The 66,324-nt window shown below is 49.0% G+C and overlaps 1 protein-coding gene across 3 annotated transcripts; it reads left to right on the top strand.

The window, feature by feature from the left end:
* Window positions 1-25,225: 25,225 nt before the first annotated feature.
* On the top strand, window positions 25,226-50,740 carry AXIN2 (axin 2). Of its 3 annotated transcripts, none has more exons than XM_064676109.1 (11): window positions 25,226-25,470; window positions 26,576-27,505; window positions 33,436-33,576; window positions 38,926-39,028; window positions 40,893-41,033; window positions 41,223-41,719; window positions 41,825-42,007; window positions 42,292-42,510; window positions 43,089-43,184; window positions 44,615-44,782; window positions 48,938-50,740. In XM_064676109.1, the coding sequence occupies exons 2-11, from the start codon at window positions 26,682-26,684 to the stop codon at window positions 49,062-49,064; spliced, it is 2,499 nt and encodes an 832-aa protein (XP_064532179.1). In that variant the 5' UTR covers window positions 25,226-25,470; window positions 26,576-26,681; the 3' UTR covers window positions 49,065-50,740. The 3 variants fall into 3 exon arrangements, with proteins under 3 accessions (XP_064532179.1, XP_064532181.1, XP_064532180.1); XM_064676111.1 differs by having other exon boundaries at window positions 25,227-25,470; window positions 41,828-42,007; XM_064676110.1 differs by lacking the exon at window positions 25,226-25,470 and adding an exon at window positions 25,540-25,766.
* Window positions 50,741-66,324: the final 15,584 nt, after the last annotated feature.

Raw genomic sequence — 66,324 nt, forward strand, 5'->3', positions numbered from 1 at the left:
AAGTCCTTCCTCAGTGATAACATGGGCATTGTTGGAAAAGGGTTGGCCTTGACTCTGTGTGGGCACATGCCAGCTCTCCATGATGATCCCAGGAAATCTGAGTAGATTCCAGAGAGTTTGCTGGGATGGGGTTTGATGAGATATGGAAAGCTGAAGGACCCTGACAGTCCTGGTAGCTGGCTCTGCCTCCCAGCCATGGAACAGCATCCTTATCTCCTGGCCATCCCTGAGCCAGAGTGTGCATTAGTCCATGTGGAATGTGTAAATTCAGATATGCCCAGCACAAGAACAGGTTTTTATTTCCTGGGCACCATCCTGCTGCCAGCATTTGGATCCAGGCACAGTGTTGGCCTGAGTGCTTGAGGTGGGGCCAGAAATTCCTGTCTCTGGCAGCAGTGGTGAGACCCTGTGTCTCCTCCCTCACCCCGGTGTCACCAGCACTCCCAGTCCATGGTCCAGGCAGGATTCAGAGGGTCCTGCTCCCTGCAGTGCCCGGGCTGGAGGTGGCTGTCCCACCAAGGCCCAGCTCACCAGCTGGGCTCTTATCTCCTCCTGGCTCTGAGATCAATGAGGACAGGCTTTGGCAGGCTGGCTCCATCCACCCCACCTCCTGGCAGTGCCAGGGCACTCTGTGCCAAACCCAGGCTCCAGCTTCTGGGTGCTTTGCTGGTTGTCAGCCCAGCCCAGGCCTGGGCAGGTTTTCCAGCTCCCTTGAATCAACAAGTGATTCTTCTAATTACAGATAAGGAGTTGTCAGGGCTCCTCTGATAAAGGAGGAGGTGCTGTGGCAGGTGCCACAAATCCTTGCCTGGGGAAATGGGGAGATCTAGGGGGAGAAATTTGTTGGGATGCATTTAGTTAATTGTGGGCAGTAAAAGGTTTTTACCCCAAAAGGTGCAGGGCAGTGGTTACCAGGGTCTGCAGGAGGAGCACCAAGTACTCCTGGGGCAGCAGGTTGAGGGCACTGGGATGTACCCACTGGGTACAGCCCTGTGTCCAAATGGGGACAGTGGGGACAGTGACAACTCCTCTAATGCATGAGGAAAACAAGGCATCTTTGATTCTGCTTCTCTGCTTGTGTTCTTCCATGATATTCAGGTGGTTCCAGTGCTTTCTAAGGCAGTAAGGAGTTTACATCCATAAAGAAACATGTGGACCTTCTTCTAGCTGGTTGAATTCAGGCCTGGATTTCCTTCTTTTTGATGGAATTGAGTTGCTGATGTCATTGGTGATCATAAAGCAGTTTGGGGAAAGTTGATGTTGGTCAATCAGGGAGTTTTAAAACTCTGAGAAACTCTGTCCAACATCAAATACAGCTTGAGGACCACTCTGAAGGTGCTTATGAACCTTGTAAGAACTTAAATGTGAGGTTGGTTGGAGTTATCCTGTAATGGTTGTTAATATTGCTCTGATCATTTTGGTAACAGGAGATAAAGGCCAAACTGAAGGATTAGAAAGGTTTCCATACCTATTCCTTGCTCTCTGCATCTCTTTTCCCCCACTCAGTAAGGAATTGCCACCTGCCAGGAGTTGGCTTCATTGTCCCTAAAACAGAGTCTGGCACAACCAGCTTGAGTGTGGTTGCAACTTCTTTTGTCCTTTTTATTTATTTATTTATTTATTTCACCAGTTTTGCTCTGTGAGGGAAGATTGTTTCGTTCTCTATAAAGGAAAAGGCATCATAAACATTTTCCACCAGCACCAAGGGAGGTGACCCTTATCAAGGTGACACTTTATTTCGGTGCCACTCACAGTTCTTGTGTTACACATAACAAAAATGCTCCTTTTTGGTACAGCTGGAAGGAAAGGGATACAACTCCCTCCTTCTCCCAGCCCTCTGCTTGCAGCTACAACAGAGCTTTAATTGTGCTGGGGACAGCAGATACTCCTGGTGCTTGCCCAAATCTCCCCTGACTGGGGTGGTTTCAAACTCAGAAATGATTTTGCTGCACAGAAAGCAATTTTGTTGTGACTAGAAGGAAATATTTGTAATCACTAGAACATATTCCAGCCCTTTATTGCATTTTCTGACAAACACGCACAGCTTTGATTCCGATGCCGAGGGGTTTTGAGAGAGGGTGTGTGTGGGATCTGGTTTCTTTTTTTTTTTTTTAAATTATCTTAGTGTACTGCAAGTCCTCCCCAAATCCCAAAATGGACTGGAGGCACCACACAACTGAATTATGCTTGGTCCCTTTTGGAGGGTACAAAGGAAAAGTAAGATGTCAGATATTGTATGAGAAAGTTTCAGAACACAAGGTCATTTTAATTCAGGCTTTTTTTTCCAAGGAACTATCTTTTCCAAGCTTTGATAGTTTGTTCAAAAAGGTCATTTCTTTTAAGCCTTTGTCATTAAAGAGGACTTGTTCTTTAAAGTGCACTATCAAAGTGTGCAGAAATTGCAAGTTACTGAAACTAAAATGCACGATTTTAAGGCTGCCTACTAAAGCCCTCTAAAAAATTAGATGTGCTCTGGTACTGGTGGCTTCTTTGATAAAGCCAGGGGGAGATATGCAGTTGGTCAATTCAAACTAAAAAAAAAAAAAAAATTATAATTAAATAAAACTTTTCCTCCTCAAATTAGAAAAAAAAAATTGTGAAAAAGCACTTAAAGAACTGAATGAGGATCTGATCCCACAAAAGTCTTGAGTGAGAGGAAGAGGGAGTGTGCTGGGTTTGGGAGCAGTTTGCAGCACTTCTACACAGCGATTGTGCAGCTCTGTTATGTTATCTGGCATTTGTCATAATGTAAATAAGGCAAACCCCTGGATAAAATACCATTTATTTACCATTTGCTGCCACGAGTTGGTCTCTCCTTCACTGACAGAGAAGCAGGGAACAGCAAAGAGTGAAGACTTTGTGTCGTGCCCTTGCTCTGCTGTCCCTCATCCCAATCTCTGCTCATCCCTTTATCCCCTGGACCTACCCATTGGCTACAGGCCATAAGGGCTCTGCCTCCTTCCAGGCATCCTTGGGAGAAGAGATATTTTCTTTTCTGATGGTTCTTCTAATGCTGTTGCTAGTAACAGGGAACTTTAATTTTCCTTTCAACCCAAATATGTTCAATATTCAGGGCAGTATTTTCAGCAGAGCCTTGGGAAGATGGATACAGAGCTTCACACGAGGAGGATTTAGAGCTGTGACCTCCTTTGAGCATCTCTCTGAAGCAATTTTGTCTGCAGACCCAGGTCCCAACAGCCTGTTTGTTTTAAATGCTCCATAAACTTATAGTCTAGTGGACACAGAGATGTGCTTTATATATGTCAGGACATGCTTCAGATTTAGTACTTGGGACTGGAAACAGGGAAATGTGTGTTTGTAGAATGAGCAAAGGAAAGGGATACCTTTATCTCAGTTGGACAATGAAGTTATAACACAATACTTCCAACTTCATAACATCTATTCACCAGATTTATACTTTAGGAATCTTGTTCTTCTCCCATTGAAACCTGATATTGAAGTCATCTCAGAAGAAGGTCGTGGATCCTAATTCTGCCATTCTCTTATTCAAGCCAGACTAAGATGTGGTGGCTCAGTCCTGGGATCACAGGTGAACACTCTTTCCCCAGAGCAAGTGTTTTTAGGAAGGGACTCCTCAGCACTGACACTGCCTCTTTAAAGTCAGAGCCCATCTAAATCTCTCTCATGAATTTTATACAGTCAGTTTTCATGCAGTCAGACTCTAATTCTGCATCTAAGGGTGGTGGAAAAACAGCCCTAAGAAAGCAAATGGCTCCATGTGGGTTTCATGAAGAGTCAGAGCCTGGCTGTTTGCAGGGCTGTGTTTAATTGTGCTCAGGAATGATGTTACATCTTCTGAGACTTATCGACACTTGCTTGTCATCTTCTTCTTTGTTCATCCTTGTTGGGTGAGGTCACTGGCTGACTAATTTCAGTACAGATTTGAATCTATAATGAAAACTCTGAATGAAGACTCTGCTGCTCCACTCAGGAGATCCTGGAAGCATCCCCACAATCCGAGGTTTGCTCCCAGCACAGGTGGTGGCCCTGTGATGCTTCAGTGCCTTTGTTCAGGCCTTTGATGTGGTTCTTCCTGCAGCTCTGTGGGTGTCATAAACGACAGGGCTGCTTTGCTGCAGTTGGAAATATAAATACTGGGCACAGTAAAAATGGAACCAGGCACCTGCAACAGGGTCCAGCTCCCACCCCACACTCTGCCCCAACACCAGCAGGCCAGGGAGCTTCCAGATCATGGACAAAAAGCTGCAGGACAAACCAGCCAGTTCCCACTGGGGCAATTCCCACTGAACCTTCTGCCCTAATTCAGTAAAGCCCATGTGCAAACACTTAACCTTAAGCCTGCATTTAAGTCCAGGCCCAGCCCCATCCTCAGGTGTGCTGATAAACAGGCACCTTCTGGGGGGTTGAGCCCCATAACCAGGATGGGTGGTTGGCTCCTGCCTTTAGTACAGACCATATCTGAGCTGGTTTGTGCTCCCAAATATCTCCCTCAGAGCTTCCTTCTTCCCTGAACAGCAGTATTGCACATAGAGAATCATTTAGGTTGGAAAAGACCTTTAAGGTCATTGAATCCAAATGTATCTCTACCTTTCCTGTCCAAAAACTCCTTCAGCACCCCTTGAGCTGCCTGTACAGCCTTCAGTGTCAGCAGCTCCAGCTTTGCTGTTGGGGCTTAGAAAGGCCTGTGCAAACATCTTGTCTGCAAAGGATGACCCGAGGTCTCACCCCACGGTAAGTCACCGGGGTAGAATCAGCTTTCTGTGTGGAGTGGGTTTGTTTTCTGGTATTATATCGTGGTATGTTGGTGGAGTCGAATTATTTCACCTTTCTCATGGGTCTAGGAAGGGCTATGGACTATTTTCTTTCACGTATTTCTAGCGGGGGGGTCGATCCTTCCTCTCCAGGCGACGCCAAACCACGTTTTAGGATCGATGCAAGAGCTCTGCTCTCAGGAGTGAGCCCAGGGCGTAGTGACAGGCTGCACTAGGTTGGCCTGTGATGCTGAGCCTGGTGCAGGATCCAGCCTGCTGGTGACTTGGCGTGGTGCCACCTCAACAGATGGGCATCAGCCTCCGGAGCCGCGCCGGGGGCTGGAGCGCCCCGGGAGCCCCTCGGGGAAGGGCCCTCCCTGGGTCACAGCACTTTCATCTTTGCAGAGCAAGAGCAGGGCTTTGCTTGGGTTGAGCCTCTGCAGTATGAACAGGTTTTCTGGGAAAGGATGGCTGCTGTTGTAGTGAAACTGCAGGAGGATGGGGTGGGAAGGGCTTGGTGGAGGAGGGACCGATGGTCCTTCGCCTCCAGGTGCTGTTGTGCCAGAAGATGCTGGGTTTGGGCCACGTGGTTGTTGTGAGGTGCATGAGAACAGCCAAGCTTAAGCTGAAATAACATTTTTAAATTCATGCAACTCCTACATGCTTTTTCACTGATGTGAGCAGATCTCTCTGGACCTTTATTTCTCTTTTTTTCACGTACCAGCCGTTTCCAGGTAAATGTACACATACCCATACGAGTGCTAAGCTGTGAAATAGCTGTGTGGATGCTTAGAAACTTGTATTTAGAGATCTAAAGACCAAAAGGGGCTTGGAAATGGCCTAGGGACACCATTCCTAGAACTTCCCTGAATTAATTTTCTGCTTCAAATCCAGTGGGTTTGGCTAAAAAAGAACATCTCTATTAGAAAAAGAAGTACTACCTAAATATTATCAAAATCTTCTACATTCTCACTGGCTGTGATCAGATCAGAAATTCCTGCCCTGAATTTGGTGCTGTTAATTACCCTCTCTTTTAAATTTGTGATTCTTGTTTTTTTTATTCTACCTTCTGCTGCTTTCCCTCCCTGTTTGCACACTTTACATACCTGCAATGCTGTTCCATCACTATAAAAACATAATTATACATTATACACAGGCTTGGCCCAGCTAAAAGCATTTCCGGGGGGTTGCAATTATCAGTCCCGATTTTTTTTTTTTTTTGAGAAAAGTTTCTTTTTAAGTTTATTTTTCTTCTGATCTGGTGGAAACCGATTCTGTGTGACTTGTGTCACGCAGGGGCAGCTCGGAGCTGCACAAAAGGTGGGGACTGGGGGAACAACAGGGAAAATACGGCAGAGGAAACGCCTCCCTCGCTGCCTGTGGCACGATGGGCTACTGCAGGGAGGGCTGTGGTTAAAGCCTGGCTGGAATCACCCTCCCTGCAGTCCTGGGAGTCCCCGGAGGCTCCTGCAGATGTTGTACCCCGAGGTCGCAGCCTTTGCCCTTGCGTGCCGCCGCCTTTGGAGCCGGGAGCCTTCCAGGGCGTGTTATTTACTGGGCAGGAGGGTGGAAGCCTTTCCTCCCCCCTCCCCGCCGTGCATTTGAAGCTGTGTTTTCAAAACAGCTCTGGGTTTTGATGCTTGCCTTGATTTGAATGCCCCAAGGGCTCTTCGATTGAGGCTCTTCACAACCTGGTGTTCTCCAAGAACCCCAAACACCCTCGGTAATTAACGATGTGCAATTATGGATGGGTTTATTTGTATCCTGAACTGTCATCTGGGCTGCGTTTATGGTGTTGGAAGATGAGAGAGCAGATTGGGCTCGGGGGTGGGTCTGGATCCTCCTCTGGGGATGGGACTTTAAGGGGGGCTCAGCCCACAGCTGAGCTTCAGGAGGGGATGGAGCAGGGGAAAAGGTGGGAACCCCGGCGAAATTCACACTCTGCATCTTCAATCACCTTTGTTTTTAGCCTTTTCTTGCCCGTGGAGAGGTGAAGACCTGGTTGGTCCCTCCTTAAGCGCTCGGGGCTGTTACTTTCCCTCCCAGGCAGGGCTTACAGTGAGCGGCTCCAGAGAAAGCTGCGACAAAGCAGAGCATTCCAGAGGGGGACAGGAGGGCTGATGTGTTTCCAGCGATGCTGCCTGCTCACTGCTGCTGAGAGCAGATGAAAGTGGAGCTGGCAGCCGCTCCACACGATGCAAATCGCAGCGGCCCGCGAGGTACGCCGTGTTCCACCGCGGTTACGCCAGACAACGCTGCCAAACCATGTTTTCCTCCGTATGTGGCTTGACAGAACATTGTGTTTAACCTCAGAGTAGATGGGATAAAACATGGTTCTCTGTCAGGACTACAAATTCATGCTTCTGTCTGCACAGAGGCTCTGTCTTCCTCTCCTAACTGTGGGTGTTTCCGTCGTGCGGACAGGTGGGATGTTTTCGAGGGGACGCAGGAGCCTAAAATCTTGGTGCTTTTAATCTGAATTAGGTTCTCAAGTCAAGTGATAGCTTTGAATTTATGCATCTAAACCACTTAACCCCTTGGTAAAATGCCTTCAGTCCCCAAAGGAAAGCCCTGGCAATGGTTTGCTCACCAGCTCGGCCCACATCTGCTCGTACCCAGATGTCGCCCCAGCTAAAAGCAGACTCGGTTCAGTACCAAGTGTTACATACGTGTTCAGAACATCTTGTAGGGCCCTGCATGGGGGTTAATGTGTAACAGGGCTCTCAGCTCAGCATCTCTGAAAGCTGTCCAAGGCAAGCCCATCCCCAGCACGTGGCTTTCCCATATGGAGAAGGAGAACAGGGACCTATCTCCATCCTGAGCGGTCCATGTATGGAAAAGCTTGAGTGCTGATGGTCTCTAGCACAGCTCCCCAATATAATGGGGTAATAATTAACAACAGCATCTGAGTCTCACAGCTCTTCAAGGCCTGTTTCCCCCAGACCTGATGCTGGGTCCTCGTGATGGATGATCTCCTTGGGGTGGATTCGTGCCATGGAAGATTTGTTGCCTGTGCTTTGACACATCTGTTTGAGAAGTCAGATTGGTGTTTCTGCTGGGTGCCAGGAGTCAAGAGCTGTGGAGGGGGCTGTTGCAGAGCCCACTGCATGGGCCAAGGCTTGGGTGATGCTTTGCTGGCATCTCTTTATTGTTGGTTCAAAGTCTGGCCCTGCTCCATGGTGTGGGAGAGCGCCTGTGATGGATATTGTGATCTCCCTGCTCGCAGCCTGATGGATGGGACCCGTCTGTACATGGAGCCAAGCGTGATGCTTTCTTCTGGGGGTGATTTGATTCCAGGGCTCTTCTAGGACAGCTCAGAGCAACCCCCAAGCGTCCTAACGAGCCCCCTAATGAGCTTTGTTCGGGGGCTGCAAGCACAGCTGCCGTGGGGACAGCTGGGAGACGCACGGAGCTCCCGGGCCCTCCATATGGATGCTCTTGACCTCTGAGGCCTCCAAAACTCCATGTGGCTGCTGAGGACACTGGAAAGGGTCAACCCTCTCTCCACACCCCCAACAAAAGGAGGGTTTGGCAGACACAGCCAGGGCTGAGCAGTGAAGGAGTCTTAGAGGGAGACGGGGGGAAGCGCAGGCTTTCCAGGGACGGGGATTTGCAGCGCAGCAAAACTCCTTGTGAACGCGGGTTGAGAAAGCAGCTCCCACATGTGCAGCCCTCGCTGGGTGCCCGGTAACTGGGTCAGATGGGGCTGGGATCCAGCCACTGCCATCCCAGCAAAAGGCTGCTGCAGCTCGGCCGGGCGGCGCGGGGTGACTTTGAACCCCCTCCCCGTCCCGGCAGCTTTGTTATCGGGGCCATTGTGGGGCCGGCGGAGCCAATCCCCGCCAGCCCCGATTCAAAGTCCAGGTGCCAACCAACTTGAACTCTCCAGCATCCCCGCCGTGAAGCAATTATTCCCTCAGACACATTCATTGTTCTCATTACACCATAAATTGTGAATGAATTAAACATGCACTTACCACTATGCACCACAGCTGTCAAGGAAAATAACACACCAATATCGCGCGGGGCTGGATCCCGCTCCTCTCCCAGGAAGGTTTGCTGCTCACAGGGAAGGAGGCAGCAGCCAACCTCACTGGAACTGGTATTTTCTTTATGGCGAGGCCAAATCTCTGTTCCCACTTACAGCAGCTCAGGGCAGGACTGTCTCTCTTGGATTTGATGTTTTAATTGGGTTTTTTTCCCCTTTTTGGCCACGTTGGTATCGCTGTTATGCAGAGGGAAGGCTGGCCCCTGAGCTTCCTGAGGTCCCAGTTGTCCGTGTCTCATGTGGAAACAAAATTCTACCATGGGTGTAAGAGGACAAATCCAGCCTTGCTTTGTGCTGGTGGGATAAAGCCACTGGAGCCCCTGTGCCAGCAGCAGGACGGTGCCTGGCCCAGAGCCCCCAGCCCAGGCACAGGAGCATCCCGGTCCATACTGATAGCTTGGGAAGCTGTAAAGGAAAGGTGATTCAGAGGGAAGCTGTAAAAAGGTAATTCAGCTGCCTGACTTCACTTTAGGGTGCTGTATACACCCATATAGACACTTTCCCAAGAAGCGGCGAGGGCGTTTATTTATTTTCTAATCTCTGCACCACGTCCACAGAGTTTATAGAGCCACAGCAATCTCCTGGCGTGTCCAGATAAATTCCCTGATTGTTCCTGCTCCAAAGAGAGGACCTGGAGCTGGCTGCTACCTCGGGGAACAACGTTGGGATTCACCAGACGGGATTACAGAGGGGGCTTTTCTTCTGAGTGCGGGAGCTGGAAGTTTGTCTGCATTTCTCTCCTTGCTCCGCATCTCCAAGGAGGTTTTCACTTTCTAAGAAGGATGTTACCCACTGAGCTATTCATAGCAGCTAAATGAGAAAAGGGGTTAATAAAATACATGCTAGAAAAAAGAAAATAAGATTAGGAGGACTGATGTTTTGGCTGTGAGGCCTTCTGTGGGCTGCAGAGAGAGGGGGGGAAAAAAGGAACAAGATTATTATTTCTTTTCTCTGGCTCAAAGAACTTCATGGCCAGAATGGCACCGCTAATCCAATTTTCTTTCTAACAAGTATTTTATCAACACCTCTTTCTTTTTTTCTCCCCTCTATTCTCCTTCCTTCAGTCTCTACACTGACATATGACTAGTTGTATGAAAATTAAGTTTCAGCTACGGGCTGTCCCTGCCCACGGGAGCATTAGTGGGGCTCACAGGAGCTGGGGACCCCCCGAGACCGTGCACATCTACTCCTGCTCACGTGTGCCAGTGCACACACAGTCACTGCACTTTTTGGGCACCTGGTTTTCTGTCTCCCAGCACAGAAAAGTCTCTTTTCCAGCCAGTTTGGCAGAGGATCAGATAGCAGCTCCACTGAAAGCAAACAGCCGCCGTTCCGAGGGAGTAAATATTTCGCAACGTGTTACTTCAGTCTTATTTATTATGAACATATTTTCCCTTTTATCCGGGGATTTGCCAACTCTTCGGAGTCACAAAACCTCACCACAGCCTGGGGAAGGGTGGCTGTGCCTCTGCTCCTCCTCTGCCATTGCAGGGGGGACCCAGGGAGGTTTCACCCAGCCCTGGCTCCCCCCTCAGGCTCATCCCTGCTCAGGGACACCTGAGATGGGAGATTTGGTCTAAGTGGTGGTGCTGGGTCATGTTTTGGAGTGAGGAGAAGTTGCAGTAGAACCATTTTGCCCCAGTTTGCCTGTGACACTGTGTCCTGGGGGGGGCTTTGGGGCAATACATTGGAGGAATGGGTAAAATATGAGGAGGGGAGTTGTTCTCTTGTTATCTTCCTTCTCTTCTAAACCCGGCAGAGACAGAAAAAGGGCAGCTCTGATGTAGGGGATGGTGCTGAGGAGAGGTAGGTGGGGAAACCATCAAGAGAAGCCCCCCAGAGAGGACCCTTTATCTTGGGCAGAGGAGAAAATTAATTAAAGCCTTCAAAGAAGTTGATTCATCTTCCATTAGCCCGTGACTCCTGTCTGGCTGTGGGAAACTGCTGCTGCACTGACCTCCCTCCATGGAGGTGTGATGGGGCTCTGGGGTGGTGAGGGGTCCTGTGGCTCCGGGCACTGCTCCTCTGAGTAGGTGGGCTTTTGGTGGTGCCATATTTTCCTTCTCTGAAGGATTAAGGAAGCAGGTCCCCTCCCTGCAGGGTTTTTTGGCTGGGTCTGGGGGAGGATCTGAGGTGGGGCTTGTCCACCTGCAAGCACAGCAGCAGCTCTCAGGGCTGCAGGGGCCATGATGTGCAGCCTGTGCCTGGGTCACTTCTCCTCTCTGGGAGGAGAGAATCCCCCTGTGTGTATGGAGGGCTGGGCACAGGGAGCAGATGGCACAGCAGTGTGTGCTTGGCCACTCCTGCTGCTTCCAAGGGGATCAGGGCACTTTACAGCCAAACAACCTACTCTACCATGTTTGACTCCTTTCCTCCATTTAAAAAGATGGGAAAAAAAATAATTAAGTAATAATCATAGTGCAAGAGGGGATGTCACTGCAGCCAGCCCTTCCCGTGGGATGATCCCATGTTCTCCATGGCTGGGGTTTCCAGCAGCTAAGGAGGCTCCCCAGGAGCTGTGCCCTGACTGTCTCTGGGCCGTCCAGCAGCAGCATTTTACAGAAACAATTAGAACTGGGAAGTGTTTATTCCTTTGTTGCCTCCTTGCATTACCTTCTTGCCTGAGAATCCAGGTGCTGATAACTGGCCAAAGATCAGAGCAGCTGGAGCAGGAGCGAGGGGCTCAGCCCTGGCCTCGCTGCCACAATTCAGGATTTCTGTTTAGCCAGGAATTAGCTGGGACAGGAGCCCCTCCTGATCCTCTGGGGTCGTGCATGGAGGGCTCTGGGGTGGAGGAGCGATGACCCGCCGTGGCTCGGGCTGCAAGGAAACCATCTCAGGCTGTTCCCATTTGTTCCTAATCCTTCTTGGCTCTTCTCTTCACTGGAAAATTAGACCGTGTTGGAACACGACTTTGCTTCAGCATATTAATTAGTGGGATGTTTAAGATAGGTCAGCAGTTAGGTGCAGGCAGGCACGGTCATGCTCAGTGTCAGGTGATGGGAGTTAATCCTGCAGTTCCAGGGAGATTCACTCAGGACCAGCTGGCATAATTACAACCAACTGAAACTTTGTAGTTTAGTTTGAATTTTGATGGGAAATCAAATTTTCTACAAACAGAAAATGCTTTTCCCCCCACCCCCCTCCATGGCAAAGCTGAAACTCAAGGGCCTGTTTCAGCCCAAACCCAGCCTGTGTGAGTTCTGTGGTGCAGCAGTGGTTGTAGTGGACGTGGTTGTGTGGGATGCCTGACACTGCCATGGCCCAGCCACTGTGTGCTCCTCCACTCCCTCACACCCTCCTTGTCCCAGCACAATGCCAGCCTTCCACGGGAGATGCTGTCTGGGTCTGTGACATGCAGAGAGCACAGAAACTACACCTCCCGTGTTGTACCATGTTTAAAAACAGAAGGTTTTTACTTGCAATGTGGGGTTTATCAAGATTTTTTTTTTTTTTTTAATCAGCTCAGTTTTCTTTGGAAAACCCTTCCTGTCAGTGCTTTTTTCAACTGGTTTGATGCACAAAACCAGGAGGACCCCACTGAACCAGCAAACAACCCCCAGCCTGGGCTGTGGCAGCACGAGCATCCCGTGCAGCCTGTCATTAGCATTTCTCAATCAGCGCTTTCTCGTTAGTGGCTGGGGCCAGTGGGAGCTTTGAATGAAGGTGGAGCCAAGCCAGAAAAAGATCCTCTCCTGAAAAATTATAATGAAAGCAATAATGGCTGGGTCCTTGAGCAATGCCTGCCTATGACAATCGTTGTCTGGAGGCTACCTTAATTACGAAACAGTGTTCTCAGCCTCAGGCTTCATGGCCTCAGTGCCTTTACTCTCTCTTGAGCAATATTTTATTGCTATTGTCCTCAACCTACTTTGTATTAAGTTCAGAGTATCTGAAAGTTATATGAAATATATGTTTGTGTTCTATTCTATTTCCACGAATTTCTTGTATTGTGGCGTTTGTTTGGTTTTTTATCGGTATCTGAAAGCCTAAAGCTGGGATTATCTGAAGGATTATAGGAGAATTAGGCACCCAAAGCCAATTGATTTTTCACTGTGAATTAGCCAAGTGCATTTGGAGGGCTGGAGACTTTGGTCTGTGCCCGTGGTTTCGGGTCCCCCTTGTATCATCTCGGTAGAGGCCTCAGCACAACTCTGGTGGCCTTCAAAAGGTGCTGAAGCAGGAGCAGCCAGTAAGAAACTGCAGGTACGAGGAGGGAGCCGTGGCCCTGAGACATTAAACCGCCTTTGAAAAACCTCCTTCTGGCTCCCTGAGGCTCTTTTGAAAACGCCACTCCGAGTTACCATCAATTTTGGTAATTAAGCACTGATTTAATTTTAGAGTAACAATAATTGTCAACATTTTCCAGCCCAAGCACCTTAAATTAGACACGCAGCTCCAGCCGCTGGCGCGGGATCAAAGCTCGGCGGCGCGATTTTTTGGGAGATGCTGAGCACAGGCAGGGGAAGGTCGTGCTCAGGACTTCACAAACCCGGGCCATGTGCACTTGGTCCCCTGCCAGGCTTGAGCTGCGCGCTCGACGTGCGTTTCAACACCTTCCTGTGGGCACCTCGGATTAAAAAAAAAAAAATTAAAAGGGGAAGAAAAGAAAAAAAAAAAAAAAAGAAATTGGCTGGGAGGCGTCGCACGGATTTTCCCCGACGGTGAAAGCGGAGGTTGGCTGTGGTTCCGTGGGCAGAGGGTTGGGTCACACACTGGAGTCGGTGTGGAGTGTGACGGGGATGTCACCGGCGTCCTCACTGGCGGCACGTGGGCAGGAGCAGGACACAGCCAGGTGGGTCCTCTGAGCCCCCATCCTCCAGGAAGGGGGTCCTGTGGCCTTGTGGCGGGTGTTGGAAGCTGGGAGGGCTGGCCAAGGACCTTCTGGGTGATACAGCGGGGTGCAGGTGGGCAGAGATGCTGCTTCTCCCAGGGAAGGGTAGGAAGGATTCCATCTGGGGGATCCTACAGTGATTCCTCTGTTCCAGGTATCCTGCTGGGCATCTCCCGGTGCCAACCCCTTGCTTTGGGGCAGGGGGTCATTGCTGGGGGCCGGGCAGGGTCCCTGGTGCAGGGCACCCGCCCCACATCCCGTCCCTGCTGGGGCAGGCAGGGTGAGGTGCCCTGGCAGACATCAAAGCCGTGATTAAGCCAATTCTTTAATCGTATCTCTGCGCCTTTGATGAGGCTTCACCTCGCCGTGCTCCCCACGCCCAGCCCCACCCCGACTTGGTGCTTTTGCTTCATTTTTAGCAGTGATTTGGAAATTGCCGGGGCTCCTTTTTCTTTCTTTCATTCACCCCTTTTTTCCCCTCCCCTCATTTTCCCCCCTTTTTTTTCCCCCTCCCTCTTTTTGTCCCAAGGCTCCTCTCAGAGCTCGGTGTCCCCCAGCCCCTCGAACCCCCAGCCAGCCGTTAAGGGCACATTCACACCTCTTTTCCTTGCCTTGTCTCCCCTTTATTCTTATGAAGCTCTCATTGATTATTGCCCTTAAATTCCTCAGTCCGGTCATAGATAAAAGGATAACCACTTCAAAGCAAAGTGTTAAGAGTTTAACCTCGAGCTAAAAGAGTGGACAACAAGGTAATTGAGGGTAATAACTGATCACAGACCTACTTTCAAAGGCACATGCAAGCCTCACTTTCAGATGGCTTTAATTTTATTAACATTTGTAGCAGCTCTAGATGCTTTTGAATCATTACAAACTTCAAAGCTTGAGGTAACACTCCAAATGGAGAACCTGACACCAGGTTTTTTGTTCAGACCCACATCATATTGATAGTCTCTGTTGCAAGCATGTAACATCTCTTCTCAAACTATAAAAACCTAGACGAAGAAAATATCGCCAATAGAGAAGATCAAAGCCTGAACCTCCCTTTGAATGATGCCAAAGAAGTCAAAACAGAAAACAACATGGAAAAAAAATTGCATCTATGTTACTCCAACTGCCTTTATCCATATTTAAACTTTTCTGCCAAGGCAGATGAGGATGGATAATTCTCCCTGAGTTTCATCAAACTATTTGGTTAATCCTCTGTTTCTCTTTGGGCATTTGGAGCTGGTCCTTTTGCTCTCCGTGGCATTTAAACCCAAGAATTTGGAAACAGCACATAGAAGGAACAGCCCTGACTCAGCTGGGAGGGGAGCCAGGCGAGGTAAACCTAAAAAATACATTTATAAAATGAAAACACGGAGACTAAAATGAAAACTACAAAAACACCCACACTCCTCCCATCTCCAACCCCTGATAGTTGTAGGAAAAAAGGTCATTTGTGGATATTGAGCTGTTTTACAGCCCAGTGGGGGTCAGTGTCCCCCGTGCCAGGGGATGTGCCCGTGGTCACCCCTGGGTTTGCTGCTGCAGCCGTGCAGCTCCTTGTGCTTTATCCCAGTGCAGCCATTCCAGGGGCCACACGGTGAATCAGCCCAGGAATTGATCCAGGGTATAAATAGCCATTTTCTTTGTCTATTTTTTGTGTGGGGAAGGGTTATTTTTAACTGGGTGAATTCCCTGAGCTAATGCACGAAGCATTCACAATGAAGGGGGTGGCCCAAGGAAACAGGCTGGCCCTGCTGCCAAAAATCACATCCCTGCTCCCCTCTGCAGAGGGGCTGCTGCCACTTCAGCTGGTGGCCAAGCTCACTGAAATTTCAGGTGGTCAGGGAGAACCTCCCCAGCTGCTTCAGCCTCTGTAAAGTCATCAAGGGAAGAAAAATTGCTTGGATGTTTTTTCTGACTGGTTTATAGTGGTGTACAGCAGGTTTTACAGTGGTGTAATCCTTTCCTCCTGATTTGCATCAGTGCAATAGCAGCATTAGGCAGGTTATTATTTTGATGCACCCCAGGACAAAGGGCTGGGTTTGACTCCAGGATATTTAACAGCATCTCAGCTGTGGCAGTTACTGGTCATGGAATCATGGAATGGTCTGGATTGGGAGGGACCTCAAAGACCATCTCATTCCAGGGATGCCTTCCACTAGACCAGGTTGCTCAGAGCTCCATCCAGCCTGGCCTTGGACACTCCCAGGGGTGTGGTGGTCCTCCTGTGACAGCCCATCCTTGCTCACAACTCCCACTGCTCCAGTTTGGGAATGCAGAGCCATCCCATTGGGGGCACTGTGGCTTTGTTCAGACTCTTGATGGCTGACCCTGGGTATCTGGCCCACCAGTTTTTGTCATTTCACTTGCAGCCACACGTGACAGATCAACATTCCCAGTGGTGGCTGGTGTCAGGTGTATCACAGGAGAGTCTCATTACCCATGTTCACTTCAATAGCAGATGTCAACGTGTATGAGCCTGTGGGAACCACATACTTTTAAATGTATTAAATAACTCTGTTTTGAGCCTGCACTGATATTACATTGTTTATGAACTGAAATCAATTTAATTGATTTAATTGATTTAATCAATAAGCTGCTCTCTCTGTTCTCAGGTTAGGCACAGGCCTGTGTAATGAAAGGACAATGGTGTATTGCCTAAATCTATGGAATTTCTCTGATTTTATTGTCTAAAGTTATGGCTTGGAGAAGAATCAGCTATTCCAGCGTTTCTGTTGTGCTTTCAATGAGTCCATTATCAGTTGCAGAGACAGGTCAGATAAATGGGATCCAGCACTAAAACACGTGTTACAGCTGCCCAAGGCAAGCCCTCACTTGCAGACCTGGAGCTGCACAAAATGTGCTCAGAAATTGCTGCCCCTGTGGCCAGTTTGTTTCTGCCTTTGCCCTCTGGAGCAGCATCCCACCTGCACATCCTGCACATGGAGCAGGAGGGGCCCTGCTTTCCTGGGAGCTGACCATCCCCTCAGTGGGCTTTAGTGGGAGAGACATCTCATGGCAGTGCTCTTGTTTGATTTAGTCAGCCAGGCATGGGATGGGGATCACCATCATCTCCCTGTGGCAAAACTCTGATTTCTGTGATGCCACTCCCAAACAAACCCCTTCACCTGTGATTAAGACAATGGGAGTTCTCTCCTTCCAGCTCACAAAGGGCTTGTATGGAAGTTTTTATTTACATTGATGGGACTTAGGTGCACAGAGGTAAATAGACCATAAATATATCACTAACAAAGCCCTCAGAACCAGTTTTCTGTAGATGGGAACTACTGCAGCAGTGTAGTTCTCCTGTAACTCTGTGCCACCCATGGGAGGATTTCAGCTTTTACTGCTTTCTAGGAGTTTTTAGAGCTTCCCCCAGGTGGAAATGTTCCCATTACAAACCAAACTCCTCTCAGGAAGCAGCAGCTGGGATTTAGGAGGTGACAGCAACCTCCTGCTCCCCTCAGTGCTTCCTGCCACGGTCACCATCTCTTGTCAGGGTCTTCCTAATCACTAATGAGCTGATCTGCATGTTTGATTAGAAGATCTTAGAGGGGAACATGGGACGTGCTCTCAGGATAACAAAAGACTCAAGTTAGGTTTGTTTTCAAATATTAAAAAAGAGTGTCCTAATTTCAGGCCTGTTGGGAAGAGAGGGAGAAAAGCCCAGAACATGATTTCAGTGACTGGGAATGCAGAAGTGGGGATGGGGTCTAACAGCACCTCAGTTTCTCCCCATTTTTGGTAATGTGAGGTTCTCAGTCCCCCCAGTTTCTTATGGGGAGAAAGGATACTGGGTAAGCAATTTCCAGGCTTCTATGAAAGGATTAGAAAGCATAGCCAGCAAAAGAATCAAATATTAAAGTAATATTTTGATGGTCTCTCCCACAGCATGCTGATTTCTACTGAAAAGAAAATATCATTAATGAAATGTATTTCCAAGCAGCCATTTTTGGGTCTGGGCTGGTCAGAGACTGACCAAGTTTGCCTTACTTTTAAGGAAAAGAGGAAACAAAGCTGCCAATATTTATTGTTTAACCTTTCTTGGAAGGATTACGGCGGAGGTTCCCACAACGGAAGAAAACACCTTTTCATACAATCAATAGGGCTTTGGCAGAGGAAGATATGACCTACTAAAAAAAAATGTAGGTAAATTAGGAGAAGGGGGAGCAGTGCAATCTGATACTAGGTGGAATGGCACCAAAAAGTTGGTGCTGGTTTGAATGCAGGTGCTCTGGAGGGGTGACCTGCAGGGCTTTTCCCTCAGTTCAAGGTGAGGAGGTAGAGCTCAGCTCTCAGCCTGTCCCCACCAGCCTGCCAGCAGTGCCCTTTGTGAAGGAGAAATCCAGCCAAAGGGCTTTTGTTGTCCTTTGGGGGACTTTGATGATTTCCCCCCATGATGGAAAATCCCATGCCAGTTGTATGTCCTTTTTTTTTTTTTCAGAACTAGCTGTCCTCTGTTTCCTCTTTTAACCAAAAAGTTCTGCCTTCTGGTTCCTCTCTGGGAATACTCTTCCCAGTGTCTGAAACACAGAGGACTTGGTTGTGCAACTCTTTGTGTACAGAAAACTCCAGGGACTTTGGGGCCAGGTCTGCACCAAAGTCTGGTGATGTGGGGATGAGGCTTTCTCCATGCAAAGTCTCCTCTCTCTCCAGTCTGCATTTCACACCTGGAAATACAGGCATCCTTAAAAAAATTAATGCTGCTTTTGTGGCCTCAGGACTGGTCCAGCTTGTGAGAGGCATCACCCAGCTCCTGACAGCACCAGGGGGGCTGGAGCCTCCCACCCTTCACTGTCCTTAATCCTGAGAATTGACTCGACAGGCAGAAACAAACCAAACCAGGTATAATTTTAGGGTACTCAGTTTTGACAGCACACCTAAAAATAACCGTGCTTAAAGGGTTTGGAGTTTTTTTATTTCCCTGGAAGTGAAAAGTTTTATTGGACTTTATGAACTTATGAAAGTTTTCCACTAGTCAGGAAAGCCTGTTCCTTCCTAACCGTTGTCTCTCCTCCTGCTTTTTCCATTACCATCCTGCTTAAAGGGCTGTGTGGATCAGGATATTTGGGTCCAGGAAGTATTTTTGGGATGCCCAGTAGCAGGAAGGGGTTGGAGTGTGCTGTGCCAGCCCAGCAAGCCCCACACAGCACGGGAAGGGTTAAATTTCATGCTGCAGCTGCAAAGCCCAATTTCTTTATTTCCTGTTAATGACATTATTGCCTGCATAAAACCATTGAAACATGTTTCTTTCATTTGTTTAATTTCAAATTCTGAGCACACTAGCTGGAAACTATGTTTAATAGTTAAACTCAAAACATTTGGATTTCCTTCCCTCGCTGAGTTTTGCAGGGAGTACACTTCATACTTAGTTGAGTTTTCAAGGAGCCATTTTTACACAGCCATAGAAGCCAGAAAACAAAACAGATTCTATTGCAGAATCAAATCACATCAGTCCAGGCTGGTAACACATCATATATTTCACTTCCTCTGCAGTCATGCCAAGATGCCACCAGCCCTGACTCCTTCCCAAACTGGCCATGTTCTCCTCCAGGAGCATCCAGCCTGTGCAGAACCAGAGCCAGTACACCCCGTGTGCTGTGGGCGTGCAGGAGAAGGACTTCCCTGAGCATGCATGGAAAAAATGTTCCTGTTTTCATGAAAAAAGAGAATGGAATCTACTTCAGGCCTCGCTAGCACTGATGCTCCCATCACCTCCCCGTGTTCCTCCTGCTGGATGTCACGTGCCAGGTTCTTGCTGCCAGCAAAGGGGGAGCACAGAGTAGGCAGGATGAGGATGGAAGTGAACCTCCCCAAATTTGAAAGGAAGTCCTTGAATCTGAACCCATTTGGCAGATAAAGCTCCAGATAAAGCTGCCAGAGACATGGTGTCTGCTGATGATTTTAGCAAATGGCCACAAGCTCTGGAAGTAGGGAGGGGGTTGTCCGGCGCAGGGTGATGGACACCAACGAGTAGGTGTTGTGTAGAGCTGGCTGCTTGAGTGGTGGAACATCTAAAAGTCACTTCATAAACACTCATGGGATTAGTGCACGGAGAAACAGGGCTTCCAACCACTTTAGACTCAGATTCTCCCTGGCACCTGTGATGTTAATGGTAATGAAACCCAGAATCACTATTGCTGAGCAGAAGCAGCGAGTAGAGATGGAGCAAGGAGGAATGTGGCCCTGAACTGGACTTGAAGGAGTTACCACTGATGTGACAAGAGCACCAACTCAGTGCCTCTGCCATGGCATCATGGCTGCATCCCCAGCAGCCACAGCAGTGCTCAGTTTTCCATCAAAAAATCCATATTTGACTAAAAAAATTCAGTAGGATTTAAATTTTACCTTCAAGGGCCATGGACAGGGACACCTTCCACTGGAACAGGTTGCTCCAAGCCCCATCCCACCTGAACATTTCCAGGAATGGGGAATCTTGCAGACCTGGTCTCCTTGTTACTCAGACAGGAAGGTAGCAGAGAAAGTGATGTCTTGTTTGTGCACGGTGAGGAAGGGGTTGTGGAAAAAATAGGTCATGGGAAGTTAGTCATAAATATCCTCATTTACCTCTGTTGCCCCCACCCTCTCTTCAATCACTATTCCGGGCAGGTGAAGGAAGGAGTTCAGAAATGTTAATAGATAGCAAAGTGCTCGTGTGTGTTTTATCAGCTCTCCTGGAACGGTTAATGCTGATACGGTGCCCCTTTTAAGTCTAAAAAATTCTGGCCAAGCGTGTGCAGATAGCAGGGAGTGCACTGAACAAAACATCAAGGCGAAGAGTCTGTAGGGGGGAATGGAAATGTTAAAAGGATTATAGGAGAGAAAATGTATCAGACTTATCTGGCGATACTCGGTAACAAAAGTATGTTGGTTTATGAAATGAACTTCAAATCCCATAAAACTAATTGTGTGTTTTCTTGTCTTATTTGTGAGTATCTCTGGCAGTGCTTTTTTTCCCCACTTGGAAAAGCGTGTCTGTGTGTGGATAATACCCTGTGCCTGCAGTATACTGAGAGATTACACAGCCAGTCGAGTTTATACCTCTTAAACTAATGATGTTAAACTAGTTTATTTAAAAAAAAAAAAAAAAAGAGGGAGAATAACTTCAAAGGTTCACATGTGGGTTGCAAACCTCTCATGTCTTCTGTATACAGGGCCTTCCTCTTATTTTGATCAAGACTGTTCCCAGCACTTCTGTTGAAATACTCGCAAGCCTTTGATCTCGTTATCAACATGACCACCAGTGCGGTGACAGAGGGGTGACGTCAGGCTGACTAACGCTGCTCTGGGGTTTAGATCCTGCCCTCTGTGGGTCCTCCCTGGGCTCTGTGCGGGATCACAGAGGGGTTTTCCTGCTGGGAAGATCATTTAGACCCCAAAACCCCAGCCCACCGTGGCTGGCTGTTGCATTTTGCCAAAGTGGGAAGAGTGGGCGGCGCTGTTCGCCCTCCTCCCGCTTGGCCAGGGAAGGGGAGGCAAAGGGGTGGAGTGAGGAGCAGGGAGGGGATGTGGGGGGGATTTGACCTCCAGTGGGGATTGGTGAGAGGTGTGCTTGGACAGGATGGAGCTCAGCATGCTTGTTTTATCTTTTCTCCATATTTTCCATCAGTGTCCTTGTGATCTGGGAGTGTCCAAGGCCGGGTTGGACGGGGTTTGCAGCAACCTGGTTCTAGTGGAAGGTGTCCCTGCCCACGGCAGGGGGGTGGAACTAGATGAGCTTTAAGGGTCCTTCCCACCCAAACTGTTCTATTATTTTATGATCTTAGGGTGGTTTTAGCAGAGGAAGCACTTTTGAGGTACATTGGTACAACCAGTGTCAGGAACAGCAGCAGCGTGTTCTGGCCTGATGGCAGAGGCTGCTTGGGGTGTGGGAGGCATCTCTTGGCTGTCTTGGGGTTCCCCATAAGGAAAGTGCTTCCCTGGTCCTCAGTGTCCCCCTGTGCACACTGAAGGACACTGACTTTGAGCTCTGGTTTAGGATTGGTGGCTCATGAAAAGGCACTGCTATGATTTGGGGAGGCTGTTTGGTCTGATTGAGCTCCTGGTCTGCTGTCACCTCCACAAAGCCATTTATAGGGATGAACAGAACAGCCCTCAGAGCCTTCACATTCCTGGTGTCTGACCTGCTGTTCTGCAGGAAGACAACAGCCTGGAGAGACATCTCTTTTGGAGCAAGACACCAGCAAAATATCTGCCCCGTGGGCAGAGAAGGAGGAGATGGAGCCAGGTTAGCTGGGTGCAGTCAGGATGAGACAGAGCCCAGGGAGTGAGGACTGGCACTCAGTGCTCTCAGAGCACTCCAGGCCTTAATGGCCCCCACTGCTTTTTTCTTTCCTACTTTCTTTTTTCTTTTTTTACTACCTGATCTAAAAAAGCTCTCAGGAAAAAAAAAAATTAATTTCTCTTTATTGTGCGGCTTCGCTGTGAACTGATTCTTTTCATCTAAAATTATTCCTTTTTGGTGCCACAATCTGACTTCAAGCTTCTTTGCTGCCTGTGAACATGACACACAGCAGCAGCTAAAGAGGAGGGGACAGGCTGTGTCTGGTCTTTGCAGGGCACCAGGAGGGCTCAGCACGGCTGAGGACGCTGCTTTGGGCAGCTTTTTGCAGTCATTTTCTCCCCCATTTACGGAATTTTTATCTCAACTGTGGAAGGGCTAACAAATAAATTATAAATAGTTAATTTTCCTTCTGTTCAGCCTGGGAATTCAGATTCAAGTTTAGACTGGAAAATCAGAAGGAAATTCAAAGATACTCTGCTTTCTTGATGACTGCAGCTGCTACCTGAACACAGAGATTCCCTGTAGATCTGCGAACAAGGACTTCCAGAAACTGATAAAGATGAAGAAAACTCTGGAAGACCTTCTTGTACCTGCCACCGCCTGCCTAGTTCACCGGATTACTTTCAAATCCCAGGCACTACGTGACTCTTCCCTGTTGGCAGGAGGAGAAAATAGACTCCCTGACTGGACATGCGGAACGTGAACGGGGCCACCGCCGCTTTGGGGAGGACAGGCTGCTCCACGGGCACCTCCCCACAAAGCCACGGCCTCAGGGGTTCACCCTCCTCTTGTTTTATTCCCAAAGCGTCTCTTTTTTGGTGGCTGGCCTAGAGAGGATGGTGGGTTAGGCAGGTCTTTGGGTGGGCCGCTCCTCTGCACGTGCAATCCCCAATAATTTTGGAGATTAAGTCGCTGGCTGAGTTGCTGGGTTGCTGTCCCAAGGCACTGGAGCAGGGCAGTGTTATTGCACAACGGGATTTGGAGAAAACCAGGCGGTTAAATGACATTTTTATGAAACAGAATGAATGAGACTTAATGAGATTTTCTTCCAAAGGGGACAAGGCTGAGGTTTTCAGCCTCCATTATAATGCCCTAATTTTCTGAGCTGTAGCAGTAAATGGGACCCAGAGAGGTTTTTATCCAACATTGTTTCAATGCTAATTGTAAGGAGTAAGAGGTGGTCAAGCCACCTTCTGATGGTTGGAGGTCCTGGGCTGGAAGTGACACTGCTGTCACCATCCCAAGGAGCCCAGGAGACACAGGCTGTTCATCCTCCCAGGAAGGGACCATTTCATATGTCTCATCTGGCATAGTGGCACATCCATATTTGGCATCAGCAGCAGGGCCCGGAGGAGGAGGAACAGGAGCTTTGGAGTGTGGGGAGAAGCCAAGAACTGTGTTTAGTGACGGTGCAAACCACTTGCTTTTCCAACAGCCCGCCCAGAGAAGAGTGGGAAAGGAGAGGCACAGGTCTATGGCTGTGGTCCTGGTTTCTGTCCTCACATTTAGGATCAGGTTAAGCCCCTGGCACCAGCACTGGGGCTTCCCTGGTGTGCCCACTGCGGTTCCGTGTGCCTCATCCTTCCCTTGGGATTCCACTTTGCTGTGGGGATGTGGAGGGTGCAGAGCAGGAAGGAGAGGGGTGAGGCTGATGGGACCAGCTGTGGTGGTGGGAGCAGGTCCCCTTGGCTCTGATTCCTGGGGCTGAGGGTGTTTTGCTGGCAGCTCTGGAGTCTGTGCTGGAAGTGTGGGGACAGAGCAGTGTGGGCATGGGCAGAAGGGCTGGTCCAGCCATGGGCTGCACTTTGCTGTTGCATTTCCCAGGAGGTGCCATCACCTGTGTTCATGCACACCAAAAATGGCAGGTGCCATTCCTTTTGCCGAAGGCATTTTCACCTGTCCTACTTGGAGTGACAGGACAAGGGGGAATGGCTTCTCACTGACTGATGGCAGGGTTAGGTGGGATATTGGGAAGAAATTGTTGACTGTGCGGGTGGTGAGGCCCTGGCACAAGCTGCCCAGAGAGGCTGTGGCTACTCCATCCCTGGAATTGTCCAAGGCCAGGTTTGGCAGGGCTTGGAGCAGCCTGGTCTAGTGGAAGGTGTCTCTGCCTATGGACAAGAGTTGGACTAGATGATCTTTAAGGTTCCTTCCAACCCAAACCATCCTGTGATTCTATAATAATGATAAAAATCAAGCCAGGTTGATTCCACCAGCTCTGCTGGCCAGACCAAGGTGGGCTCAGACCAGCCAGGCAGCTCCCAGGGGGGAACCACCAAACCCTGGGGTCCAGCCTTGGAGCAGGCTGGGGAGGAGGAGGAGGAGGGCAGGAGGCTCCTTGGATCTGGAGGGCAGGTTTGGGGGCCAACCCCTAATTAAAACCTTTTGTCTGAAGTTCCAAACCCTCCATTCCGTGCCTGGTTAATATTTAACAGCTGGGGCAGGAGATGGGAACACAACTGCGGGCTGGGGTTTGGCTTGGTGTGCCAGTTCTATTGCAATCAGGGATTGTTTAATTAGCCTGCAGAGCAAAAACAGGCCTGAGGATTATTTATATATATATATTAATAATAATAATAATATGGGGACCCGCCCCATTTGGTTTTTGTTGGTTGTTGTTTTTTTTTTTTTCTTTTTTTTTCCGAGATGAAAACTTTTCGCAGAGTTTTTAATGGCGGGGAGCAGCCCCCGCCCTGCAGCGCGGGGGTGGGGTGGGGAAGGGGACGGGGTCGGGGGAGGTACAGAGGGGCGCGGGGGATGCGCGGGAGATGCGCGGGAGATGCGCGGGGCGGCGCAGAAAAAAATGGGCTCCTGCGCCTTTAAGGCGGCGGAGCGGCGGCTGCGATCGCATCCCTTTGATAAGGTCCTGGCAACTCCGTAGCCGCCGCGGGATGCCGAGGGGAAGGGCGCAAAAAAATAAAAAAAACAAATCCTGTCCCCTAAAAAATATAACACAGTAATTTTATTCCCCTCGCCAGCGGTGATATCCGCGCACCCCCCTCCCACCCCCGCGCGGGATGAAGCATCCCCCGCACCGGTGGTACCCCGGGGGATGGAGCAGCGTGAGGGGCAGGAGGTGCTCCTCCCGCGCTTCTCCCTGTTTCTCTTTTAATTTTTAAAATTGTTTCGGGCCTGTTTTTACACCTCTTTTTAAAATTTTTTTAAAATTTTTTATTTTTTCTTTTCCCCCCGGTGCGCTACCGCCCTTGCAGGACCGCTCGGCCGGGCTGCGCTTTGATGCCGCGGGGGGAGCCCGGGGCGGGGGGCGGAGGGAGGAGGAGGAGGAGGGGGGGGGCGGGACCTGCGCTTTTGTATTTAAAATAAATAAAATAAATAACCAGGGGAGGGAGGCGCGCAGCGCAGTGGGCTCCTTTCCCTCGCAGCCCCCCCCACCCCTTCACCACCCCCCCCTTCCCTTCCCTTTCCCGATGCTCTCCGATGCGGTTGCACCGCCGGGGAGGAGAGGAGGAGGAGGAGGAAGGCGAGGAGGAGGAGGAGGAGGAAGGCCAGCGGGGGGAGCGGGTGCAGCCTGCGCGCTGCCGGGGAGCGGCGGGGCTGCGGGCGCGCAGCGAGCTCGGGCTCGGCGGTGAGTGGCAACTTCGGGGGGCGGCGGCCGCTTCTTCTGCTTCAAATACGGATTTTTCTTGTAATTTTAATATCTTTTTTTATTTATTTATTTTAAATTATTTTTTTTTTGGTGGGGGGGAAAGGGGGTTGCCCCCGCGGTGCCCGTGCCCGCCCGGGCTCGGCTGTTGCTCGCGGAGCTCGGAGGCTCCCAAGTCGCTCCGGACTTTTTTCTCCCCCTTCTTTCCTCTCCCCTCCACCACCCCAGCTCCCGGCTCCGACCTCCCTCCTCCCAGCCCGTCGCCATTTCTGGAGCAGGTTTTTATTATTATTATTATTATTATTATTATTATTTTATTATTATTATTATTATTATTATTATTTTGCACGCAGGGAAAGCCCGAGGCTGGGGGCTGCCTCCCCCTTAACCCCCCCTTCCTGTTTTATTCCCCCTTTTCCAGAGCCGGGGGTGATGTCTCCCGGCTGCGGGGGGGGGGATGCGGGGGGCGCGGGGCCCCGGCCCGGGATGCCCCGCAGCGCCCAGGTACGGCCGCCTCGCCTTAACCCACCCCCCGGGGTGGATTTCTTTTTTTTTTGGGGGGGGGGACGGTTCTCCAGCACGTTTCCCGCAGAGCAGCACCCCAAAAAAATCCCTTGTCCCGGCGGGTGCGCCCCGTCGGGGGCGGGGGGGGACACGGGACACACGCGGGTCCGGGCGCCCCCGGCAGCGGAGGGGGCGAGGAGGGAGCGGGGATGGGGCGGGGGGGCAAATGGAAACCAGATGCCGGGGCAGGGACGCCCCGAGCTGCGGGGGGGCCGCGCTGACACCCCCCACTCCCACCCCCCCGGCCCCGCTAAAAGTGCGCCGGGAGTTCAGCGGAGCGGATCTGATAGTCGCGATCGGGCTGGCGATAGAGCCGCGCTCCCTCTGCCCTCCCTCCCTCCCTCTCTCCTTTTCTTTCTTCCTCTTTTTTTTTTTTTTTTTTTTTTTTTGACTGTGAGGAGTTGAAAAGCCTGTTTACTTTTTGTCTTTGATGTTGGGAGGATCTGGTTTTGATTAGATCAATACTCCTTTTTTCTTCCCCCCCCCAACCCCCCCCCTTTTTTTTTTTTTCCCCTCTTTGCAGAGAGGAGGCTCCGAGGATCCCCTGCTGACTCCAGGCAGAGGCAGGCAGAGGCACAGGCAACTCCTGGAGCAACTGGGAGCCCCTCTCCCCGCCGAGCTCCGGAGCCATGAGCAGCGCCGTGGTCCTCGCCCACCTCCCAGACCACAGCAGCAGCTTCAGGGAAGACGCCCCCCGACCCCCTGTCCCGGGGGAGGAAGGAGAAGCACCATGCCCGCAACTCGCCAGCTCGTTTCTCCCAAAAAGCCAAAGCTTCAAGGCCATGCCGGTGCCTCCTGCCCCGCGGAGGAATGAGAACGGACTCGGGGAGCCGGAGGGCAGCGCGTCCCCAGACTCCCCTCTGGCCAGATGGACCAAATCCTTGCATTCCTTGTTGGGAGATCAAGATGGTGCCTATCTTTTTCGGACCTTTCTGGAAAGGGAAAAATGTGTGGATACCTTAGACTTCTGGTTTGCCTGCAATGGCTTCAGGCAGATGGACCTTAAGGATACCAAAACTTTGCGAGTAGCCAAAGCTATTTACAAAAGGTACATCGAGAACAACAGCATCGTCTCCAAGCAGCTCAAACCTGCTACCAAGACCTACATAAGGGACAGCATCAAGAAGCAGCAGATAGATTCCATCATGTTTGATCAGGCACAGACTGAGATTCAGACTGTGATGGAGGAAAATGCTTACCAGATGTTTTTAACTTCTGATATATACCTCGAATACGTACGGAGTGGAGGAGAGAATCCCGCTTACATGAACAGCAATGGACTGGGGAGCTTAAAAGTTGTCTGTGGCTATCTCCCGACCTTGAATGAAGAAGAGGAATGGAGCTGTGCAGACTTTAAAAACAAGATCTTGCCTTCAGTAGTAGGACTATCCAGCAAGACGTTGAGGGTTACAGCAAATGTCAGAGCTACGGAAACGATCGAGAATGGATACAGGTAAGGGACCCCCCTGGAAATTGTGCTTTGTTTTAACTTTAAAGACTTTGAGAGTGGTTTTCAGAAGGCTGTTGGGGTGGGAATCGAGGGGGGCTGGGAGCACTGCTGCTTCTCCATACCTCCAAACACTGGAATTTGGGGGGTGTTGGCTGACTGTGGGTTTTTTTTCCTCCTCTGCAGAGGAAAACAAGATTCTGTGCTCTGAAGCCCTATTGGCTCTTTCAGTTCTCTTATAGATCAAAAACTTCATAGCAGCTATGTCCTCCGGACATACGGTAATTATTGGTTCAACTTTCAAACCTATTAAGAGCAGTAGTAGAGTGGATCATAGAGACACATGAATAATGTAACCTACTAGTTCCCCAACTCCACCATCAACCGGTGTTTAACGATGTTGGTTATGTGGGAAGCAATTGTGCGGTCGTGGAGGAGGAAATGTGTGCAGTCACTGCATCAGACTCTGCAACTTGGGCAGAATCAGCTTTTATTTTGACTCTGTGTGTGTGTGTGATGTGCAGCCTCTCCATCGTGTTGGGTGTCGGTGTCGTGTCAAAGCCATCTAGGGTGGCTCTGAGCCAATGCGTGCAGGAGGATGCTTAAAATTGGAGTGTTTAAGGTGGTAGAGGCATTCCAGGTGTAGAGTAATAGATCTTAGGTAGGTCTTTGGTACTCTCTTGTTGGCAGTGAGCTCAGTTAAACTCGTTAAGAGGTGTTTGTGTCAAGTGGGAGCTGATGAGGAGGCAGGGACGTTGTGTGGTGACAGGGTGTCCTTGTGCCCTGGTCCCGGGGTGCGTCTGCATTGCCAGACCCTTCTCTTTTGTTGGAAATGTTGGTGGCACAGCAGTGCGAGGGTGAGGGAAGTGAGAGCCATCTCGAAGTGAAGGGGGGGATGGGGAAGAGAGACTCTGATGAGCAAATGATGAGTTGTATAATCCTCTGAAAATGTATTCTTTCCTCTCCCCACCCTTGCCATAAATGTGGATTGTTGAATCAGGGCTGAGAGGAGAGGGCTCTGCTGCAGATGTGCGCTCTCCTCCGCCGGCCCGGGAGCCTGGGGGTTGGTATGGTGAGTGTTTGACATCTCGTTTACAGGAATTTTGAGAGTGTGTCTGTGATTCATGGACATCAAAGGGCATCAGGCTTCTCCCGGGGAGGCTTTGCTGGAGCGCGCCCTCCTCTCCTGCCCTTGGAGAGCTTCCAGCTGTGCCGGGTTTCCTGGTGCTGAGCCGTGGGGCACTGGGAGGCTCCCGTTGCCCGGGAGGGTGCTGTGGAGCCAGAGGCCTCTTTGGTCCTCTCCCTGCCCTGGAGGCTCTCCTGGCAGCAGAGGGGGTGGAGGTGCTGGGCGCGGGGGAAGGACAGAAGGGATGCGCTGCATCCCGGCACGGCCTCTGGACCCCTCCTGCTGGGGGGCGTGCGGGGGGGCAATGCTGGCAGCTGGTCTGTGGAGGACTTGGGGTTTGGGATCCTCATCTCGTGCCTGAGTGTTGCTGCCTGAGCATCTGCTGTTCTCCAGAACTTGGTTTGAACTGCTGCCCTTCGCTGGCTTTCCAGGAGGGGGATGTTTGATGCTTTTATCTCTGAGCCTTTGTTGGGATTCAGAGCTGGAAGGGCTTGGCTGTATGTTCTACTAGAGCTGCAGGCCCTGCTAAACCCACATGTGCCTTGTCCAGGAGAGCTCTTGCAGCGCTGTGGCTGCTTGCCTGATTAGTGCTGGGCTTTTTTCCTTTTTTTTTTTTTTTCCTTCCCTCTTTCTTTCCTTTTTTTTGTCCAGGGATTAATGCAGCTTGCTCCTCACATGTCAGATCTACCCTCCTAGGACATTAGGTAGTGCGTTTTGCTTTGATCACCTTCTGTTGAATTTCCAGGAGCTTTTGCTCTCCATGGGGCCAAGAGATCTCAATGCAAAGAGAGGGAGGTCAAGCTGAGATGCTGCTCAGTTCCTCCCCGAGCGATCCGTTTGTGAAGCCACTTGTGCGTGCATGTGCTCCAAGCTGATGAGCATATGGATGGGTTATCTCTCATCACTCAGCATTTAGGATCGCGTCTAGGATTGGAGCTGAAGCTTGCACAAAGTCTTTCCTGGTGAGTGGCCAAACCACACCTCCCTCCTCATGTGTGTGATGGAATTAAGGAATTTCTGCTCAGTGTGCTCTGGTTTTGAAGGGCTGTGCAGGCTCTGGCCATTCGCTTCGGTGGGTTTCAATGTGATTATCCCAGCGAAAGCCGGGAGCGCTGGGCTGGGCCCACCTGATGGTGGGAGCAGAGTGATCTCAGGCCAGCCCAGTGTTTGGATGGGAGACCACCTGGGAATCCCAGGGCGTGGAGTCACGGCCAAACCCATGGCAAACAGGAGGGCGCAGAAACCGGACCAGTTGAAAGACTTTGTTTGGCCCCAGCACCGGTGATGGACAGGAACAGGAGATGTGAAAACACAGCGTTTGCACCTGGGTGGGGAGCAGGCGAATGCAAACTGCTGGTTGTATATTTGGCGCCCTAATACGGGGAAGATTTTAAATGCAGAACCTCCCTCTTGTCCTTCCAGGCGACTCCCCTTCCCTCTGGGCTGTGGTGTGGTTAAAACTGGCCTCCCCACGCTGTGCTGGACCTGGCCCCATGCTCCAGGAATTCCAGCTATTATTTATACGCGCTTCTAAATTTATCACGCACGACTTTGTGTACACAGAGGGCTCCTCTTCCTTTGCAGTGCCGCTGGGTAACGTGGTTTTGTTCAGTCCAAGGTGGACTCATCTGCCTCCCATTAGGGCTCTAACATCAGTGGCACTGGCCTTGCTTGGGGAAGGCTGGGGCTTGCAGATGGCCTTCTGCCGGCTCCCAGTGCTTCCTGGCCTTTGAAAGGACCCGCCGGTGCAGCTCCTTGTGTGTGAAGTTATTGGAACCAAGTTTGGCTTCAATTATCAAACTAAATGATGCCATTGTAAAGCTATGCTCCAAGCAGTGTTCTACAATTAGAGCATGGAAGCTGTGATTAACATAGTTGTGTTAAAATATACTTTTTTTTTTTTTTTCAGGTTTGTGCATGTGTGTTTTTTTTCCTTTTTTTATTTTAATGTTTTTAAACCCATGGTTGCCCAGTGATGTTTGTCCCAAGAAAACACTTAATGAGATTCAATTTTGCCTCCAACTGCTCCTTGTACATTTTCTCTCTCTCTGTATAAGTCTGTGGGTTGACCTGCCTGAGTGCTTTCATTTCTAAGAAGCAGAGTTTGACAAGAAAAAAAAAAAACAAACAACCCCACTCTCTGAAATTGCACCCTCATAACAGGGGCTACAAGCAGGAGCCCCTGAAATTTTCATGGCATTATAATACCTCTGATATGGCCATTGCCTAACATAGTAGAGAGAGAGTTACATGCTGTGTGTCATCACATCAAGATAAGAATAGGCTGAGAAACATCAGACATTCTCCTTGAAGCTCCAGAGCAACTGCTACCTGACAGCTGAAAACACTTTGCATATTGAGTTTGGAGCTGGGCTGTGTTTGTGTGTGCAGCATCTGTGGCAGGAGACCACCGCTTTCCCTGGAATTTAAAACCCTCGCAGGCAACTTGATGCATCTGGGTGCAATTACTGGAGTAAGGTGGTCAAATTAAAAAGGGGAAAAAAAAAAAAAATTAAACTTAGCAAAACACCCCCCACTGGTTTTCTTGAAGGATGGGGGGGACTTCTGTGGAGCAGTGTTGGTTGAGGGAGGGGGGAGGACTTTAAAAATATGTCAGCTTTAGGGGTTTGTTTTTTGGTTTTGGTTTTTTTTTGTCCATGAGGTGTTGGTAGGTGAGTGATGCTGCAGCCCAGTACTGAGGGGAAGATGAGTTGGTTCTGGCCACTTTCTCTAATTCTATCTTTGGGCACACCTCCTCTCCCTGTGCCCTATCCATACGGACCCGCTGCCTCCGCCCCCACTCAGCCTCCCCAGCAGTCCTGCAAGAACAACATGGCAAACCAGCCCTCCTGGAAGAGACCAGGGGTGACTGGCACCTCCAGCAAGGCCATGATTCTGGGGAGCATCCTGCACCCCTGAGCGTTGTGGTCCTCAGATACACTCTCAAGACCTGAGATGGTTTCAAATCAAGAAAGCAGAAGAGCTGCATCCCTTACATGCTGACCCAAAAGCCCACCAAGGACCTAGGAAGGGTCACTGGGCCTGCACATCCCCCTGAACCAGAGTAGAAGCCTACGTGGTTTTTAGGGGAACTTTCTTGTAGTAGTAGTGGGATAACTTCGCTTTCGCCCACATGTGGAATTAATTTATCTTTGAAGATTTAACTTCTTTCCTGTGGCATTCCTTACTATCTCTTTTTTTTTTTTTCTTCTTCCCAGATATATATTTTTTAACATCTTGATCTCCCCATCAGAAATGCCTTGGCCTCCTTGGAAAGGAATGCAGCCCCGGCTGGGCTGAATACCTGCCTGCAGCCAGCCCCTCGCCGCTCATACCAGAGGCCCATCTTCCCCACTGTGCTTCCCTCTCCTTTTTCCCTTTTTTTATTTTTTTCCTTTCCTTCCCCCTTTTTTTTTTTTTTTAGCTTAAGCCTTTGTGGAGACTCCAGTGTTTGGTGCTAGGAGCACAGTGTGCCTGGGTGCTGGTGAGGGATGGAGAGTGGGGAGGTGGGAGGACATTGCTGTCACTTAAACCCAGCTGGTCCCTCCAGCCTCAGGGGGGCAGGGAGGTGGAAAGCTCATTAAAAAAAAAACCTGCCAAGCCTGCTGGCACATTCCTTAGGCCCCCAAGTCCTGGGCAAGTGGCCCTAATTATTAAAATCAGCAGTCCTTATCAGATGACAAGGCCTTTTGCTTTGATATACAAAGGCAGAAGCTTAACAACCCCATCCTGCCCTGGAAGAGGAACAAAATGTGCACCTTAACATGTGGTTTTCAAACCTCCCTGCATAATCCCCTTATCACCTGCCAAGATATGTATATTGATCCTGGCTGGGAAGTTGGAGTGATGGGAGGCATTGGGCAGGGGGATGCCCAAGTCCCACCCCATGCAGTGACCCTGCCATGGTGACCCTGCCACGCTCCATCACAGCCCGTGTCACCCGTCTGCTCTTGGGTGCTCAGCTCAAAACACCCAGGCTGGGCTTTGGGTTTGCTTCTCCAGGTGAAGCCAAAGGTGTTGGTATCCATCACCCACGTGCCCATTAATGCAACCTGCTGTGCCTGTCCTCACATCCCCATCCTCCTCTTCCCTGTGCAACCCTATGCACAGAAACACAAGTTGGACAAGTAGGAGGTTCTCCTAAAAACTGGCCCTTCTTTTGTGTGTGTTTTTATAAAGCCAGGAAGGTGGTACCCAGCTTTGGGAGGTCAAGCCTGGGACAGCAGATCTCAGCCCTGTCTGTGCCTCTGACACATGGGGGCCCTGCCCCAGGAGTTCCAGGCAGTTCTCCTGTTTCAGGGAACTCAGAAACCAATAACTTTTCATTCCCAAAGGGACCCTAATTCTTGTCTTCACAGTACACTTAAACATCATTAGCTGGTTCCTCGTGGCTTTCAGTGGGACTTGAGCTGTGAACTTTTTGGTCTTTTCCCTGCTGATGCCAACAGCAAAAGTCCTGCTGACCTCAGCAGTGCAGCACCAAGCTTTAAGGGCATCAAGCTTTAGGTTTTAGAAGGTATCAAAGTACTTAGAGGTCCTTCCTGGGTTTTTCTGGAGCACTTTAGAAAACGCTAAAAGCAACATGTTTAAAGTTGGACTTTGAGCGTGTTTGGACAGAGGGTGTCCTGGTTTGGACAGAGGGTGTCCTGGTTTGGACAGAGGGTGTCCTGGTTGCTGTTACCCCAAGAAGTGGATGGTTGGTTCGCTCTGAAGAGGTTGAACAGGCAGTGAACGTGGTTCCCATGAGGAGGGTGCTTCCATGAAGCCTGAGACTGGCTGGTAGCTCAATTCCTGTTCTGCTTGTCCCTAGGTCCTTCAAGAGGAACGATCCTGTTAACCCATACCACGTGAACTCTGGCTATGTCTTTGCCCCAGCGACCAGCGCGAACGACAGCGAGATCTCCAGTGATGCCCTGACGGACGACTCCATGTCGATGACGGACAGCAGCGTGTAAGTACCTGCTGCTGGTCCTTTTGGGGTGTGCTGATGCACTGTGGGGCTTAGGGGAGTGATGGATCTGGGGTCATCACCCCACTGCTGCTCCTGGAGGTGTGTGCAGGGCACGGCAGCCTCTCTCCTCATCCCGTCGCCGCAGGTATCGGATGCAGTGGAATAATGGATCCCTCTATTGCCATTTTGCAACTGCAGCTGAGCAAACATGTTTTGCCCTCGCTGATGGTGACTAACCCGAGGAGTGCATCTGCCTGAGCCTTTGTCTTAAGGCCAGGCTTCCTTAACTAGTTATCAGTCATCAAAGAGAAGGAGATTACTTCCTGTAGGAAGTACTTTCTGTAATTAACGTTTGTCATTAATGTCAGAAGGTACATTAATAGGACCAGTGACCTGAAGGGGCAAATAGCTGCTCGTTTAGTGTGGCTGGGGCAGTCTTCAAAGAGCCGTTTGAGTGGAGCTGCATGGATCAGGTCTGGGTGTTTCAGGAGCACAGGGAGGAGAGATGATGCTGTGGCTGAGCCCAGGAGTTGCAGGATCTGGCTTCTCCTGGTTGCTGAGAAGTGTGCAACTGGGAGCAAGGGGTTTGACTGTCAGTTTGCTTTCCCCAGCGGGAGAGAAATGGTGCTTTTGTGTCTGTAAAGGAGACAGTGAGGCTCACTTAGTGCTTTTAAGGACCATTTTCTTCAGCTGAGCAGAAGGCAGATGTTGCTGTTTGTGTTTCATGATCTTCACTTAAACTAGTGCTCCAGAAAAGCCCACCTGTGAGCAGAGTGCTGCATTCCTGGTCTTAATCTTGAAACATCTCCAATGTCTCTGTCAGACATGTCCAGTGATCCCTGTGTACTCCTTGGAGAGGCTTGCATGCTGGGTTTTTAAAGTCAACATGTGTGATGATACACAACGGAAAACAGGATTTACCAAAAATCCTTGATGCATAAACAAAAGCTTCTTTTTTTTTTTTCCTTAAATGCACATGTGTGTTTTGAACTGATATTACAGAAAAAAAATAGTTTGTTGTCCCACCAGATTCCCCTATTGAACAATATTGGCATTAAATAAAAGAGCTGAATCATAGGGTGACTTCTTTATTTCTTCTTACTGGCTCTGGTTGTATGTGATCATGTGTCAACAGAGCATTCATTGGGTTAGTCATTTCTGGACCAGTGTAGGGTCACTTGGGATTCACAGGGCTAGGATTATACCCTCTCTTCACAGCAATGCCAATTGTAGGCCTTATACAGATGAGAGCACTGAGTGAGAAATAAAGTGCATGGTGGATGAAAGGCTTAACTGAATCGCTTTCAGCCCATTGTTAGTCCAGGGGAGCTTAGCGGGGATGAGAGGGCAGCAGCCCGCTTTGAAATTTGCTTGAACAAGTGAATAGGAGCTCCCCATAAAGCAGCGCCTGAAAGGAGCTGCCTGTTTTTTCCTGCCATAACAATGGCCCGCGCAGGCTGTGAGAGTTTGGGGAAGCTTGGCTGATTAAACTGCCCGCAGCTCCAGGTTGGGGGGCGGCGGGAGGCCTGGGGAGGTGGCAGAAAGGAATATTTCCTGCTGCAGAACCGGCACCCCCTTCCCCCCCGAGCCACGGCCAGGAGCACACCGGGAGTGTTGGGTGGTTCTCTTGGAAGTGGGAGAGGTAAACTGGCAGGTTTGGAGGCTGGGCTTAAAGTTAAGGCTGATGTAAAACTTCCTTTGCAGAGGCTGATGCCAAGGTTGCAGGGGAGCAGTTGGGATTCACAGGCTCTCCTGGCACACGGCTCTGCTGGATGCTGGAGATGCTGGGGGTGTGTTGGGGGCACAACCCCCCTCTGGGTGAGCCCAGGTGCTACCCCCTTGTAACTGAGTTTATTCTGTTCCATCAGTGTGAATGGAAATTACTTCTTTTGGCTTATATTGGTATGAATGAAGAGGAAAAACTTGTTCTGGAAAAGTCTTTCAGACATGGCAATAAACTGTTTTTTGGGTTTTTTTTTTTAAATAAATCTAAATCTGAACTGCACTGGAATTGGGAGAAATCTCCAAATAATGCATAATCTGCCTTTTTTATTTTATTCCAGATGCCAGGGATCAGTCTGTCCCTATATATATTTTGTAATAGCCACAAAGCATCATGCAAATTTATATTTCCATTTCTTGATTTGGGGGGTGGGGGGTGGAGGAAAGGGGATTTTTTTCTTTTTTTTATTTGCTTATATCTTATTTATGGATTTACTTTGGACACAGGGGAATGCTGCTGAGCAAACTTCAAATATTACCTTATCTTACAAACCAGGCTTTTGATGTTGGCAAGATCAGAGGCTTGTTTCAGAGCCGTTGCCAAATGAAGATGGGAGTGAATGCATATGCGCATGAGTCTGATATTTCAAAGCAGCAGTAAAACTACATTCAGGTTAGGTCAGGCACATCTGAGTCAAAAGGCTAAGATAATTGGCTCAGCTTAAATGGCAGCTGACTGGGTAGAAGACTTCAAACTAGTGTTTCCCCCAGAAACAGATTGGCTTAGCCCCAGCCTGGTTAGCTGAACTGTTTATAATTAAACTCTACTATTTAGTGCCTCAACTCTGTAGCTCTTCAGCCACAGCTTTTAGTAGCCAAGGAAGTGAGTGCAAATGTTGGCTGTTGGAGCAGGGGGAGAGGTGGCACCTGGAGAGCTGGGGTTAGTTAACCCTTGTCCTGCTCTGAACCCTCTGGCCAAGCTCAGCTCTTTAATTTCAGAGGTGCTTTCTCCTGGCTGGGGGGATCTGCTCCAGCATCAGGATTCCCCCTGTCCCCCATATCTCCTGCTGGGCTGATCCTGGCTCCAGCTCCATTTATTTGACCCTCCTGCAGTCAGGGATCACTCGTTGGTCATCCCTTTGACACTGGCCTTGCCCATTTTCCCCGTTTTCTGTGAAAACAAAGTGGCTGCTAAAGTCCCTCCCCATTCCCCAGGCTGACTTTCCCAAGCTGCTCCACTGCCTTCCCATCCCAGAGAAATACCTCTGGGTTTTTTTAATTCTGCACGTTGTTACAAGTTGCAGAACTCTTCTGCCAAGGCAGGGCTGTGGAAGCAGAGAGCAGGAGGTTTGATGTGGGGCTCTCCTGTGCAACCAGAGGAATTTTAGGGGGAAGGAGCAGTTTTTGTATCAACCTGAACGAGGGTAAATCTCAAGTAGAGGAGCTGTGCTGTTGGGTCAGTGCTGCTTTTCCTCCTCCTTTACAAGCCACCCTGCCTGGGAATATCACAAGTCTCTGTTCCTGCCCCATAGCCTGTCCCAGGACTGTCCCTTTGGGCAGAGATGTCCTCCTGGAGCTGGCAGCTTGGGGATACCCCACAAGGAGATGTGCTCCCAGCTTGGTGGCCACAGCAGAGGGGTTGGGGACAGCATCTTGTCCTTGCAGACCTGGAGGGAGGTGGGCAGTGCAGGAGGGCTGTTATCCCTGGTCATGTCCTTGGGTGCCCTGTGGTGGTGGACACACAGGCCTTTTCAGCTGCTTCCCTGTTCCTCCCAACTGGCCTCTTGGACTGCCACGGATAGAGGACACCTCCTCTTCCATGTGTGTTAGTGGGATTAATCCCATTTGTTCATATGCATGTGACATGCTCATGCTGGCATTTTTATTTACTTTTAAAATACTTGTTTTCCTGGGTATTCCCTATACTGAAGGTCTTCCCTAAGAGAGCCTTGTCTTGGTAAGCCTCAGTTAACAAAGGCATCTCTGAAGGTAGAGGTTGTTTGCTTTTCACCTTAGAATTGCTTTTCCCCCATCCTCCCACAAAGCTAAGGCATGTCATGTGCCCCAAGAACTGTTGCCCCATGGGTTTGTGGAGCAGAAATGCTCGGTGGCCTTTATGGAGAGCGTGGAGAGGTCCTTGGTGGCCACCAGCGGCTGTGGTTGGTGGCCATGGCTGGCTGTGTTGGCCTTTGTGTGCTGGGCTGCTCCCCCAGAAAGGCCTCAGAGCCCCACATTGTGCAGTGGGGACATGAGGACAGTCAGCTCCTTTCACTTGCCATGTCACATGCACTCATAAACCGTGTCCAGAGGAGGCTGATGTTCATCTTGTGGCATCAAGGGCCTCTTCTGTGGTCCCAGCATGCTCGTTTTTCTTACAAAAGTTTTTCCAAGTCTATTAAAATGAAATTGTTCTGATCCTTCACTCCAGGCTTCGCAGCTTAATCCTGCTCATTAAAAACAATTTTATGGCAACTGGATGCTTTTTGGCCAAGATCTTCACAAAGCTCTGCCCGTAGCGTGCCTCAAACTTGGAGTGATCTGATCCTCTTCCTCAAGACAAGGGACGTGGTGTTCTCTGGGAACACTTCTTGTCTCTGGCTGTGTGTCGGCGTGTGCCCACCACCCCTGTGGCCACGGGAGGGGACACGCAGGGACGCTGTGCCACGTTGGCTCCTGTGGCAGCAGCGTGGGGCCGCCGCTGTCTGCTGGGCTGCCGCAGCTCCTCCTCGGGCAGGAGCTATTTTCTGTGCTCAGGAGATGAGTCAGGTGTGGGGGCAGGTGGATGAAAGGGCCGGGACTGGAGATCAAGGTTATTCAGCCAGTCTGAGGGAAGGGGTGGAATTAGACATTCAGGATCTCCAGGCATGCTCTTCCGGCTGGCCCCGCTGTCTCTGGAAGGCCCTTTAATCCTAACTGGGGTAATTTTTTGCGTGGCCGGGTGAAGATGCCCCACGGTGCCTGGAGCTGGGTGTGCAGGGGGCTGTTTCCTCTGGAGCTCCTTGCCTGGTCTCTCTCCTTGTGGTTTCCTGGCCGGGAGCAGTGGTGGCTGAAGGGAGCAGTGTCCTGCCCAGAGGGTCCGTGCTCATGCCTTGAAGTGTCCTGTGCCGGCCAACCTCAGGGCAGGAGAAACATCCTGGATCTTAAGTAGGGGTAGAGATGGGGAGCAGCCTTTGGGTGGCCATCCATCCCCATCCTCTTCCTTCTTGTGTCCACTGTGCCAGCACTCCATGGGCTGTTACAGAGCTTGAGGGACATTGTGGTCCTAGAATGTAATTTGGTGGGGAAGAAGCAACAAAAATAAAGGTCAGAAGCAGAAGCCTGGCATTCGAAGGGCCTTCCTGTAAGATACCTTGGAAGTGAAGCTGATGGGATCTTTGGGTGTCTTCCCATGTGGAGTTGCCTTCAGCTTTTGAGCTTTTGCTTAATTACTGCACATCCATGTAATGGTGACACAGGCACTTCCCACACCGCCAGATATTTGAGGCTTCAGGTGACATCCAGAGGGCTCAGCACCTCTGGGAATGAGGGCCTGCAGCGTGGCTGGGTGGTTCCAGGGGGGATGGAGAAGTGTCTCAGTTAGAGCATGGGGACAGCCCTAGCTGATGGTGGCCTCTCTTCCATGTGCAGAGATGGGATCCCCCCGTACAGAATTGGGAGCAAGAAGCAGCTCCAGCGGGAAATGCATCGGAGCGTCAAGGCCAACGGTCAAGTTTCTCTACCTCATTTTCCGGTGAGTTCAGGCAGGAGCTGCAGGTTCTGGGTGGGTCGTGGGAAATGCTGGGGTTGGGACCACGCACATGTGGAGGGAAGGGAGCAGGGGAGGGGAGCATTTCCATCCCAAGGTGATGCCAGAGCAGAAATGCTGCAAAGTGTTGGGCAGGAGCCATGTGCTCTCAGCATCGTTCCAAAAACCCGCTTGTGGACAGTCACATCTTGGTCCTTCCCTGAAACCAGGTGCTAATTAAGGCTCTGAATTTGTCCTTCTGGTCTAAATCCAAGTGGAGATGCCCTGGTTGGGTCTGGTGAGGGCCTTGGCTCTGGCCATCACCCCGACACCTCTGCGGTGCTGAGCAGAGCAGGGCTTGGCCCCGTGTGCATTGATGGTGGCCACCAAGAGCTGGTGGGGAGCAGGATCTCCCAAAACAGACATTGGCAGCAGATCCGTGCCTGGCTTTGAGGGGATCTGATGTGTGGTGTTGCTCCGCTCTTGAAAATTAACTCGCTGACTTGCTAATTCAGTTGCCTCGCAGACTCCCCGATTCCTGCAGTGAATAAACTGTTTACACAGACAAGTATAAACTTATCTTGTCTTCAGATTAATATGCTAAAATTCCTCTTTCTGCTGTCTTAAGCAGCAAGAAGTCATAGATGATATTTCTGTTGGAGGGGGGGGTTGGTTTATGTGGTTTTTCTTTTTGGTATTTTTTTTCCCTTCCTTCCTAAAGAAAGTTCTATAGCCTGAGCTTGTAAATTAGATTATTTTGTCCCAGGGCGTGCAAATCGACTTTCTCTGTAAGGCAGTGCTTTGATCAGGGACTGAATAGAGCCAGCTTGTGTAAGAGTGACAATTTCCAGCAGAGTGGCCTTTTTCTACCCTCACATCATTTCTGGAGCTAAGTGGTTGCCGGAGAGAGGCCCCACCTCATCTGGTGGGTAGTATGTGAAAGAGTTGGCAGTTCAGCTTTCTGCTTTTGGGAGGGGGAAAAGAGGGAGAGTGGGGGCGAGGAGTGGGGTGCTTGGGGATGGCAGGAGGGAGGGCAGAGTCGAGTGGGTGGTTTCTTTTTCCTCTTTTTTTTTTTTTCCCTCCCCTTTTCCTGCCATGTTTGCTTCTTTTGGCAGAAATTCGCGTTTTGCCTTTTTATATTCTGCACTTGATTTGGAGATGTTCCCTTTTTCCCTTGATAGATCTGCTTGAGGCAGCCAAGCTCAGCAGTGTAGCACCGCTAGCCTGCAGCAGCTTTCTTCATTTTCTGTACAAAGAGATGGAGGGGGGGGGAAGAGATCTAGGACACTGTTGAGACAACACTACCTCAAAGGTGCCCAGTGTGTAGCCAGGAAATAAATTACCAGCACTTCTCTGATCTGCAACCGTTTGACTTCTTTTTTTTTTTTTTCCCTTTTTTTTTTTTCTCCTTTCCCTTTTTTTCTCCCCCATCTTATTTTTTTTAATTTCCAACTCCTTTCTGTTTATACTCACTTTATTCCTTTAGTTAAAGTCTCTCCCTCCCACCTCAGAGGTTTTTTTTTTTTTTTTTTTTTTTTTTGATGTTTGACAACAGTCTTTGAAGATTTTCTACTTCAGAGTAGCTACTGATGGGCTGGTTGTACTACAGAGAGAACAAGCGGGGTTCCTCAGAGTGCGACCAACTGCTCCTGCCGAAGGCAAACGCTGGTGGGGAGGATGTCACTCCATGAGGCCACAGCACTAGCTCATAAAAATCCAGAGCAGACCATGCCTAGTTGCGGTCGTCTTTTCATCCAAACATGGAGACACAACAAGCGTAGCGGGGCCGGCGATGCCGCTGCGGCAAAGCGCCCGCGCCCCGCGCCGCCCGCTAAACATGCCTTGTGCCTTCTGTCCCCGCTCCTTGTAGAGGACCCACCGTCTTCCCAAGGAGATGACCCCGGTGGAGCCAGCTGCCTTCGCCGCCGAGCTCATTTCCCGGCTGGAGAAGCTGAAGCAGGAGCAGGAAACCATGGACTGTCTGGAGGAGAGGCTGCAGCAGATCAAGGAGGTAGGAGGATTAGCCTTCCCGGGGCTGGGCAGAGCTCCACGTGCCACCTGGCTGGGGGTGGGAGGGGGTTGGGAGGAGGGCGTTGGGATCGCGCTGTGGTTCGTGAGCCGGTGGGGGGCACATCCCGGCACATGCCCCGCCGGCTCCTCGTCCCCTTCCATTCATTCCCTGCCATCACTTGTCTGGCAGGATGAGGAGAAGGAGGGCTCTGAGCTCCCTGCCAGCCTGCAGAGCAGTCGGGAGATGGTGAACCCCCAGCACCCGCAGCACCCGCTCTCGCTCCTGCCCTCGGGCAGCTACGAGGAGGACCCCCAGGCCATCCTGGACGAGCACCTCTCCCGCGTGCTGAAGACCCCCGGCTGCCAGTCGCCCGGCATGGGCCGGCACAGCCCCCGTGCCCGCTCCCCCGACCGCCTGCCCACGGGCAAGCTGCCGCCCGGCACGGCCTCGCTGGCTGCCTGCGCCGTGGTGGGCAAGGGCTTCATCACCAAGCAGACCACCAAGCACGTCCACCACCACTACATCCACCACCACACCGTGCCCAAGACGAAGGAGCAGATCGAGGCCGAGGCGGCGCAGCGGGTGCAGTGCTGCTGCCCGGCGGGCGGCGACTACTACTGCTACCCCAAGTGCAAGGGCCACCCCAAAAACACAGACCCCCCTCTCCCTCCGCTGGAGCCCTTCGGGTAAGTCACCGGCATCTCTCCCCCATTGCACCTGCCCCAAACCACGACCCGTCACTGATGGGGGACAGGGGCTAACGGTGGGCTCGTGTCCCTTTTTGCCACCAGCAGGACGGGGACGCTGCTGAAGAGGCCGGGCCGAGGAGTGGAGAGCGTGGCCCCGCCGGCCGGGGACGGGGGGCTGCCTGGCCCTGCTGGGGTGCAGCTCCCCGGGGGTGAAGCAGACCGGGCACAGAACGTCTGGCAGTGGATGCTGGAGAGCGAGAGACAAAATAAGCACAAGCCCCATAGGTAAATACGCAGCTGTCTACAGCAATATCGCTCCCGGTAAATATTTATATATTACATGGGCTGTCTATTTTTACAATCGCTAAAAACAAATGAGACTCTTTGCTCCTCCGGTTTAATATAAAAGCTGTTCCGCAGAACCAGAAAAACCACAAAAATGTCATGTTTTTGGCAATAAACCTCCTTTCATGTTATGACAGACTTTTGAGAGGGAGCGAGCAGAATAGGAGCTGCTATTAAAGTCATATTTTCCAGCTTTTCTAACCCGACTTCTTCCCCTCCCCAAGCACACAAAGCACAAAGAAGGCCTACAGCTCCGACTGCGCCAAGGGGGCCCCCGGCCGCCACCACCCGTGGGGGACCGGCAGCCACCCGCGCGGGGCACAGCCCGCCCACCCCTTCGTGCAGGACCCCGCCATGCCCCCGCTCACCCCGCCCAACACCCTGGCCCAGCTGGAGGAAGCGTGTCGCCGCCTCGCCGAGGTCTCCAAGCCGCAGAAACAACGGTAATGGCCCCGGGAGGGACGGTCCCGGTCCCGTCGTGGGGTCTGGGGAGCAGCGGGGCCGAGGGAAGGTTTGCTGGGTGCTGGTTGGGACGGTGGGCATGGATGGTGTCCTTCCCATCCAGGCTGGGAGTCAGCCATGGGGCCGGGCCGTGGGGGTGTGTGACGGCACGGCTTGGCCGAGCCCGGAGGATGAGCCTCCTTATTCCAACCCCACCCTGCACCGGCACAAATAGTTCAGATCCGAGACTATTACTTCCACTCTTTTGATGGCTGTAATTTGCCCGTTTTTCCTCTGGGACAGGCTCCAGCTACATACCAAGTGGGGAATTGGACTGGTTATCGTTCATTTGGGTATGGAAGGATAAATTAGCCCACAGCATTTTTAATTCTTCCTTTGATTGTTTACAACATGTGAGGCTTGATACAAAGAGCGAACTTAACGACCCACAGGAGACTTCAATTAAGAAGATTGTATTTCAACAATTTTTTTTTTTAAAGTTGTTTTTTTCCCTTTTTTCTTTTTTTTTTTTTTCCCCTCCTCTTCTTCCCCACTTGCCCTCCCCTTCCCTCCACTTCAGATGCTCAACCTCAAATCAGCAGAGGGACCGAAACCACTCCGCTGCCATTCAGGGGGGAGGCACCCCTTTCTGCAATGCAAGTCTAATGACAGAAGAGTGAGTATTGCACGTGCAGAAAAGGATTGGGAAATAAATATATATCCCTCATAATTATATTTTCATTTAATGGATTGCGCTTTGAAAAGAGAGGAAATTCTTATATCTGAAATTTCGCCTTTCAAACATTCTTCTTAAAGAAAGAACAAAACATTTTCAAATCTTGTCTCTGGCTCTTTTTAACTTGCATTCCTGTAAAGTGGACAAAGATTGGATTAGTCTAATTACAGGATGGTTCTTTTAACAAGAAATCTGCTACAGAGAGGTCTAAAATGGCCTAAATAATTAAAGTTTTCTTTCTTACCCTCTTCATCTTAAGCAATGAGTAATGTTTGAAGTCCAGACTGAGCCACCTGACTAGAGCCTTTCATTTTTAATTGGTTGACCTTAAGTCCACCAGCTGTCTTTGCTAGCAGCTTTTTTTCTGAAGCCACTCTACAAAGACTTAGAACAAATTAGGAAGACTAAATTACTGCGGACTAACACTTTGTGACCTTTTGACATGCCAAGTGTACATTGCCTCAGAAGCAGTTGTAGATTTGGCTGCATGGTATTCACTAGAGCGTTGCCATTTTGCTGGGTAATGTTGTTTTAATTATTCTTTAAGAAGGGTTTCTTGGGTGCAAATGGCAAAATCCAGTTAATTTTATCCTCACTGGGAAAAATAAGATTACCTGGGTGCTTCAGGTGAAGCATCTGGCGGTGGGTTTGCTTTGTGAGCTGGTGGTTGCAGGTGGGTTTGTGCACGAGGAGAAAATTTGGCAGATGCTTTGTTTGAAGGCAGATGAAACGAGCCTTTTAAAGCCCAAGGTGTGCAGTCCTGGGGCTCTCCAGGTACAGTGAGCCTGTGGTGAGTCCTGCACCTGCTCTCCTGGCCTGTGCTCCTGCTCCTGGATGCTTCCAGGAGGCATCCAACCAACCTCCATCCCTGGGTTCACCCATCCATAAGATGGTGATGCCATGATTCCAAAGGGGAATGGCTTCAAGCTGAAGGAGGGTGGATCCAGGTTAGATATTACAGAGAAACTCTTCCCTGGGAGGATGGGGAAGCCCTGTCATAGAGAAGCTGTGGCTGCCCCATCCCTGGAAGTGTCCAAGGCCAGGTTGGACAGGGCTTGGAGGAATCTGGGCTAGTGGAAGGTGTCCCTGCCCATGGCAGGGGTTGCAATGAGATCAGCTTTAAGATCCATCCCAACTCAAACCATTCTGCGATTCCCACCAGGAGCTGCTGTGGGAGCCCAGCAAAGGGCTGTGCAAACACATCCCAGCAAGTTCCCAGCCAGTACAGGAATATCTGATTTTTGGGTCACACCCAGGGGTATTTCTGACAGTGTTCTGTGTGACAGGAGCACTGCTGGTTTGAGTGTGGTGAAACAGCCTGTTCTCAAATGGAAAAATAGAGGGGTTTGTGTGTGTTTTCTGTTTTTCAGTCACAAAGAGCCAAAGAAACTGCCAGTTGTTCACACCTCTCAGTCCAGCGAGTTGGTTGTCACCTATTTTTTTTGCGGAGAAGAAATTCCCTACAGGAGGATGTTAAAGGCCCAGAGCCTGACACTTGGGCACTTTAAAGAACAGCTGAGCAAAAAGGGAAATTACAGGTAAGAATCTGTGAATTTTTTCTTCAGTGCCTTTTACCAAGTCAAAAGAATTAGCAGAGCTCTTGCAGGGCTACCTGCAGTGACATGTTGGCCTCAATTTTCAGGGGCTGTAGATCATCTTACTCTCTTCCCACTCAAAGCAGGAGCAACTTGGAGATGGAAAAGGTGCCCTGAGCCACCGCTCAGCTGCAGGGCCACCTCCTCCCAGCCTCCTCCCCAGTTGCCTTAGGATCTGTGCTCCAGCCCTTCTCCAAAAAACTGGATGGAGTATCAGGGAAATCTGGGATGGCCTTGTGGCAAAGGCATTGGAGCAGTGGGATTCAATTTCCAGACTGGGGTCAGCATTCATCTTGGTGCTGGTCTCCTTTAACTGTTTAATTTTTCATTATTTTTTTGCAGTGGTGTGGCTGTAGTGGGGTCAGTGACAGGCTGGGATAGTCCAGCTGAGGGACATGGAGCTGAGATGGAGCTCCCTCACTTTTCTCTTTGTTAGGGGGAAAAAAAACCCCTCTGCCCTGCAGAGAAAGCTCCACTAGCAATACCCAGATTCTCCTCAGAAATTCCAACAAACCCTGCTGGTCTGGTTTCCAGGGCACAGCTCCCAGTTAAACCAGTTTGCTGCTTCCTCTGCTCTTACAGTTTTCATGGCAGGAGCTTCACATTGGCTCTTTTTGCTGCCATTTCCCAGTGAATCTACTCTTGGGATCCTCTGTTGGCCACTTCTGTGGGGTGAGCAGGAGAGGGAGGGACATTCCAACTATTTTTTTGAATTTGCACTGAAATTGGTGGTGCTTCAGAGAACTGGGTGTCTTGCCCTGTAACTGGCAGCTTCTGATTTAACCTCCAAATGGTCATTTGGGTCTGGTTTGAGGAATTCCCAGCTTGTTGCCCCATCACTGGCCTCTCTAACTTTGGGAAGTCCACCCGTGCAGCTCAGAGGTCGGTGACCCACAGACACTCTCAGGCTGGGGGGGTGCTGGGTTGGGGTCTGTCTATGGCTGTTGCACAGTGAGGCTGAAATACAGCCAATCCTTCCCCAAAAACCATCTTTGCAGCCCACCCAGCTGCCATCAGATGGCACCAACCTGCAAGTCCACCCACCCTGGACACCGTGCAGGAGAGGTGCCTGGGCTTTTGGCACCCTTGTGCCATTTTCCAGCCCCTAAAGCCTCCCACTCTTTCTCCTCCTCATGCCCCATTTGCAGACCGATTTCCCTGAACTCACCACTGCTCTGCCAGCTCCAGTGGCTGTGAAGTCCCACCCCCCTCCTAAAAAAAAAATCATTTTTTTAATGTTTGTTTGTTTTCTGTGACATTTTTTGTGTGATACCCGAGTGCAGGACTAGGCTGCTAAAACCTCTGTGGCCCAAAAGCCCCTCTAGGTGCAATTATTTTTGCCTTGTCAGACTGTAATTACTTTAGAAAATGTTTTTAAGTGACTGACAAGGATGAAACAACGTTTTGCTTAGATCTCACCCCTTTACACCTGGGTAAAGACAATACAGAAATTTACAAAAAAGGGAACTTGGGTACGTGCCCAGTATTTTATCTTGCACAGACACAAGGTGAAACTAATTACACAAATGTGTGTACCTCCAGGGAATCATTTTGATCTAAGCTTTGACTTTTGGCTGGACTTTGAGTGAAACTGCGGGTGACCTTCAGGGGAGAGGTCCGCAGTGCCCGGAGTAGCGTGTGTGTTACGGGGAGGCACTAACTAGGCCGCTTTGGTCACATCTGGCATTGATTTCTTTTTAAGGCACATTTAATAAGCATGTCTTTGAAGCCGTTGCCTTTCATTTAATGCACAAAGACACGCAGAAAAACGCTCCGCTCTCTCCCAAATTCTTTATTGATTGGATCAGTTTGCGAGGCGGGTACCCCGGGCTCCCGCGATGCCAGAGCCCTGCCGTGGGGCAGCCGCCGGGAAGAGCCGCCCTGGCTTTCCATCCACCCCCCCCTCAAAAAAAAAAAAACTAACCAAAAAAAAAAGAAGAAGGAATTAAGCAGTGATTTAATACCGATGGCGTTAACAAAAAACAAACATACACAGAAATAAAAAAAAAAAAAAAAAAGTGGGCGGTGTCGGGTAAATCCGAAGATGGCAGCGGTTCAAAACTTGAGCTGTAAGGCCGGGCCTGCTCGCCTCGATTGGTGCCAGATGTCCCCCAAAAAAATAAAATAAAATTAAAAAAAATAAAATTAAAAAAAAAAAAAAAAGGAGCGAAGCTTGCCACATAAAATATGTTTCAATGGAAAGCCCGTTTCTGAGCAAATAAGAGCAGAGTGACTTGTTTGAAGATGTTTGTGGGGGTGGATCTTCTTTTTTTTTTTTTTTTTATTGCTTTGCCTCCTCCTTTTCTTCTTTTTTCCCCCCTGTTTCTCTGCGAAATAAGGTTGTAATTATGTAAAAGGCCATAGTGTGTTTTCTCAAATAAAAATTTTGTAAACACAGCCAGGGCTTGGGCTTGGGGAGGAAGTTCTTGGGAAAAGTGGCTGTTATCTGGACAGGGGAGAGGGAAGGGCAAGTTCTTTGTAATTCATTCAAACTTTGCTTGGGTTTTTTTGGGTTGATTTCAAGGCTGCTGTCCTGGGGAATTGTGGCCTTGACCTGTGGCATGGAAGTTGGGAGTTGGGCCATTGACTTCCATGAGTGCAGGATCTGAAGGACTTAAATAATATGGGTTTTTTCCTTGCTGACCCATTAAAGTTGCAACATGTGTCAATTCAGCTTGGAATGACTCTATAAAAATAAATCCTAACCATACCTGGACTAAATGGAGATGGTTTCATCTCTTTAACTAAAAAGAGGGATCTTTTATCCCCCTACCAAAATAATTTTAATGCACTCTGAAAATAGAGATTTGCAGGCTGATGTGACTAATTTAAACATGTGTAATAGAACAGTCACTAAATGAAAAAATCAAATTCTAAGACCCTGCTGTGGTTCTTTAAGCTTTAGTAGTAAAAGTGAGCTTCATTTGATCTCCTTTCCCATCCTAAAAAAAAATCATAATTACAAACCCCTTTTCCCTGACAAACATCTGCCAACCCTGAGTTGTCTGGAAACTACAGGGGAGGGGTTAATTTTTTTTTTTTTAATATAGATATTTTTTTTTTCTTTGTAATCCATCTGATGAAGTTTTTTCCATCCCTGGCAATCAGATGGCAAAGCCCTTTTCCAAGGGAGCAGGCACATCCAAGGAGGTGCTCGGCGGCAGACGGACAGACTCCCTAAATGCTACCCCTCTGAATGGAAGCCCTTCATTTGTGCATATGCAATTAAGCAGCCTTAGAAGGAAGAAAGCTCCAAACGGGATAAAAGGAACCTTTAATCAAGAAGCTGAACGGTCTAATTCAGGATAATAGAGGGGTCCTTACTGTTTGACACAGGAGGGGTGGGGGTGCTTTTTGTCTCCGGGAGCGTTGGCTTCATGATCTAACGACCCGGAGCAAAAGAGCAGGAATGCAGGACACTGCTACTTGACCTCCCCGTGTCACGTCCCGCGGGCTGGACCAGGGCTCTCCCAACTGCTGGGGAAGCAAAGACAGGAGTTTCTGTCACTTAGCAGGGATACGTGAATTGGTCGTTCCCGACGCGAGGCTCACGGGATGTTTTTTTTTTTCAACAGGAATGCCACAGAGTTTCAGCTCCTGCGTTGCAGGAAGCTGGGGATGGTTTGCTTTTAATCCATCCTTTTAATAACAGTTGCTAATTTTAATGTTGGGCTTGAGCTTTGAAAGAAGAAAACACATGAAAGAAGGAAGGTGGGGAGAGAGGGGAGCCTTAAGAATGCTTGGCTTTGAAATTCTATTTATTTATTTTTCAAATAAGATATTTGACCAGAAATCATGGTGCTTTCTAATTTTCTTTATGGCTGGGGGTATCCACTGCCACTGTGTATAATCTTCTCACTGTGGGAGCTGTTGTCACCTCTGAGGAGCACAGCCCTGCTCCCTCTGTCCCATCACATCCCTGCAGCCCTGGGGATGCTTTCGTGTCGCTGGACCTCAGCAGCCCTGAGGTTCTCCTGGAGAGGAACATCCTAGGAGGGAGAAATTGGAAATGTCCTGGTTAAAAGAACTGGCGAAGCGTCCTTTGCTTTTTACCTTTTGATTTTTTTTTTAACTGTGTTTTAATTCCCTTTACCACAGATACTACTTCAAAAAAGCGAGCGACGAGTTCGACTGCGGCGCGGTGTTTGAAGAGATTTGGGAAGATGAAACCATCCTGCCCATGTACGAAGGAAGGATCCTGGGGAAAGTAGAAAGGATTGATTGATGGCATCTGTGTGTTTCTTAAGAAAAGTTAAGCTAGAAAAAGTCTTTGGACACACAACAGTAGTGATGACAAGGAAAGAACAAAAAAAAAAAACTCTGAAGGAAAAGTTTTGAACCAATGAAGAAAAAAAGGTGAAGTCTATGAAGACTTTGCTGAATTAGCCTTAGAGGAAAAAAAAATGGCATTTATTATTCATGAGTTGGGTACTGAGATGATAAAAACCCCGGACTATTTATTAGAAACATGACCACTGTTGGCTATCGGAGATGCAGACCGTGTTTGAGAGACTTCCATACATAATATATGATTTCCTGGGGATCTGAAATCTATGGACTAAGAGAAACTGTGTATAGCTTACCTTAACAGTAATCCTTATTGATATTTATTGAACAGTCTGTTTTCCCTTAAGTCCAGTTTTTGGATATGCTGCTTTAACAATGGAGAAGAGAGGGGCTGGGAAGGGGGGGGCGAGGGGAGGAAGGATTATTTTATTTTTTTAACATTGTTCCCACTATCTAAAATTCAGGAGTTTGGCAAGGAGCACATTCGTGATGATTCTTTTTTTTTTTTTGAAGGGGGAGGAGGGAAGGAGTGACGTGATGCCCAGTATTTCTCCGAGTGAAGATAAAACTTTTCTAAAGAAATAATAATAATAATAATAATTAATAATAATAATAATAATAAAAAGCCGAAATAAAAATGCTGTCCTACCATTCATCTAGAGACCGGTGCATTTTAATCTATGCTGCTCTAATTTGAAATAAAGGTCTTAAGTGTTAACTCTGTTAGAGGCAATACAACAAACAGGAACTTGTTATTTTGTCCATGGATTTCGGCGGGGCCAGGATTTTGCTTTGCTGCTGTCACTGGTGTCCAGCGCCTCTCAGTCGAGGCAAGGTAGAGCAAAACCCCGAGCCTGGGAGAGCTGTAGAAGGAGCCATCCCGTTCCCATTCCCGTGTCTAGCACACCAAAAGGTTTAAACCCCTGTGTGTATCCCACAGAGCTAATTTTTTTAGCCGTTCGATGTTAGCACTGCTTGTGTTTCAACGCGGTGCAGCTACAACGGGGGTGTACTTTCAGCTTCTGAGTCGTTGTGTGTGGTGGGTTTTTTTGGTTGGGTTGGTTTTTGCCTTGCCTTCACACCCACCTGAGGCCGTGGGAGATGTGGATGAAGCTCCGTGTGTGTGCCTGGGGTGGGTTTTGGGACAGAGAGAGAGAGAGAGAGGGGCCCTTTCCCGAGAAAGACCTTGCATTTCGACAGTTGGGTTTTGTGTTGATTAAGTTAATCTGTGCATTCTGTTTGCCATTGCTACTTTGTGTAAGTCTGTATATATTGTAGAAAATGTATGGTGAAAATATTAATACACTATCTCTAGTGTTTTTAAAATTTAATCAGTACAGTACCTGTGCCTGCATGGTGTAACAGGCCATGCGTCGCCCTATATTCAGGGTTCAAGCTTTCCCTTGTTTGTTTAAGGGGTTTATGTATAAATATATTTTATGCCTTTTATTACAAGTCCTGTACTCATGACTTTTGCCATGGCATTTTGTTCTACTTATACTGTAAATTATGCATTATAAAGAGTTTCATTTAAAAAAAAAAAATTACTTGGTACAATAATTATTGTAATTAAGAGATGTAGCCTTTATTAAAATTTTATATTTTTCAAATTAATATTGTCTTGACTTTTTTTTCACCCTTAATGCCTTAAAATGTTTTTTTTTTTCTCATGTATGGTGGTAGCTGGAAAGAGCTGCTGAGCTCTGCCCTGGCCTCTCCCTGCCTTGACAGGGGCTGTTCCTGCTGGGAAGCTGTTGCAACTGGGGGAGGCAAGGCTGGAACTGCTCTTCAGTGTGAGAATTAAGTAATTTACAGCTCCTTCAGGTAGCTCACCTACAAATTTAGCCTGGCCTTAGTGCCAAGACTGCACTGCCAAGCTCACCTGATGGAGCCAAGGGGTGACTTCCAAAGGGATGTGATTGTCCCCAGGCTGGAGCTCTTCTCATGGCACATCAGAGGGCTTTGGTCTTGGGGATGGTCGCAGCCTTTCCCAGGTGTGATTGAGCCAGGACTGCCCACCTTCATCTCCTGCAAGAGTAAACCCAGCCTTGTAAATCCTGAGCAGAACCCAGCTCTGTAAAGCCTTGGCTCCCATGGTGGGGTTGGCCCAGATGGAACTGGGGAGAGATTTGCTGGAAGCGGCTGAGCGGGACGAACCGAGGGAGCTCCTCCCTGTGTGCCTTCCCCCTCGCCTGTATTTATGGTACAAAACCTATTTTATAGCTGAACGAGCTTAATTTGTTCCTGAGGGAAGCTGCCCATACCAGGGATGGATTTGTCTCCCAGCTGTCGCCCAGACCTTCCCCGGCTCAAGCGAGTAACGCTGGGAAAGCAATTGTGGAGCTGCTTTTGGTCTGTCCTGTTGGCAACCAGAGCCAGCCCTTTGCTTCTGCTACACCAATGGCACTAGGGGTTTTTTTTTTTCCTTTTTTTTTTTTTTTCCTCTCCCCACCCTATTTTTTTTCTATGAGGTTTTAAATTATCTGGGTTATTTTGTGTGTTTGAGAAGACTTCATTTAAAACATCAGTAAAACTTGTATCAAAGGGCTCAACTTCACACCGAGTACACAGAGCTCGGGACTGAATCCTGCAGTTCAAGGGAGCTGCAGGCAGTTTTACACATTTAAATGGATGGTGCCTTGTTTTAAAAAAACCATCTGAAGTTCATGGGGTTCATCTTAATTGATAAGCTGGACATAACGGATGGGTGTAGGGAGACTTCAACAACATAAGGGAAGAAAGATATTTTTTTCCCTTCTCTCTCTCTTTTTTTAGTCTACCATCAAAGGTTGGGAACTTAGCACTACACCGTAGTATTATTTTTCTTCTGCTATTAAAATGAATCACACTGTGCCTAATTCTTCTTGGGAAGATGAATGTGTTTGAGGCAGCTTGAAGCCATTCAGTGCCTCACAAGCCTTTGCATCTTTCTATCAATGTTCCAAAATACTCACCTCTGTTTTTTTGGATGTCTGTAGAAACAAAATATAAAATGGCTTCAAATACATGGCAGGCTGTTTAGTGGAGATGAAAGGGTATTTGAATAGTCTTTTTAAAATGAATGAAAAGTGAATACTCTCTTCTGTTTCAATTATAAGTGGGACATGGAGCTCGTTAGACACCACCTTAATATGTGACACACTGAAAATGTTCACCTACCTTCAGTGGTTCAGAAACATTTTGTTTTTTAGCTTGTCTCGGGATAAAGATCGTGATTACAGGTCTGGCATGTTCTCTGCTAAATGGAGAGGCAGCGTGGGAAAGTTCTGCTCTTACAGCTTAAAAGTAACATCCAACCAAACCTTTTTTTTTTTAACAGTACAGAAGATTGAGAGAGAACAAGAACCTTATTTTGACCCAAGTGGGTGGTTTTTTTTTTAAGTTTAGCTTATCAGGTTTAACAAAAACTATGTAAAACTCCTGCTGAGAAAAGTGCCCACAGAGCTGCTTGTGGTGTTGGAATGTCCTGTGTTAGGTCCTTCCAGAGGATGGACCAAAAATGTCCTTGTTTGGGTCCTTCTCCAAAAGAAGGGAGCCAAAATATCCTGGTTTGGATCCTTTTCCAGAGAAGGGACCCAAAATATCCCTGTTTGGATCCTTTTCCAGAGAAAGGATGTAAAATATCCCCATTTGGGTTGTTTTCCAGAGAAGGGACCCAAAATATCCCTGTTTGGGTCCTTTTCCAGGGAAAGGACCTAAAATGTCCTGGTTTGGGTCCTTTTCTGGAGGATGGACCCAAGACATTCCAGTGTAGGTCCTGTTCCAGAGAAGGGACCCAAAATGTGCTGCCTTGGATCCTTCCAGAAGAAAGAACCAGAACGGCCCAGTTTGGGTCCTTTACTAGAGGAAGGACCTGAAAATGTCCTGATCTGGGACCTTTTCCAGAGGATTGACCCAGAATATCCAGCCACATTTGGGTCCTTCCAGAGGAGGAACATCAACAGCAAGAAGCAAATCTGAGCAGGGCTCCAGCGCTGCCGGAAGGGCGGCCTGAGTGATCCTCAACCACTCCACACACTTAAATCACACTAATACTTAACACTTAGCGCATTTTTCGCCTTCAAAGCAGACAGGAAACACTCATTAAGCCCCACAGCACCCACGGAGGGAGGGAGCCCTGCTCTCCTCGGCCGTAGCTGGTGGATAATTGCCGGCGTGGCCAGGGGAGCTTCAAAGCCATGTGTTGGCTCTGCAGGCTGGGTCACGGTCCAACAAAAACACCAGCCCTGGTTACTGCACAATTAAAACGCGTTGATGGACCTTTAACGGTCCTCGGGAGCACTTGGGCCTTGCAGCCTGGAGGCTGGGAATCAGGGGCATGCATTGCCCTCAGGATTTTTTTGGGGGGGAAAGAGAAACACTTTCCCAAGTGTTTCCCAGCTGGAGTTTGCTGGAGGTATGTGGTGATGAGCCACAATGGGCTTGCTTGGTCCCGAATAAAGGCTGGAGGCAATGGGGAGTGGGGATGGGCTGTGCTGGGGAGGGGACAAGGGACAGCTGCAGGGCTGGTTCTCCTCCCTGAGTGGGGACAAGGACCCTCAGCAAAATCCAGGCTGCATTGGATGCACAAAGCATCCCAGTCTTTACTCATGGGCCTCTCCCCCAGCCTGGCCCTTGCAGGTTGGTCACAGCAGATCCAGCAAATATTTTGTTTTTCTCTCTCTACACTGAATGTTTGGCATCACCTGGCTCAAGGGGTGCAAAACTTCCGAGCCAGCGTCCAAAAACTGAACAGGGCTGCCCCCAAAATCGTGAGCTTAGAACAAAATTAAATAAATAACAAATAAAACTTCCCCTCCCTTCATGGACATAAAGATACAGAGCGGATGTTACTTTGAACGGCACCAGTACTGGGAGGGTGCTTTGCCTTGGTGAAGTCCCACAAAAACTCCCTCCTTTTCCCAGGTGATGGGATCAGGAGCATGTCCAGTTCTCCCCAGACTTTCCCAAGTCTCCCCAAGGTTGTTCTCTCCCCTCCACCTCGGGAGTTTATTCCCTTTTAACCCGTGAGTCAGCTCTGTGCCAGCCAGGCTGGAGCACCTGCTGGTTCACACTCTGCCTGGCTCATACTCGCAATTGTATTCCCTTCCTCCTTCACCTTCCATTAACCTCATGTTCCTCAAACACCTTCATCCAACTACTCCATTCCGGTAGCAACCTCAGATTAATTAAAAAGGAAAAAAAGAAAGGAATGCTCTGTCTTTAAAATGAGGTTCCCATCCCATTGCTTTCAGATGCTCTCTCTTAATCACAGAGCCCAGAAAACACCCACACAGAGGAGGCTGGAGAATTATTTAAGGCAAATCATCTTCCTTCCTCTTCTTAAAAAAAGATCAGACTAGTTCTGGACAGTGAGAGCAGCTCTGGTTCAGGTCCTTTCCATTCTTCCCAGCAACATTCCTGATTCCTGCCCGCAGCCTTGCCCGGCCTCCCCACACAGCTCTGCACACACTCCTTTCCCCCTTGCCTTCATTAGCATGTTACTAATCACAAAGAAGAGTCCCAGGCTGAATTTTTCTAACATCTAAACCATGGCCTGCCATATGTTTTAGCCTCTCTTTTAAATTAAATGAGTGTTGTGACGCGTTTAATCTTCAGGGAGCACTGAACCCACATAGCAAGAGAGGAGGCTAATTTTGGACATCAGATCTAGGTGATAGCATAATTTCAGACAATTTTGGCTGACCTCCCTGGGCAATGCCCTTCATCTCTTTCATGAGAAGATCTATTTTTAGGGAAGAAAGCCCATTAAGTCTTGCCTTCCTTAATTCAGCTCTTCACATGATAAGCTTTGACAGGTAGATCTTCTTTTTTTATTATTATTATTATTTTTTAAAAAGAAAACAGAAAGACCCTCTGGGAATTCTGGCTTTCAACATTTGTCTTGGGCCCTGCAGGAGTCTGGAACATCTCTGAACCCTACAGTTCGTCCTGCTTTGAAACTGCCGCTTCGTCATTCCTCATGCACGTCGCCCGCGCTGCCTCCTCATCTGCAGTCGCAGCACTCCTGGCTCCCTGCTCCTGCTCCCACCGCCCTGGCAGCTCTCCTGCCTTCCCTTTCCTCTTGCTTCTGCTGTGCCATCTCAAAGCAAGCTCTCCTTCCCCCCCCAACCCTTCAGAAGTCAAGGGATAAATGCAATGCATGGCCTTGGTTCTTCCCTTTCTCCCCTGCACCCTCAGCATCGTCCCTGTGAGGGAGCCCATTTGGTCCCTCAAGGTCCCATCCAGCCCTAAAATAGGGACAGCACAGAGTCCACCAGAATCCTTCCACCCCTTTGAAGTATTTGCAGGTGGCTGCAGCAGCCTGGCAGAGCTTGGAACAATAAGGTTTGTGCCTTTTCCAAAGCTCTTGTGTCCTCCAATCCTTATATCCCCAAAGGTTTCTGGTAGCCCTACGAACATAACACCCTTTTCCCAAACATTCCTCAGCAAGTGTCTCTCCTCTACAGGTACAAATGTTAAAGGATCACACAGTGTCTGAGGGTCTTCACCCTCAGGGACCAACCAACCACCCTCCACCAGCCCCAGTAGGACAGAGGCAAAGGGCAGGTTTGGGGGCCGGACACCACTCCTGGGAATGATGCTGTGAAACCAGCTGGTATCCAAAGATGGTTTGGGAATAACGAGGGGGCAGCTGATGACATGGTCAGTGGAGAGCCTGCTCCTGCCAGAGTGCCTGTGGAGGGGTTAAACCCTCCCTGTGGTGCTGCCATGCAAAAACCAGGCAAAGCACCAGGGCTTTGCATTGAGATTCAAATGCCCAGATCAAAGCAGAGCTCCAGGAAGGAAGAGCCAATTTAGGTTGGAACCAGGGAAAACTTTCTCAGCTAACTTCTGGGAAGTGAAACAACCAGGGTTCAGAAAGCTTCCATCAAAAGGGAGAGGAGTTTCCATGGGAGAGGAGGAGGTGGCCCTCGCCCTCTCCCTCTCCTCCCAGGCAGGGAATTATTATTGGCCATCAGATCCGACACACCCCATCACAATACCCACCCAGCTCTTCTGAAACTGTCACCAAAATATTCCTCCCCAGCCTTCCAGAAAAGGATGAGCTCAAGCAGGTCCTGCCAAGCACAGCCCAGCACTGGTGTCCCCGTGGCACCCGGTGCCAGTGGCATCCACATCCCGGCATTCCCGAGAGCCACCACACAGAGCCAAACACCCAGAGCCTGCAGAGACAGCTCGTGTCCAAATTGGGCTCCATGGCCTTTGGGATGGCTGCTGGCCCGCAATCCAACATTTGATGAAGTAGCCAAAATACTATTTCCAACTTTTTCTTCCTTGCTGTTTATTCCAAAGCAAACAAACAAATGAAGAAGAAGAAGAAAAAAAAAAAAAAAGTTTGAGAGTTTAGCTTTGGTAATTTATGTCTCTGTGCTCTGTCCTTTCTCCTTCGGGATTCACTGCCCTGACCTTGGACACGCCGGGAAGAGGAAGGCAAGCTCTCACCTTGCCAGCATGAAAGGTTGCCAAAGCAGGGAGAAAGTGTCTACTCACTTATTCTAGGAGCATGTAGTGCTTTTGTGTTTCAAGCCTTTGTAGATTTGCAATGCCTTTAAAACCCCTCGCAACTGTCCAACGTGGGGTGTTTAATTACCAGGTAAAACTATTTTTTTAGGCTCCATTTAATTATTTGATTGCACAGTAACCAAAGAGTGTAAGAGGGCTGTAGCCAGAAGGCACTTCAAAGCAATGCCTTGATGTTTCTTAGTGGGCATTAATGGTTTCTGAAGGCAGGAGATTGTTTAAAAAAAAATATTAAAACCCTCCTCATGATCCCGCCAGCAATCTCAAAAAAATGCATAAACACTGGAATCCTCTGCCAGGGAAGAAAAAAAAGAGTTCAAAGGGATCTGAGAGTTTTCATGTAAAGTTTAGAGTTTAAGGCGTGACTGTTGGCTACGGAGCCCCACTGTTTGAACTCTTGTTTATTAAAAACAGTTTCCCAGCATTTCACAGGGTTCAGAAAGACAACAGCAAAGTGCAGCCTTTTGCACAGCTCAGCCTTTAAAGGCTCCATTGATTTCTACCTATATGTTTTATCTCTCCTTTTTTTTTCCTTTTTTTTTTTTGATCAAATGCTGAAGTTTAGCACAATATCCAAGAGCAGGCTGAGCTGGGGCTGTGGTGGGGAGAACTGCTCTGAGTAAGAGTTTGACTTTACTTTTTGAAACACTTTTTAAGAGTTCACTCCAGACTCTGCAGTGCCCCAGAAGGCTGGATGACAGCAGCAGCAGCAGAATTAGGAAATGACAACTTGGCTGGCCCCAGACTCCGACTGCCTTTTTGATATTATCGCCAACCCTCCAGCCTTTATCTGAGCCTCAGCTCTCAATCAATGTTCAGCCAAACAATTGGCCACTGGGAAACGAAAAGTCCTTTTTTTTTTTTTTCCTCAGGGTTGGAGATAATCCTTCAGCCTGTCCTGTCTGGGCTTGCATCTTATTTTTGATGAGGCCACTACCACACCGAGAGCGGGCTCATTCTTTTCTCTGCTTATACATCTCTCTTTCCTGTGGCTTCAGCCAGCCTTGCCTGTCCAAAAAAATCCTACTTTTACAAGTCAGGGGTTTTTACCCAGGAATGAAGTGAAGGGAAATCTGCAGCATGTTGCAGCTTGGTCCTGTTGGCCGTGGCTGGGGAAGAGCTGGGCTTTGAAGGGGGCGGCATCTGGACCAGCTGGATGGTTCACAGCAAGATGCCACAACTCCTGCAAGGGCAAGGAGAGGAGACACACGGGAGCACTGGGAAAACCCTGTGCTGTCCTGGGAAAAAAGCTTGCAGCTGAATGTTTTAGCAAGTTCTTAAGTCTAACTGGAGAGATCTAAAGATAACACAGCTCAGAGCCGCCAAAGCTTTGCCTTTAACAACAGAGGGGTCTAGAAGTACTGCCAGAAGATGTTATAAAAGGCACATTAGGAGCAGAATTAAAGTAAACATAAACCAAAACAAACAGAAAACATCTGCTGAGCAGGTAGCCTGAGAATAAACTCCTTATTAAAGCTGTTCTCCAGGCTGAATCCTCAGCTCCAAGTCACGGGGGCGCTGCCAGGTGACACCGGCCGCGGTTCTGACGCAGGAGAGAGCGAGCTAATAATAGTGTCATGTCAAAGCCCAGCTTTGCCTCACACAAACACATCAGAGGGGAGGGAAAATAGGATGTGCAGGCAACAAACAGGGGTTTGTTTGAGTGTCTGGCTCAGTCCTGCCAGGCTGCTCTACAAACGTGGCTGGGAGCTAACGAGAGATGCTCCAGAGAACGTCTCCACGCTCGGAGAGCTGCCAGCTGGAGCAGGATGGGGGAGGATGGAAAGAGGATTTCTAGTACCCCCTCGAGGGAAATGGGTGTGTGTGATGGAGTATGGCAGGTCGAGGTGAGATCAGGCCCTGGGCATTTAAATCACGCCCAGGATTTTGCGCCAGAGTCGCCACGTTCAAACCTGAGAAGAAGAAACGGCGTCCTCTTGACTGAGGGACAGCATGTGAAAGTGTCTCTGTAACTACAGATCAGGTGAGGCAAACTCGTATTTTAAATGCAGTGGGAAAAGAAAGTGGAGAAGGAAAAAAAACTTACACAAACACAAAAAAACTCTCCAAAAATTAAAAAAAGAAGGAGCAGCAATTTTTTTCCTCCACACTGCTGATGGCAAAGTGGTGCTCCAAAGATGTCCCTGCAACAGCCACAGCGGAAAGCTGAGGTTATCCTTCTTATCCTCCTGCCATCCCCACTCCCAGCAAAAATCTCCTCCTTCCAAACTCCAGGGATTGACGGAAAATATGAACTTAATTTTGGGCTCTGTTTTCCTTAAATCGGCACAGTTCCAGTAAAATCAGATTAAAATACCTCCAGTCCCTGATGTTTGGGGATATTTAAAGTCAGATCAAAGCACTTTTAACCAGCCCTTTTGGTAGCAGGTTTGATGAGAAACACAGGTGCAGGAATACATGAAGCTGGGCTGATTTAAATGCTGCCTTGCAATGCTGCTTCTGATCCCTTAAATATCAGCTGGGGGCGGGCAGAAGGAATGGATGGATGATGTTTTCATAGAAGATTACCTTTTTTTTTTTTTCTGGTTGCAATTTGAGCTGCTTCACTTTCTGCATGAAAACTTTAACTTGCTTTTTTTAAATTTTTTTTTTTTGTCTTTAATAATTACATGGAGAAAGAGACTGTCAGGCCACAGAGAGTTGGAGGGCAAAGTGATTTACAGACCATAGTCCTTCAAGCACAAGATATCGAGATGTGTTTGTGCTTGTGAGGGACCAGCACAAGCTCCACAGCTCATGCTGTTTAAACCTGAAGGTCTAAACCTGACATACAGATTAATTTTTGGTTGTTTTCTGCAGAATTAGCTGGTTCTGGTGGGGTTGTGGTAATTGGTGAATAAAACCAAACCCAACTGGGTAATTATGAAGGGGTTTGAAATAATTCTCTGCAGAGTTAACCCAAACCCAGCAGTGCTGGTGGGTCTGGTGGGCAGAGGATGCAAAGTGGAGCTTTGATGCAGGGGCTGGATCTGTGCCTTGGTACAGGCATTTGTCAGGGATTTTGGGATGACACATTCCACCCAAAAAGGCTTGGTGCTCTTGTGCCTTTCTCATCCTGCCTCCAGACAATGCCAGCTCAGCTCAAATCACACCCCCTTGCCCCAAAATGAAGGAAATGAAGGCGGGTTAAATTTAACCATCTGATAACACCAATTAAAAGCTGTCACTGTTATTATTCAGGAAAATCAGTGTGTTTCTTACAAAGGGTTCAGCCGTGTTTGTTGACAAACGATGTGACCCCAGCAATTCATCCCCAGTGGGACAGGATGGGAAGTACTATAGGATTTTCTCTGCTGGGAGCTTTCAAGTTTTATTGTGTGCAATTAAAATGCAGATGAATAACATAGTAAAATAATAAAATGCTCCTCATAAAAGTGCCCCAGCGAAACAAAACTGTCAAAGCACAAGAGGAAAAAAGGCCCAACAAAAGAGCAAACATTGCTTCCTCTCAAAATATCATGGAAGTTTAAACAAACTCCGTTATCAGGAGATCCCAAAGCCAGTGGTTGAGTTACAGCTTCCCATCTGCTCAGCCACAGCTCCTCCAGAAGGTCCTGGGGCTCACAGTGGTGTGTGCTCCACAGACCCTAAAAGCTGGGCTGCCATGCAGGTCCCCAGCCCCACATCACCCCCGGGCCATCTCAGCCCCATCACTGCCCTGGCCACCCACTGCTGTCCCCACCTGCACTCCCAGGTGACCTGGGGTTGGAGGGACACACAGACACCCTCCTGCCCCAGGTCAGCACCCTGCTTGGGCTCATGCTTTTGCTAACGTGCCCTAAGGTTCATATGTGTTCACATTCCCTTTTTGATGGGATTTTGCTGCAAAAGGGACAATCAAAACCATGCTGCCTGATTGGGAAATTGCTGCATTTGTGCACAGTATATTGTTTAACAAAGTTGTTCCAAAGTTATTAAATAAGATGCATAAAATAAGCCAGGCTTGGACTGTCAACTCAAGCGCCTGGAAGTCAGAAGATGCCAGATTTGTGATTCTCACTGAAACTGAACATGCACAGAGAGGAGAATCAAGCCAAGGACACCAGCTGTGACGCAGCCCAGGCTGGAAGTGGTCATGGGGTGGGTGGTGCAACACCTGGCACACAGTGGGAACACAATGGGGACATGCTCCTGCCAACATCACCAGCTAGTCCCTGGTCCCCACTCCAGCAAATCCTCTCCTGCAGATCCATTCCCTCAAACCCCACCTGCACTTTTACATGAACAGTAAAAGCACCATAAAATCCTAATAATGACAAAAAGAGAGTGATGTTTCTCTTGTGCTAAACGACAGGGCTGAACAGAAAACAAGGCTTGTAACAGAGACGAAAAACAAACAAGACTCAGAGCCTGGACATCAAAAAGGAAATCAAACATTAAAGCTGAGGGGCAGCAGCTCTCTGCAGTGTCCTCTTGGAGGCTTTGAGCCTCACAGCTGAGCACTGCTGGGTGGAACCCAGGCAAACCAAGGTGCAATTTGGATAACACACCTACACGGTGCATTTCAGGTACCTGATCCAGCAGCCAAGTAAAGAAACACCCTGAGCTGAGACTGCTGGGAGGTAGAAGTTTCCTCCAGACTGGGTTTGTGCCCTCTCAGGAGATGCTGAAGTGTATTTTGGGTGGGAACCTGAGACGATATGATCATATTTACTAATCCATGGCTGAGTCAAGAGCATCAAGACACCCCATAACAACCCCAAGGGCAGGGAGACACCCCATAAGGTCCTTTGGTCGACACAGAAAGTTTGCAGCCGTTTCCCCTGGGTCTCCCCTGTCACATCAGCCACTGTCACATGCAGTTCCCAAACCCCAGATGCAGCTCTTCAGATTTACATCACTGGGGGATTTGTTCCATGTGGAGCATCTCAGAGCAGCTCCCGCCTTCCCTCAGTGGCTCCTGCACTCACAGTTGTGATTTCTCCTCTCTCTCATACGGCCATTGAACTCCTGTTATCTCCCCGAATTAATATTAATGGCTTCCTTTAAGCTTCTCCTTTAGCTCTCCCTCCTTCCAACAACTTTTTGATGATTTTGATTCTCCCAGACTCCTCTCTTCCCCTGTCCTCATGCTGCTTGTCTGCTCTGATCTGCAGCGTTGCCCTGAGATAGCACTGCTGGCACTTGACCTGAAGGGGACACGGAGCAGGGTGGGCTTGGGTGCTGCCCTCAGGACTCCAGCTGGGATGAGGGGCTGGGAGTGATGCAGGGACAGTATCTGGGACATGTCAGGGCACTCACTGAAGATGCAAAGAGCGAATCTGAAGCAGCTTGGCCAGGCCACACCTGCCCAGAAGCTGCTGCTTCTGCACAGTCACAGGATGTGATGGAAGTGATCACCAAGTGATGGAAGTTGTTCCCTTTCCCTCTTTCTGCTTTTTTTTTTTTTTTGTCCCCTTTCCCTCTGTCCCTCCAAATCACTACACAAATATTTCAATCTGATGGGGAAATCATATTAACCAGGTTGTTCTGCCTCATAATAAAATCTGTAGAGGCCTTTCCAAATACTGGGCATCTCTGTATTGTACCAGCCCTGCTGGCACTTCCCAGCAGTCCCAGAGGTATGTGGAGAAGGATGCTGTGGTGGGGCCTGATCTGCTCCTGAACTCATCAGCCCTTCCCATCTCCCCGAAAATATGCTTGTCCCATGGACCACTTACACAGCATCTCATACCCAAACCCCACTGGGCAGCCTGTTTGGGGATGTCCACGGGCTACCTCACCACTGGAAAGGCAGTTCATGTTAGGCACTGCCAAGCTCTTGTCTGACCAAGCTGGGCTCTGAATTTTGTCCAGGATGACAGAGAAACAAATTGAGCAACACCCAAGCACGTGCAAATCAGGACTTTTGCAAAACGCTGCCTCCCGCCAACTCTCTGGGATGGAAACGGAGGATGCTGAAATGTTTGGTCCCAGTTTACAGCCTTAGCAATGCTTTTAACCCCTGCAGCCTGCTCAGCCTCTCCCTCTGCCCCCTGCTCTCTGCAGATCCTGCTGCACAAAACCACCAAAACAGGGGTCACACGAACAGGCTCCGGGAGGTTTTTCTCCTTGTGCAGCCCAAGAGGGATGAGATGATGCCCATCCCAGTTACTGCATTAGTCTAAATCCATCCTTTCACTGCTCTAAAGCGTTTGCTTAAGGCAGAGCTTTCTCTGGGGTCCAGGATCTCTTTCTTGCATTTTATGAGTTTTTTTCCTAATTATGGAATCTCTTTCAATCTGGCCCTCCTTTGATCACAGCTGGCCCCAGAGAGAAGTCGTCTTGTCTGGATCGACTGAGAAAAGAAAGAGATGAGAGGCAGAAGTGACCTGCCCGAGATGACTGAGAAAATCTGCTGCAAAGCAAAGATTTGAACAGCAGCTTTGCACAGCCACAGCTTTAGAGAAACCTCAGGACAAACCTTCCTCCGTGTGTGTGATCAATCACCACATCCTTCCAGGTAAACCACATTTCAAATGGGACCCTCAGGTGAGCCATCAGTTAGCACTTCCTGCGGCTGTTTTGCTCCCCTGTCACAGGCAGGATGAGAACAGACCATTCCTGAGTGTCCAAAGGGAATTTCTGAGCCAGGGCATGTTACTGGTGCAGCAGAAAGCCATCCCAGTCCACCAGCACAGAGGAGACCCCGCTCCCATTCAGCTGACAGATCACAGAGGGCTTCCTATAAAACTCAGCTAAATGAGATTTCTCATGAAAAAGGCTATTTTCAGTGCCACTCTGATTATTTGCCCTCTGTTGTCTTCCATAAAGGATACTGTGAAGTTAATGATCCAGCCGTGGAATTTTAAATAGCTGCTTCATGACTAACAACATGTGCTCCGGATCAGCTCGAGCCTGTATTTACATATTTCCCATGATAAGTCAACATATGGTTCTTGTTTGTAACGTGGAGTTGCACTCTTCAGATTATTACCTTTTTTTTTTTTTTTTTTTTTTAACTTCTTTTCACAATTACGGGGGGGAAACCTTTTCTTTTAATTATTGTTAGCAAAAGCACTGTACAAATAAGAACCTATTAGGGTAACCAGGAGCCTGTTAATGCCTTTATTTTGATTCCCACTCAATCCTGAGCTGGTTTGTCACACAGGGGCCTGGGACCACCTTCACAAGCACTGTTGGATGCTCAGTGTCAGTTCTTCCCCCATCACCCCATAGGACAGGGTTTCACAACCCTTCCCAACAACCTGGCAGTGGCACTCCTTGGGAAACTTGCACTAATAGGTTGAATTTCTTCTCCTTTGAATTTGCAATTTTGAGAATGTAGGTAATTTGTACAACTGTTGTTGGTTAAGTTGGGGTTTTTTCCCCTCTTCCCCCTCTATTTTCCTCCTCTCATCAAAGCATTGGCTAATGGCTGGATATAAACATCCTAAGTGCTCTCATGGCACGGCTGGAATCACAGGAATTGGCATTTTCCAACTCACATGTTGTTTTCCCCAGTGCTCTGCTCCCTTAACTCCCCTCACACGATTCAAGTCCCAGGGCTTCACCTCTTTCCTTTGGGAGATTATTCCACATGGGAAATGGGCCCTAACCATGAAGAATTTTTTTTTTCCTTCAACCCAGTCACAAAGATTATTTCCTTTATTTAATCTTATTACTCCCACTTGAACCAGGCTAAATAATTCCCATCCTCCCCGGGTATTTACACCCCTCTCACACTTGCCGACAGACACCGTATCCCACCCTTAGTCATCATTTTGCCAAGCTAAACATATGTAACTCTTTTAATCCTCACTCATAAATCAGTCCAGCCCTTTCATCATTTTTATTGCTCTTCTCTGAGTCCTGTCCAATTTGTTGACATTGTTCTGCTCTTTAGGTGCTCGGAGGATGGATACTCCAGGTGAAACCTCACCGGTCGCACGTTCCAGGGTTAATTAACACAACCTCCCTCCCTGCTTCACCTGCACACAGTTCACAGGACTGAGGCTTGATGCTGCAGCCTCTGCTGATGGGAAAAGGGACCCACTGATATCCCTTGGGATAATGAACAAGGGATCCTGGGATTTAGCCTCCCTAAAGCTCAGTTATAACCTGTTGGAGGATGTCTGGTGCTTCTGTCATCCCATGGAACCATCAGAGGGTGATCCTGCAGACAGGGCTGAATCAGGGGAGGGATTTTACTGAGCAACATCCAGTGCTCCAGAGAGACCTGGCAAGAATTTGGGCTCCACTTTCAAAACCCACCTAAACCTCACTGGGGGCAGGTCTGGGATAAAGCCCCTTCCACCCCAAGTGCTCCTGGGGAGACCTTGCTCCATGTGAATTCTCTTTGGATGTCAATGATGCCACCATTCATAGAATCACAGGACCATTAAGGTTAGAAAAAAACCCCAAGATCATCAAGTCCAACCCTGGACCAAATACCACCATGGCCACTAAACCATATCACAAAGTGCCACGATTCCTTGTTTTTTTGAACACTTCCAAGGATGGTGACTCCACTATTTCCCTGGGGAGCCTGTTCCAATGCTTAACCTCTCTTTCAGTGAAAGGATTTTTCCTCATATCCAACCTGAACCCCTCCTGGTGCAGCTTGGGTCAGTGTTAGACTATTTGCAGACAAATAGACCGTGATAATAAATACCTCAGCGAGATCAAAAGATCCTTAAACAGCCTTAATAAAAAAATAAAATAAAAGATCAGAGAAGTGCAATTTGGTTCTGTTCTTCGCCACTTCTCTGCTCTTTGGGAAGGCAACTTTTACATTTCAAAGATCCATGTGCCATTGTATGGAGAGAGCCAGGCTGAGCGCTTTGTGCTTCCTTAGTTTTGTCCGGTGGTTGTCCCACTAACCAGCCTCCTGCCAAGGGAAAGGGATTTCTCCCTTCTCCTGCTGACAGCAGCTCTGCTTTGAAAGTGAGAGTTGTCTGCTCCTTAATTAGTGCTGTCATGAGCTGGTCACTCCAGGAGTGGAGCAGAGGAGCTCAGCTATTCACTCCCTGCGAATCCTGGGGAAGTGATTCCAGCCCGGCCGGGAGCTCCTGAGGATTCTCCTAATGGCCCCATTCAAACCATGAAACACACCTCAGAAGCCTTGCAAATAAATGCAGGGCACTTTATAGGGAGTGCAAGGATTGATATGTTATAAAGGAGTTTCCTTTCAGACCCCAGGTATCCTGAGGTGCCTCACACAATAACGTCTGGGGCCAGCTCGGATCCTGCCGTCGCGATTCCATTCGGAAGCTGCTCACCCAAAGACTGCTCCACCACACACACACACGAGTCATTAACCTCTGAAGAGCACACCTGTTTGCAGAGGAACATGTGCAATTATTACTGCCACCGGTGTTTCCTTTTATTTTTTGTTTAGGTTTATCCACCTGGACAGAATCCTGGGCCTGGAGTTGCTCTGTGGGATGTGCCACACAAACAGCACAGTGACAGCAGGGTCTCCTCCAGCCTTGAGCTCCATCACCCTCCTGTTTCACCCATGAAGTAGAGTAAAAGCCATTCCATCACAACCAGACAAGGGGATGCACCTAGTGCTCCATAAAATTCCTACTTTTTTTTTGCTTAAACAATATTTTATCTCGAAAAATTAGCAGTAAATCAAGATGGAGACTTTTTGACCCAACTGTGTTGCAGTCAGCATCTCTCCACCTCCCTCAGTGCAGGTTCCCAGCTGATTGCTGGGCTCAAAACCA

This window comes from Pseudopipra pipra, chromosome 19 (genome assembly GCF_036250125.1).
Source record: "Pseudopipra pipra isolate bDixPip1 chromosome 19, bDixPip1.hap1, whole genome shotgun sequence".
Lineage (NCBI taxonomy): Eukaryota > Metazoa > Chordata > Aves > Passeriformes > Pipridae > Pseudopipra > Pseudopipra pipra.

Coding starts and splice junctions, on each gene's coding strand:
- AXIN2 (XM_064676109.1), top strand. CDS start 26,682: ATGAGCAGCGCCGTGGTCCTCGCCCACCTCCCAGACCACAGCAGCAGC. Junction 33,577..38,925: donor TCGATGACGGACAGCAGCGT/GTAAGTACCTGC, acceptor TTCCATGTGCAG/AGATGGGATCCCCCCGTACA. Junction 44,783..48,937: donor AGCAAAAAGGGAAATTACAG/GTAAGAATCTGT, acceptor CCTTTACCACAG/ATACTACTTCAAAAAAGCGA.